The sequence below is a fragment of the Equus asinus genome, chromosome 23 (genome assembly GCF_041296235.1).
Source record: "Equus asinus isolate D_3611 breed Donkey chromosome 23, EquAss-T2T_v2, whole genome shotgun sequence".
In the NCBI taxonomy this organism is placed as follows: Eukaryota; Metazoa; Chordata; class Mammalia; order Perissodactyla; family Equidae; genus Equus; species Equus asinus.
This window is the reverse complement of record NC_091812.1, coordinates 19839535-19911623: the sequence shown is the minus strand read 5'-3', so window position 1 is coordinate 19911623 and position 72089 is coordinate 19839535.

Sequence of the window (72089 nt, the reverse complement as noted above, 5' to 3'; positions counted from 1 at the left end):
TGGAGGCCAAAAAAGCCTTTTAGAAATAAAATCATTAACATGAATTTAAAAAATATCAATTGAAGAGTTGGAAGAGAAATCTGATGAATCTTCTGGGAAGAAGAAGGAGAAGAAGTCAAAGAGAAGGAAAAAAGAAGCAGTGAGAGGCCTCCCTAGAAAACAAGATCTGTGGAAAGATGGAAATGCTGGTGCTTCATTTGAGTCATGAGCTTAGGGAAGCAAGAGAGAGGACAGAAGGGATGTGAAGCAAGGGCAGACGTCAAGAGATGTAAAGTGATGCGTTACCAGTCTGGTTACCACTTCATGGTATGCCAAAGAGGCAAAGCAGGTTGACAGGTAGGTAGGTCCCCTCAACATGCAAGACTTTTTCCAGATGGGCTGCAAGAAGCAACTGTATCTTGGACCAATCTATGGAAAGAGAAAGGAAAGGGAATTTTTCTGTCCAGTTTCCTCCCATCTCTTCTTGCCATTGGTTAAATTTCACCCTATGGGGAGTTGGCCCCTCTGCACATCCACATTGTATCATTTGGCCCCTTTGGAAGCTACCAGAGACGCCAGATCCCATGCTGTCCAGTGTGGTGTTTCATCTAATTCCTGAAGTGGAGGGAAGAGCTAGAAACTCCGGGCTGGCTGTGCAGCGGGGTCACAGAGAAGGGTCTGACATTCCCAGGGCAAGTGACCAGTTGTCACCAAGCAGCAGGACTAGCCAGTGATGGTAGCTGAGGTGAAGAGGTGGCCAAATGATGAAGAGGTGCATAAAATTTGTATCTGATCTATTTAAAATAGAATAATCAAGAAAAAGTAGCATATGCATGATATTTAGAAACAAAGATTTACTAGTTCACAATTAAATCTTAAAACTCATAGAGGAAAAGTGTAAGAGAAAACTCATGTAATTTAGGAGTGTATAATCCTTTCTGGCAGAAAGCCACAAAGGAAATGATGGATAGATTTAAAATTTCTTTTTAACAACAGCAAACATCACCTACCCAAACCATTTAAAATAAGATTTTGAAAAAAACAAAACAAAACTGGGTAACGATACAAGACAAATAATCAATATCCTTAAAATATAAATAACTCTGACAAGTAAATGAGAGGATGAATATCTCAATAGGAAAATGGGGAAAAGTTATAAACGTGCAATTCACAAAATAAGAGAATATGAATGGCTAGTTAAGAGATGAAGAAATAGTTAACATTCTAATAAATAAGTACAAATTTAAATGAAATGCCATTTTAGCTTATCTCATAGGTCAGTAATAACAAGCACTAGCACCTAGTGTTGGGGAGGGCACTGGAGAAGAGTTCACTTATTGGAGGTGGAAGTCTAAGTGTACAACCTTTCTGGAGAACGATTTGTCAATATATATTAAAAACCTTAAAATGCCTGTACAATTACAAGGAATTTATCCTAGATTAGGACACAAAAATGTTTGGGAATTTTTGTAAGTCTGTTTATTTCAGCTTTTATTATAATGCCAACACCACAAAACAAAATTCAACAGTAGGGCACTAGTTACATAAATTATAATATATCCATATATTGCAGCTCTACAAAATCATTAAGAAGGCACTGACATTTTATATTTATAGACAGAAAGCTATTCATGGTATTTTGTTAATTGAAAAAAATGATGTTATATCTCTTTTTCCTAAATACTTACATTTGTTAGGTGTTCATGAAAGGACTATTGCTAGATAGTGATTCTGTATTTTGATGTCTTTGCTTCAGAGGTCAAAGTGCTTTTTTCTCCCCTGACACTAACTCATAATAGCAGTAGGCAAAATGCCCCTTTGCTTTCTCACACACAAAAAACTATGTAAGAATATGCATCAGAAGGCTAAACACAATTACCTCTGAGAAGTAGGATTACAGATGATTTTTATTTACATTTTTGGCTTTCGTGCTTGCCTGTATTTTCTGTTTTTTCCATCACAATGTTATTGCTTATGCGAAAACATTTTGATTATAAAAGCAATACAGTCTCTGTTAAAAAAATATATATAGAATACTGGAAAGTATAAGGAAGAACATTGAGACTGCCTATAACCTAACCACTCAGAAGTATTGTTTCGCTGTATTTGCTATGTTTGGTATGTTTTCTTCTGGTATTGTTTCCCCTTTGTTTATTAGGGTCTATAATCTGCTTTTTTCCTCTTAGCAAATATAGTACATGCATATTCCACTGTTATTGCATTTTTTTCATAAACTTTTAATGGCTTCATGAAATTCTCCCATACGTATATGCCATATTTATTTACCTTTTATTGGATATTTGGGTTATTTACAATTTGGGCCTATTAAATAATTTTAGTTCATAATGAACATCCTCAGTACATAAATCTTTTTAGTGTTTCATGTTATTTTCTTAGTTCCTTGGGAATAGAATTACTAGGTAAAAGATGCGACTGTTTTAAAGACTATTTACGCATATTGCTAAATTGGTTTCTAGAAAGATTGAAAATCAAAACCGTCTACCCACACACAGCTTGGACACTGAAGACTGAAACCAACTATCTCCCATACAGTTTACTATCACATTAACATGACTGTGCTATGCCACTGTCTTCATTAGCATGATTTTACTATTCCAAGAGACTCTTGCTCAGACAAACGAGTTGATTGTTCATTACAGGAACTTTCTGAAAGATGCATCAACTAAGATTCTCTGAATCCTCTGAATCTGAATTTGTAACATGGGCTGGGTCACTGGGGCGGCCTCCATTTGGTGGGTCCCAATATACGAATTAACTTTATCAGGAACAAACTGCTATGAAATTGACTCTTAAAGTACAGCTGTGTTGTCCAAAAGTTGTGCTCTTTGCCTGGAGATGGAGGGCAGGAATTTCTGCTATTTAGGGTAGAGGAGACTTGGTTATTAACTTCTTGTTTTGATTTTTAAAACTTCTATTACATCATAGCCCTACAGAAGAATCATGGAAAAAGGACAATATTTTAAAATATTCAAACCCAAATCTGCTTCAGTTTGGATCTCTTTTGGTGGAGCAAGGCTTTCACATGTCCTTGAGAAGAAAGAATTCAAAAATAGGATCTTAATGGATCTGGGTATGTGGAGAGAGGAGAGAGTGGGTTCAGTGAATGAAATGTTTGTGTAGATAGTAATGAAGTATTTACCTATAGAATCAGTCTATTTGTATGCGCTTTTCCGCAATTTACTTGGTGCTTGAAAGGAAAAATGTTGCCATGGCAACATGGTTACAAACAAGGTGGAATTGCATACAGATGAATCACGACTTCATATGCAAGACAAAGAAGCAAATGTTCTCTTATTAGGGCTGGCTTTATAAAGCTTAAAAATCACAGCAAACATTTTAATGATACTTTCCTATTGTTTCTCATGAAAAAAATGAGGGACATGCACAGGAGGGTAAAAACTGTGAATTATATTTATTTCTGTAATATTACTGCATCAGGGCACAAATATGTTGCCTCAGCCTAACCTGCTGGCATCCCAGCCTTTTTGACAGGACAGGGGTTGAGATGGTCTCTTTCAAACACGTATTTGAGGAGTTCACACACACACACTCACACACATACACAAGGTGAACATGACAAGAAACTGTCTTTTTAACTGGTTGAAAGAGCCAGGTGTGTAAATCATTCCCTTCAGGGTGTGAGGCCTAGTGTGAAATGATCCTACACATGGTTCCAAGGGTACCATGGTGATCTTTCCAGAATGGCAGGAACACTTGAGGGTGTAGGGAAGGAAGAAAATTCCTCTACCCTTTAGGTCCTTCTGGCAGGTCTAAGAATTAAATTGACATGAGACAGAATAACAGGAAAAAATCAAACAAGGTTTAATAACATGTATACATGGGAGAAACCCAGGAAAACTGAGTAACTATTCAGAATGGCCAAAGCCGCCATCTTAAGTACCATTTTCAGCTAAAGACAAAGGAGGATATTGGGGATAGTGGTTTGGGGCTTCAAAGGGAAGGAAGGCAATTTACATGGAGATGGAAATGTAAATGTTTGTTAAACAAGTGTTTGCTGGGCCCTCTATAGACAATGTGACCCTCAAAACTCATTTTACATTACACTACAGTTATCTTATGGTATTAGCTCCTTCCTGGAACAGGCCCTACTATTTTAGATTCTTTTAGGCAGGGGGAAGGTCAAAGTTTCTTTCAGTCTTTTGTTCTTAAAAATAATCAAGCCAAAGAGACACATTTTGGGGTGGCCAATTCTGATCCCCCACAAGGGGTGTCCTACTTGAGGGAGTAAATTTGAGTGTCTTTGTAATTCTGAGTTCCATGAAGAGAGACGCCACGTGCAGGCCTCAGGATTGTGTACTAATGTACTCTGGATTCATTGGCTTAGGTTACTATTATATGTCATCCTTTGCTTCAAGTAGGCCATGTCCTGGGGCTGGGGAATGATTGTGTGGTGGTGTTTGTTTGTTTCTCTTTGATAAAATGACATTCCTTGATCCAAAGCTGTGAATACTGATAGGCTGCTGTAGGGGAGGAAGACATTTCCTCGACCCACTCTGGGTCCTTCTGGCCAGAGAACAAATTAAATTCACATGAGACAGAATAACAGGAGAAAATTAAACAAAGCTTTATAACATGTACACATGGGAGAGGCTCAGGCAAACTGACCAACTTACCAAAATGGCTGAAGCCACCACCTTAAATATCATCTTCAGCTAAAGACAAAGGAGGATGTTGGGGGAGGTTACCAAACAAGTACAGTAAACAACAGTAGGATTATTATGCAGATTTAAGTCCTTGTCTTCCACATTGATAAGAGTTTCTAGAGATAAGGTCATCCCCCTTCTTCCTGGTACAGAGAGGGAGACACCTTTGCAGATGGAGATTTCCTTTACAAATGTAAATGTCTCTTAACAAAGCATAAGTAAATTCTACTTTTCAGGGTTTCTTTCCTGTCTGCAGTTTTTTAAAAGTAACCAGCCCAAAATATTCCTCATGCCAAAGAGACATATCTTGGGGTGGCCAATTCCAGTCCCCCCCCGACTGCTCTAGGCTAAGAGTCTTACCTCAGTGACTCTCAAACCTGAGACTGCATCAGATTTACCTAGAGGGCTTGTTAAAAACATATTGATGGGTCCCACTTCTAGAATTTTTGAATTTGCATTTCTAACAAGATCTCAAGTGATGCTGATGCTGTTGGTGTGGCGACCACACTTTGAGGACCACTGCTTTACCCTTAACTCACCTGATGGATAGTATGGGATCATTAGTCTTACAGTTTCCTTCTCATTTCCCACTTCATGGCTGGGCAGTGATTTGGGGAGGTCTCCAGTGGAGAAGGCTGAAGCTGGGACTTCATAGTTTTGTAACCACAGGGCCAGGAACAGACTTTGTCACTCCAAAATATGCCTCTTAGGCATAAGAATTATTTTAGGATTTTAGTTTTAGATTATCTTTAAGAAATAGAAGACAGGGAAAAGCTCTGAAAACCTAGTAGAAGTTATCCATTTGTAAGGGGAATTTACATTTATAAGTAAAATCTCCATTTGTAAGGGTGTCTTCCTCCCTGTGCCAGGAAGGAGAGGATGACTAAATCTCTAGAAACTCTTCTTAATAGAGAAGGCAGTGACTTAAATCTACATAACAACTTTACCCTTATTTATTGTGTTGACCTCATCTTAACAACAAAATGTTAAGGCTATTTTTGAGGGATGGGAAGCCATCCAGGAAGAGGCACAGAAGAGAAAATTTTGATCTGCCAATTGAAACTCATCCTGCCACTACTTCCACATACCAGCCTGCCCTCCCTGATCCTTTAAACCTCACCCTATACCCTGGATCTGGGAGACAGAGTTGAGAGCCTGGCTTCCTATCTCCTTGCCTATCACTTGCATAATAAACCTTCTTCCCACTAAAGACCAGTGTACACAGTATCAGCTTCTGTGCACATGAGTGGAGAGAGCCCTTGCTCAACATCAGTTTGAGGTAGGTTTGATGAAGATGACACCAATTTAGCATAAGCTTGACATGAGGGAAGCCATATTGTAGAAAAGAAACCATACTGTAACTTTGAATGACCTCTAGTTAACTAACCCAGGTGGATATGCACCTACCAGTGATACCAGCTCAACACAAAGTTGACATAAGGGAAGCCATATTGTAGAAAAGAAGCCATATTGTAACTTTAAATGACTCTGACTAACTAGCCCAGACATGCTTTATAGATTTCGTAGCCTCTCCTAGCTGTTTTAAGAGGAATGTGATGACCCCCAGGCAGAGAGGCTATGTTGATGGCCAACATCAATGACAACTGAAAGATCAGGATATAGGGCATTGCTCCATTCTCTGATGCATATCCAGTAAAACAAAGGACTATCAGGAACTGGGACCAGAAGTCTGCCCCTACCCAGAGACCAGCCACCTCCCCCACCTGGAGAATAGCCCTGTATATAACTGGCCTGTAGTCTTTGTTCTGGAAGATGGTTCTTTTGGACATGAGTTGGTCATCTTCCCTCTTGCTTGCAAGCTGTAATAAAGCCCTTTCTCTCCTACTACCTTGCCTCCTGACTATTGGCAAGTCTTGTGGTGAGCAGACCACCCCCATTGGGTGGTAACATCAGGAGGTGAACATGCTCTATAGATTTTATGGCCCCTGCAATAAGTTGATAACTTTGTTCTTCTGAGTTCCTTAGGAACATGATGAACTCTGGGCAGAGGGTCTGTGCTGGTAGCCATCATAGGTGACAACTGAAAGACCTGTGTATAGGGCATTGTTCTGGTCTCTGATGCATATCCAGGAAAACAAAAGATTATCAGGAACTAAGACTAGATATCTGCTCCACCTGAAGACCAGTTTTCCCACCCTGAGAACAGATGCCTCTCTGACCCAGAGACCAGCCCCCTATATAACTGGCCTGTAGTCGTTGTTCTGTAAGATGGTTCTTTTGGACATTAGTCAGCCATCTTCTCTCTTGCTAGTAAGCTGTAATAAAACCCTTTCTCTCCTACCACCCTGCCTCTCGACTATTGGTATGTCTTGTGGTGGGCAGACGACCCCACCTTGGGTGGTAACAAAGAAATTAAGAAAAGGACTCTTTAATCAGTTCCCAGGCAGTGTGGGAGGGACTGTTTTCTGGATTTTTCTATAATTGAGGCATGCTGAGAATAGAGATTGTGAGAATGTGCTACTTAGAGAATAGTCCTCGATTGTCAACACTGGCATCACAGGGAAGTCCATTAGAAATACACAATTTCAGATTCTACTCCAGACCTGCTGAATCAGAATTTGCATTTCACAAGCTCCTCAGCTGATTTGCACGCACATTAGAGTCTCAGAAGCGCTGGTGTCAGAGACAGACTGCCAGCTCGGGGCGAGAGACCTGAGTTTTAGCCCAAGTTCTGCCTCTACTCAGCTCTGAGGCCCTTCCTGGACTTCAGAGGGTGGGCTGGGGGTGCGCTAATGACCCGCACATTTCCTGCTAGCTCTGGGCTACTATCACTGTGTCACAGCCCGGCGGTCCGGACTTGCTCTGCCATTTCAGGAGAATTCCGAGAAGGGCGGGCTCTGGGGCCTCTGAGGTCCTCTCACTCCTTCCCTCTGCTGCCCTCCCCTCCCCTCCACTGCGAGCTGGTGAGAACTCCTGTGAGGGGGCAGTGCTGCTGTGTGCTGAGGACATGACCTCACTCCATGTACCTGAACTCCTGGCAGCCCATTGTTCAATCTCTTGTTATGAATTAAGCTGAGAGCAATCTGGGGAAAGTGCATCCAGTCAGAGAGCACTGTCCAACAAGAAAGCCCTTGTCCTGAGTGGCCTTTAAGAAAACAGCTGGGTCAGCCTCTGTGCCTTGTCTCTCGGAAAGTCATGTGACTGCAATACTTACCTTTCACACAGAAAACCTCCCCCAAACTAGTAAAATGCCATCTTTAGGGAATTTGGACGTTTCTGTTTCATTGAAGCGTTAAAATAAAACCACATGCATTTTCAGATTTGAAACATGAGTTAATTAATATAAAATGGGCAGGAAAGATGGGGGCAGGCCCAAATTAATAAGCAGGATTTCACATGGGAATGTTTAATCTGCTTGATAAGACAAACTGTTTTTAAAGACCTCAGACATGTCAGTTTTCATATAAAGCATCTTTTCTTAAGGCCAGCTCTGTGATGGTGACTCACCCGGGTCCAGGTTTCTTGATCTGCACCCTTTGCCAGGCAGCTATGAGGTATGTCAGAGCCGTTTGCTGGGAGAAATGCTGGTCTGGAAGGGAGGCAGAGCCCTGGTGTTTGTTGAGGGAGGAAATACTGCAAAAACAATGGATTGACTTTTCTGTGGACTGGCTCAGGGTCGGGGGTGAAGGAGAAACATATCCTCTGACAAATAAATGAAAAGCAATAGGATATATTGGAGTCTATGAGGAAGCCATTTGGTTTAAAACTAATTTGGCCTAACCTTGCTTTTCCAAAAGGGCCTGACATGGACTGTTGAGCACGCATTGTATGTCTGCTTTAAACATTTACTATGTCTCAAAGATAAGAACGATGCCCTTAAAGACAGGGACGTGACATCCCCCATATCAGCATTTCTTTAAGGAGAAGTGTCTTTCCCTAAACTAAGGATTAATTATTGACCTGCTGTGCTCACCTCATGACCCCTGACCTGTCACACTGCCAAAGCAGTCTGGCCACGATTGTAAAAGGGACATTTCTATCACATGTGATATATGCTTTTTGTTCCAAGACCATATATAACCACTCTGTACACCCCACTTCTTCGGTGCCCTTCCTTCGCTGGAGAAGGAAGGCCCCTGGCTAGTCCTCAGCTCTGGCTCATCATAAACTCACCCCAATTTTGATTTATAGATTATAGATTATTTGCATCAACACTTTGATATAAATCCTTATCCCCTGGAGCCTCAGTGGTTTGTCTTCAAGACCATCTGTTGGGACTGGAGTAGGAATGACGGGAAGGGAGCCAGCTCTGTAGCCGGAATCCTCACCACATTTTTAATTCTGTCAGGAGAGCAGCTACTTCTGTGAAAACAACGTCAGATTCTAACAGGGATTTTCTGCGAGGGAAAGGTTTTTGTTGTTGCCTTCTCTTTTTATGCCAGCTCTGTGTATACGTCTTTCTTTTAAAGGAAACTAGGATAGTCTTGCATAAAAGGTTCGAGGTTGTGCAAAATCTATTGCAGCTTTTTTTTTTTTGAAATAGCAGGACCGTGGAAACAACCAAGTACACACCAATATGAAATCGCTCAGGTAAATTGTGATACATCCCAAACAGGAAATATAGAACCTTAAAAAATATTGAATAAGAAAGACAACGAAAGGCAAATCTCTGTACATTGATATGACATAATGTCCAAAATGCAAAGTTAAGGGTAAAAAAGTAGGAACCAAGAGATGGTAAGAGCGCGTGCGGTCAGCATGCAGAGGGAACCGGCCCTACGTGTATGATTACTTGAATAGATACGCGCATAGGTGTGCAGGCATGGAACCCTGTGGGAGGATGCACGAGACGGTAGCAGTCACTGCGTCCTCCGGAGAGAGAAACTTGGGAGAGAAACTGTATTCCCACAGGACGCCTTTTTGTCCTCTCTGAAATGTTTTACATTGTGTATTACAGATTTAAATAAACAATCAAACAAGCAAACTAACCACGCAGAGGAAGAGCGCTGCGCGGAATAGCTGCGGGTGACCTGGGGGCTTCGGGAGGAGGTGCCCCCAGCGGGCCTGGTGCAGCCACAGGGGGCCTGAAGCCGCCTCCGCCGGCAGCGCCAGGCACCTGGCTCCCAGGCTGGGCGGCCGCGAGGACGGCTCCGCCTCTGAGGTTCTCCGAGGCTCCGAGGACCCGTCGCGGCAGGTCGCTGATTGACTGAGGTTTTGGGGGACAAAAGCAGAGGCCTGCTCTGCCAAACGTCTTCTGCCGTCCCGCCCGATGGCCGCCCTCGAGCCATTCATTTTCTGTTTATGAAAACACTGGGGTGGATTTAGCTTTTCCTTCGGGAAACAAAAACAACACAAAGAGCATGTGTGCGGATCTTCCCTCAAAATAGTGGGCGTTTGAAGCCGGCGCTGCAGCTGCAGGGGCTGTTTCAGTCCCGGGCATTTCGTTTTCTAAAAACGCCTTAAAAAGATGCCAAAGAGACAGCCCTGAGCGCTTTCGGAAACGGAGTGTGAAAGCCTGGATCTGTCCGCCCTTTGCAAAAGATCAGTTCCTCTGGGCAAGGCTTCGCCGCGTCTTAACGTCATGGCACGCGGAAAATGACATTTGAAGAGCATTTGGGGTCAAATCGGAGGGAGTTTGAGAGCATCTCTATGAAACTTATTTAAAAAATTAGTTTTTTTATGTCATGGGATTATGATAAAATATGTATAAAGTATTAGAGAAGATATTGTATTTGTTTAAAACTTCCAAATCAAATCGGTTCAAATTTTTAAATGAGAAAATTGAGCTTGTTTCCATGAATATTACTTTTTCTTTTATTATGGGAACATTTCAAACATATGCAAGTAAAGAGAAGAGTATAATAACCAACTCCCCTCCATCTTTCTAGGACCTAGATTAAACAGTTACCAACATTTCAGATTTCATATCCATCCTCCCTTTTTTGCTAGAATCTTTAAAAGCTCCTCTCAGGCATCATTTTATTTCATCTGAAAATTCCTCAGTATAAATCTCTAACAGACAGGATTTAAAAGAATAACCATGATACCATTATCACCTCCAATAAGTTAAAAATAATTTCCCACTATTATCTAATACCCAGTCCACGTTCAATTTTCTTCATTTGTCTCAAAACTGTCTTTTTACTGTTGATCTGAGTCAAAATCAAAACAAAGTTTGCAATTGATTAATATGTCTTTGAAGCCTCCTTGCATCCATACACAGACATGACTTTTTTTGTGTAAACTAAATTGTATTTATTCATAAATTATACCCTATTTTTAAATATATATGTACATTTTTAAAGATTGGCACCTGAGCTAACATCTGTTGCCAATCTTCTTTTTTTTTTTTTCCTTCTTCTCCCCAAAGCCCCCTAGTATATAGTTATATATTCTAGTTGTAGGTCCTTCTGATTGTGCTACGTGGGACATCGCCTCAGCATGACCTCATGAGTGGTGCCATGTCTGCGCCCAAGATCCAAAACTGCAAAACCCTGGGCCACCAAAGAGAGTGTGCCCACCCAAACACCTGGCCGCTGGGTGGCCCCTACCCTATTTTTAAAAATAGCTTTATTGACATACAATTCACATACTGTGGTAGGCTGAAAAATGACCCCCTCCTATCACCTGCCAAGATATCAGATCTTAATTCTTTGAACTTATAAATGGTACCTCATATGGAAACAGGGTTTTTACAGATGTAATAAAGTTAAAGATCTTGAAATGGGGAGATTATCTTGGATTATCAGAGTGGGCCCTAAATGCAGTCACGTGTATCCTGGTCAGAGGGAGATCTGACACACACTGATGCTGTGCGATGGGGGAGCAGAGAGAGATTCGGAGATGCTGGCGGATTGGAGCGATGCAGACCACAAGCTGAGGAAAACCAGCAGCCCCCAGAAGCTGGAGGAGGCAAGGAATGGATTCTTCCTGGATCCACCAGAGGGAGCACGGCGCTGCCAGCACCTTGCTTGTGACCCATGACACTGAGTGGATTTCTGGCCTCGAGAACTGTGAGAGAATGAATTTTTATTGTTTTAAGCCATCAAGTTTGTGGAGATTTGTTACAATAGCCACAGGAAAACTAATACATGTACCATACAAATCACCCATTAAAAGTGTACAATTCTAGAGTTTTTAGTGTATTCACAGAGTTGTGCAACCATTACCACAATCAATTCTAGAACATTTCATCACCCCACAAAGAAACCTTGTACCAATTGTCCGTCACCCTCATTCCCTCCACCTCCCCAGCGCTAGGCGACTGCTAACCTACCTTCTGTCCTCTATAGATCCGTCTATTCTGGGCATTCATGTAAATGGAATCATACACTACATGGTCTTTTGACTCTGGCTTCTTTTGCTCAGCTTAGTGTTTTCAAGATTCACCCATGTTGTAGCGTGTATCAGTACTTCATTCCTTTTTACTGCTGAATAAGAACATGACTTTGTAATATCAGTTTATAAGTTTAAAATGTCTGTGAGAAAATCCTGATCAAGACCTTTTTTAAAATGGCAATCTTTTCAAAATATTGGTAGTCACCACAGAAATTTTGTTTGAGAAGCCAGTGATTAAAAATGTTTAGTCTATTAAGGCCATTTTAAAATTTATAATGGTTGAAATTCTATTTAAAGACTCTAACAGCTGATTCTTTGCTCTCATTGATAAATGTGATGTTGGACTTTCTTGTGGTAATGTGAATTTCAAGTCCAATAGGAGTTTTTCATAGCAAATGTTTCAAGATACTGATAAAGCCTGTTAGTGCTTGGGCACCACTAAGAGAGCACAGTAGCCACCAATGGGCAGATGTACAGGATGGATGTGGAGACAAAGAGTGGGGCCACACCTGAAGCGGGTGTGCTAGCAGCCTCAGCTCAGCCTCTTAGACCTGCTGCATGTCTGCCCTGCTCCTTCCCTAGCACCTGCGACAGCCCTTGATCACGGGGACGGAGGTGTGCTGCAGTGGGCCACTGAAATAGACAGCCAGATGGCAGGGCATCTCCTTGGTCTCTCTCATCCTGTCATGTTGGGACAAGGACTCTGGGTGTCTCTTGTGTCCTTTATTGTTCTCAGCCCATCAGAGCCCACTCCCCTGGGACTGCCCTTTGAGGAGCCTTTGACAGATTTCTCCAAGTCAGAGGTGTCCAACAGCACTGTGTCTCATTCATGGTTCACACTCAGTGCACCCATTGCAAAGCTCTGCTCCAGGTTGGCTGTGAGCATTTGGGGCCTGTATGTGATGGAAAATAGCAGCAGGGCACATGGAGTTACCCCTGGTTTTGCAGTCTTGTCAAATTTCTATGGACCAATGACTGCTTCAGACCTCTCATTTCCTTTCTTCCTGAACTTTAGTACCTATCCTGGCATTGACATTGTATCCTGGGTGTTTGGGAAGTAGATAACTTGTCACATTAGATCACAGATACTTCTGATCAAGAGGAACCATATCCAAGGAGCTATACCCGAGGAAGCCCATCTTCATCTGGGTTCAGGGGATGAGGTCATGGATTTTGAGTAGATGCTATAATGAGATGAGATTCTGGCGGTCTTGGAAGGGGGTGAGTATATTTTGCATTTGGCAGGATGCACATTATTGTGGCTAGATGATGGAATGTCTCAAAAATAGGCGCCATCTATTCCCTCACTCTATGCATCCTCATGCCACTCCTCCATTAAGAGGTCGGTTTGTTCCCCCTCCCCTTGAGTCTGGGATGGCTCTATGACTGCATTGACCAATAGAATACAGCAGAAGTGAGGTTCTAAAATTTGTGTGGAAATCCAAAGACCTAGAACGTCCAGAAAAATCTTGAAAAAAAGAGTTGGAGGGCTCACAGTGTACTTTAACTTTGCAGTTAGTTAAGTGTGGTATTGGAGTAAGAACAGACATGTGGATCAATGGAACAGAATAGAAAGTGCGGAAATAAAGCCACAGGTATGTGGCTAATTGACTTTTACAAATGTACCACGGTAATTCAGTGGAGAAAGAATAATCTCAACAAATCATGTTGGAAAAACTAGAATAAATGTGTGAAGAAAATGAATCGCAACCCCCATCTCATACCACATATAACAATTAATTCAAAATGGATGATAGACTAAACGTAAAAGCTACAGCTATGAAGTTTTTATAAGAAAACATAGGAGAAAATCTTCTCAAACTTGGGTTGGTAAACATTTCTTAGAGAGGACACAACAAGCACCAAACATAAAAGAAAAAATTGATGTATTGGACATCATTGAAAAATTTAAAAATTTGCTTTTCAAAGGCCCTATTAAGAAAATGAGGAGGCCGGCCCCGTGGCCAAGTGGTTAAGTTTGCGCTCTCTGCTGCGGCGGCCCAGGGTTTCACTGGTTCAGATCCTGGGTGCGGACATGGCACTGCTCATCAGGCCATGCTGAGGCAGCATCCCACATGCCACAACTAGAAGGACTCACAACGGAGAATATCTACCTATGTACTGGGGGCCTTTGGGGAGAAAAAAGGAAAAATAAAATCTTAAAAAAAAAAGAAAATGAAAGGCTAGTCATAGACAGTGGGAGTGGGTATCTGAGTAAGGACTTGTATCCAGATATATAAAAAATTCCTACAAATCCATAGCAAAATAAAAACAGGGAAAAGACTCGAAAAGACACTTCATAAAAGAATTTATAAGAATGGCCACTAAACAAATGGAAAAGTGTTCAATATCATCAAATTAAAATCACAGTGAGAGGCCACATAATCATTAGAATGGCTAAAATTAAAGTCTGACAACACAAACGTTGGAAGTATGTGGAGCAACTGGAATTCTCATAATTTGCAGGTGAACTATGAATTAAAAATGAAGAGTGCTCATAATTTTTTGCTTAAAAAGTTATACACACCTACTCTATGACCCAGCAATTTCACTCCTACATATTTACCCAAGAGAAATCAAACCATATGCCTATAACAAGACTATATTCGAATATTTGTACTAGAATATTTATAGCAGTTTTATTCATAAGAGCCAAAACGTGAAAACAACCTAAATGTCTGTTAATAGGAGAATGGATTAGCAAATGGTGGTGTAGTTGTGCAATGGGAATACAGCTCGGCAACAAAAAAGAGGAAACTACTGATACACACAACGACACAGAGATCTCAAACACTGTGCTGATGAAAGAAGCTAGCCACGAAGAGTGCGCACTGCACGATTCCGTTTGCATAAAGTTGAAGAAGAGGCAAAACTAATCCACGGTGATAGAAATCAGAACAGAGGAAGCCTCGGAGGGTAGGGTGGGAAATGACTGCAGAGGGGGCACAGGGACCGTCTGGGGTAGATGGAGATGTTCTGTATCTTGATGGTGACGCTTCCATAGGTGTTTACCTTTAACGAAACTCATTAAATTACAAACTTAAGATATGTGCAGTTTACTCTGTATACATTTTGTATCACTTAACAAATTGTGAGTGTAGAAAACCTATATGGATTAGTGTCTCCTAGGCCTCATCATTTAGGTCTCAGTTTGAACATCACCTCCTCGAAGAGACCTGCCCTGACCGGAGACAGTTGCCCTTGCTGCTCAGGCTGTATCACATAACCCACTTTTATTTTCTCCATAGTGCTTATCTGTATCCAAAAGCACATTTAAAAAATGAATTAATCCAGTAATTAAGTGATTAGTTGCTCCACTACCTCCCACTACAGTGTAAGTTCTGTGAAAACAGGGACTATGTCCATTTTGTTTTCGGCCTTGTCCCCAGTGCCTGGCACATTGGGTTTGCCCAATAAACATTTGTTGTGATTGAATGAATGATGGATACGAGAGCAGAAAAATTAAACTGACTAATAGAGATTTTTCCTTCTGTTTGTAGAACGTGGGCTGGGCAGCATACGAGGAGGCTTACCCTCATCAGTTACCGACCATCCAGCTCTTCCATTCCTTCCAGAAACATTTTCCAGGTGCCTCCTGTGTGCTGAGTGCTGACGGAAGCCTTGCACACCAGGTGCGAGCAGGTGATCAGTGAGACTGAGACAGGTGTGCCGTGGGAAGGGCCAGGCTGGCTCCTGGAAGCGGGGCAGGCTCCTTGAATCCCCACACGCTTTGGAACATCTATCTTTAGGTCCATTTTACAGATGAGTAAGATGAATTTTTATTTCAAGGGTAGTAACTTCCCTATAAGTTTTAGAGCAGAAGAATGAGACAACCAAAATCAGGTCCCGAGGAGGCTAGTTAGGACCCACCCATCATGGGGGATGGGGACCTGAGAAATTGGAAGGAAGAAGTGATGGATGAAAGACATACTTCACCCACAATAGTAGCTTTTAGTGTATATTCTCTATAGAGGAGGCAGGACTTGGCTGTTAAATTTTATTTTTCTTAAGAAACCTTCTTTTATAACTATTTTATAAGATTTACAGGATTGCCATGCAATTTGTGCTTGTGGAAGAATTTTGGGCAAATGTTTTCAAATGTTACTCACTGATTGATCCATGGCTTCCAACAGAGTTTGTTGAATAGCACTTTAGCCAGAAAACACCTTCCTTAGCCCTCACAGCCCCCTCTCCCCAAACCAGAACTCAGCCCTTTTAGTTGATCACAATCCTTAGCCCTCTCCCCAAGCTTTTCCTGATCGCTGCTAGTTCACACACTCCTTTCCCAGGAGACCTTCAGGACACAAGCTGCCGCTAGCCAGCCTGGGCGGCACTGTCAACAGCCCTCTCAGGAAGGAGCAAACAGCTGGTCTCTGAGTCCCTGAGGGAGGAGTAAGAGGAAGCAGATTTAAATTTCAACAGGGACAACACAGGCCTGACACAAATGACAACTGTCGAATTCTACAAGATTTCCTTAATTGGGCCTAAAAAGAGCAGCAGACTAGGCAGCTATGTGCAGAATGATTTGGGTATATTTCTGCCTGGAAGCAGAGATTTATGAGTCCTTGATTTTTTTTTAAAGTTTTCATTTGGATTATTAAAGTAATACTCACTTGTTTCAAATTCAGAAAATATAGAGTGACACATAGAAGATAAATATTTCTCATAATCCCACTACCAGTCATAGCCACTAATAGTTTGATGTATTTCCTTGCAGTTGTTCTCATATATATATAATGTAGGCACAATTTTGCATCTTGATTTCTCTCATTTAGCATCTTCCCAGATTATTAAATATCCCCCAAAGCCCATTTTTAATGGCTGTATAGTATTCTCTTGTAAGAATATATCGTAATTGCTATTACCATTTCCTTATTTATGTCAATTTAGGTCCTTTACAATTTCTCACCATTATAAATAAGAGCTGAGAACAAAAGTTTTACATATAAATCTTTCTCTACATTTCTTTTTTCTTTTGCTTTTCTTTGTTTAAACATTCTTATTGAGATATAATTTATATACTACAAAATCCTCCTATTTAAAGTGTCCAATTTAATGGTTTTTAATACATTTGCAGAGTTGTGCAACCATCACCACAATCTAATATTGGAACATTTTCATCACCCCTAAAGAAACCCTGTACCCATTAGCAGACACTCCCTATCTCTTACCTCCAACACCTCAGCATTAATCTACTTTTGGTCTCTACAGATTTTCCTATTCTGGATATTTTATATTATTTAAATCTTTCAGTATGTGGTCCTTTGTCACTGGCTTCTTTCACTTACCATAATGTTTTTGAGGTTCATCCATGTTATTCTGCTGTTCTTATGAAAGTAATCTCTCTGTTTTTGTTATTTTTTAAAAAATTATTTTATTGAGGTCATAACGGTTTATAACATTGTGTAATTTCAGGTGTGCATTACTATTTATCAGTTTCTTTACAGACTGCATCATGCTCACCACCAATAGCCCAATTTTTATCTGTCACCATATATACGTGCCCCTTTACTTACCCCTTTTACCCATCCCCAACCCCGTTCCCCTCTGGTAACCACTAATCTGTTCTCTTTGTCCATGTGTTTGTTAATCTTCCACATATGAGTGAAATCATGTGGTGTTTGTCATTCTCCATCTGGCTTATTTCACTTAACATAATACCATTAGGTCCATCCATGTTGTTGCAAATGGGACGATTTTGTCTTTTTTATGGCTGAGTAATATTCCATTGTATATATATACACCATATCTTCTTTATCCAGTCATCAGTTGATGGGCACTTGGGCTGCTTCCACATCTTGACTATTGTGAATAATGCTGCAATGAACATAGGGGTGCATAAGCCCCTTTGAATTGTTCGTTTCAAGTTCTCTTGATAAATATCCAGTAGTGGGATAACTGGATCATATGGTATTTCTATTTTAAATTTTCTGAGACATCTCTATACTGTTTTCCATAGTGGCTGTACCAGTTTGCATTTCCACCAGCAGTGTATGAGGGTTCTCTTTTCTCCACATCCTCATCAACATTTGTTATTTTTTGTCTTGGTAATTATAGCCATTCTGACAGGTGTAAGGTGATATCTCATTGTGGTTTTGATTTGCATTTCCGTGATGATTAGTGATGTTGAACATCTTTTCATGTGCCGGTTGGCCATCTGTATATTTTCTTTGGAGAAATCTCTGTTCAGATCTTTTGCCCATTTTTTAATTGAGTTGTTGGTTTTTTTGTTGTTGAGTTGTATGAGTTCTTTATATATTTTGGAAATTAACCCCTTGTTGGATATATGTTTTTCAAATATTTTCTCCTAGTTGGTAGGTTGTCTTTTCATTTTGCTCATGCTTTCCTTTGCCTTGCAGAAGCTCTTTAGTCTGATGAACCCCATTTGTTTTTTTGTTTTGTTTTGTTTCCCATACTTGAGTTGACATGGTATTCTAAAATATGTTGCTAAGACCTCTGTCAAAGAGTGTACTGCCTATATTTTCTTTAGGAGTTTTATGGTTTCAGGTCTTGCATTCAAGTCTTTAATCCATTTTGAGTTGATTTTTGTGCATGGTGTAAGATGATGGTCTACTTCCATTCTTTTGCATGTGGCTGTCCAGTTTTCCCAACACCATCTATTGAAGAGACTTTCCTTTCTCCACTGCATGTTCTTGGCTCCTTTTTTGAAGATTAGCTGTCCATAGATGTGTGACTTTATTTCTGGGCTGCCAATTCTGTTCCATTGAACTGTGTGTCTGTTTTTGTGCCAGTACCATGCTGTTTTGATGAATATAGCTTTGTAGTATATTTTGAAGTCAGGGATTATGATGCCTTTAGCTTTGTTCTTTTTCTCAGGATTGCTTTAACTGTTCAGGGTCTTTTTGTTGTTCGATAGAAATGTTAGGATTATTTGTTCTATTTCTGTGAAGAATGTCATTGTAATTCTGATTGGAATTGCACTGAATCTGCAATTGCTTTAGGTAATATGGACATTTTAACTATGTTTGTTCTTCCAATCCATGAGCATGGAATATCTTTCCATTTCCATATGTCATCTTTGATTTCTTTCAGTAACGTCTTCTAGTTTTCAGTCTATGGGTCTTTAACCTCCATGGTTAAATTTTTTCTGAGATATTTTATTCTTTTTGTTGTGATTGTAAATGGGATTGTGTTCTTGAGTTCTCTTTCTGCTAGTTCATTATTAGTGTATAGAAATGCAATTGATTTTTGTAAGTTGATTTTGTACCCTGCAACTTTGCTGTAGTTGTTGATTATTTCTAATAGTTTTGCGGTGAATTTTTTAGGGTTTTTTATATATAGGATCATGTTGTCTGCAAACAGTGAGTGTTTCACTTCTCCCTTTCTAATTTGGATACCTTTTACTTCTTTTCTTTTTCTTGCCTTAATTGCTGTGGCCAAAACCTCCAGTACTAGGTTGAATAAGAGCGGCGAGAGTGGGAACACTTGTATTGTTCCTGTTCTCAGAGGGATGGCGCTTAGTTTTTGCCTATTGAGTATGATGTTGGCAGTGGGTTTTTCATATATGGCGTTTGTTAAGTTGAGGTACTTTCCTTCTATACCCATTTTGTTGAGAGTTTTTTATCAAAAACAGATGTTGGATCCTGTCAAATGCTTTCTCTGCATCTGTTGAGATTATCATGTGATTTTTATTCCTCATTTTGTTAATGTGGTGTATCACATTGATTGATTTGTGGATGTTGAACAATCCCTGCATCCCTGGAATAAAACCCACTTGATCATGATGTATGGTCTTCTTAATGTACTGTTGTATTCGATTTGCTAGTATTTTGTTGAGGATTTTTGTGGGTCTAGCTAAAGGTTTGTCAATTTTGTTTATCTTTTCAAAGAACCAGCTCTTGGTTTCATTATTTTTTTCTATTTTTTTTAGTCTCTATTTCATTTATTTCTTCTCTAATTTTTATTATTTCCTTCCTTTGCTGATTTTGGGGTTTGTTTGTTCTTCTTTTTCCATTTCCTTTAGGTGCCCTGTTATATTGTTTATTTGGGATTTTTCCTGTTTGTTGAGATAGGCCTGAATTGCTGTAAACTTTCCTCTTTGAACCACTTTTGCTATATCCCACAGATTTTGGCATGTTGTATTTTCATTTTCATTTGTCTCTAGATATTTTTTGATTTTGCCTTTGATTTCTTCATTGACACAGTTGTTGTTCAGTAGCATTTTGTTTAAGCTCCACATTTTTGTGGCTTTTCTGATTTCTTCCTGTAATTGATTTCTAGTTTCATACCTTTGTGGTCAGAAAAGATGCATGGTATTATTTCGATCTTCTTAAATTTATTGAGAGTAATTTTGTGGCCTAATATGTGATCAATCCCAGAGAATGTTCCATGTGAATTTGAAAAGAATGTGTATTCTGAGGTTTTTGGATGGAATGTTCTACATATATCTACTAAGTCCATCTGATCTAATGTGTCATTTAAGGCCAATGTTTCCTTATTGATCTTCTGTTTACATGATCTATCCATTGGTGTAAGTGGAGTGTTAAAGTTCCCTATTATTATTGTGTTACTGTCTATTTCTCCTTTTATGTCTGTTAATAATTACTTTATATATTTTAGGTGCTCCTATTTTGAATGCATAGATATTTACAAGTGTTATATCCTCTTGTTGGATTGTTCCATTTATCATTATGCAGTGCCCTTCTTTGTCTCTTGTTACAGTTTCTGTTTTAAAGTCTATTTTGTCTGATTTCCTCTAGTGTTTTGTCCAGCTCACTGATCTGTTCTTGTGTATCATCTACTCTGCTATGAGTCCCTCTAGTGAATTTTTCATTTCCAGTAGTGATTCTTCATTTCTGATTGATTCCGTTTTATATTTTCCAATTCTTTGTTGATGTTCTCACTGTGTTCATCCAGTCTCCTCCCAATATCAATGAGCATCCTTATGAGTCTTTTTTTAAGGAAGATTAGCCCTGAGCTGACATCTATTGCCAATCCTCCTCTTTTTGCTGAGGAAGACTGGGCCTGAGCTAACATCTATGTCCATCTTCCTCTACTTTATATGTGGGACACCTACCACAGCATGGATTGCCAAGCGGTGCCATGTCTGTTCCCAGGATCTGAGCCAGTGAACCCTGGGCTGTGAGTAAAGTAAGTCTGATGACCAGCATTGTCACCTCCTCTTGTGTCATCTGCTACAAAGGCCCTTTCTTTCTCAGGCCTCCCTGGCCTGAGTTTACCCTGAGAATAAACAAATGTGAGATTTAATTCTCAATGCTTGGATTTTGGGCAAACTGATTTCAGTTTATAAGGCATCTTTTTTGGCCAAGCATTCTGTGAGAATGTGATAGGATTGAAATCCAAAAAATAAAACAAAACCAACTTCTGTCATGTTGACAAAGTGGTCATTCTATACGAGTGTATGTGAAAACGCACATTATCCTTTGCCTGAGCAAAACGTCACCATTTTACCTCAGAAAGGTTACATTCTTCCTGAGTCACATTGTCATGCTACTCAAGAGTCCCTTTCTGCTGGTGGGACAAAAGAATGAAGGGCTTGCTTCCATGATATCAGCATGATTTGGCCTTTGAAGGTACACCTGGTGCACTGCCCTTATGTGCTTCCTCTTATCTTCTAGGACTTTTGAAAAATAATAACAGGATCACAGTTTAATGGTGTGGAATCTACAGTCTTTGACCTTGCCTGACTAAGTCAACCACATTTATACAAACTTGAGGAAATCCCCAGGTGCCACCTTGAGCTTTGGTGAAAATTTGTCTTCTTTTATCCTCATAAATGTAAAATTGAAGTACTTTGACCACATCTTGGAGAAGAAACTATCTGTTTTTGTTTTTTCTTCTTCTTTTAGGTATTTAAAAGAGCAAGAGTTAGAGAAAATGTGAGCAATGTTTGAGTGTTTGTTGGAGAGTGAGCTGCCATTTTCAGCTGCTGGGTACAAAGACTGGTCGATGTCGCCTGTAAGCCTGTGGGCATGTCTGTAGCTGGGAAGCTAGGAACTCAATATGCCATCGTCACGTTGCTCTGAATTGCCTTTCTGGTCCCAGTTTGTTCTTTGGTGAGTTTGGGTGGCAGGAGCCAATTCTTCTCAGAACCCCAGTTTAAGCCACTTTAGAGGCTTCAAACTGGTGAAACTGTACATTGAGGCTCTGAGCCACACACTCCCTTACTCTGTGATCCCCCTCCAGTTCTACCAGCTTCTCCCCAAATTCTGGAGCTGTGCACATGGAAAATGCACCTAGCGCTTTCCAGAAAATAGAGGTTCTCTATCCCATAGACTTAACACTTGCCTATTAACTGTTGCTGGAAAAAAAATTTTGCTGGAATTTTTTCATACATAGAATGATAAAAAATTAACTATGATCATGCAAAGATTAAAGTAACCTGAAATATATTTGCCACCAAAGACAGACAACCCTCTTCCTTAAAGTGAGTTGAATACTAGAAATAAAGATTTGTAAAGTCAGAAGAGAACCCGATAAATTAGCATCCATGGCTAGCTGGGACTAGGCAAATGCAATGGACTTTCCTTTGCTGTAGGTTCAAAGATGGCAGCACTGCACGTCTTTGTTCTTAGAACTCCTCATCGTCTTGTTAATCTGGAAGCTTCAGGAGTGGTGGGGAGCTTCTTGGTCTGTAAGGCCTTCTTCACTTTTCACCTAACAGGACATATTTAAGAGACCACGTCTCTCAAAACCATCTCGGGCAGGGTTGCTGCCAATATCTGCTCCTTGCAAACAGCATGGAGACTTAAAAACAGCAACAGCACCTCTCTACAGGGCCCTCAGCCCTTTCTTTATAAATTCTTTCCTTTAATAAAGGGAAATTAGTGTGCTATATTGTGGCAGAGTTTGGGGCTTATGGAGATAGAATGGGAAGTAAAGGGCGACTGGCTGCCTCTGTGCAGGCGCTCTCTGATTGTAAAACCAACCCAGTAACGGATAATAACCACCTTAGTGCGCTTATCAAGGCAGTTCCTCTCTGGGATGCAGAAGAGGCCACTGGAGACAATGTGCAGGCCTCTCATCGCTCTCGTTCATTAACAAGGCACTGCTGGCTGCAGCTCAGGCTCCATTACCTAGAGGCAACAATGGCCGGGACCCACATTGAGTTGTAATTAGGCTTGATCAGGGCTAGGGTGCAGTTGCCATAATCAGGATCACTCGGAATTAAATGTATACTTGTAAAAGGAAATGAGGTGAGATTGATTTAATGGTAACCAAAGCAACCCCCTTTTCTGTAACCATCTAAGCTTAAAGAGAGAGAGAGAGGGAGAGAGAAAGGGAAAAAAGGAGGGCAAAGGAATACAGCAAGATGACCATTTTAGTTCTATTCAATGTATTGCAACTAGTTAGGAGGACATGTGTTTCAATAAGAGCAAATCTGTTCTAGCAAGGTGATGGCTGGGTCCCAGAGAGCTTTGTAGGTCTCACTCTGTGCCTAAAGCAGATCCTGTGATTCTTAATTTCCTCCTCCTTTTTGTCCATTTCATATGTGTTTGGAAACAGCCTGATTAGGGCAAGAATTTCAATTTGCAGGAAAAGGAGGAGGAAATTCAAGCTGGGCACTACTTCCTTTCTCTGTGAGAAACAGTTCTTCAGTCTTTTACCTTTGGACCTATGTATATCTCAGACCCAGTGACCACCAGCTTATCTGAGAGGAAATAGAAGATTTTGGAGACCTGTTTGTGAAACAGTTTAAGAAGTTACAGAGATGTGGGAGATGTGGTAAGCAGACCATATCTGATTCCTTGCTATTGAACGTTTGTTTAATTTTTTTCAGGTTAGCAAGATGCCACTCTGGGAATAAAATCTCATCTTTAAGCTTTGAGATAATTGGTGAAACAAGTGCATATGCATATATTTTCACTTTTGCACACACACGCAGATATTGGTACACACGATTTGCTCCATTCATATGTGTTTGATCTCCAATATTTAGACATCCTAAATGAAATATTTGCTCTTTCTCTTTTCTCCCCCTTGACAGATTTATGAATCTCTTCCCATACCACATCAGCTTAAAGAGGAGAAATATCACAGTCATTTTGAGGATAGGATACTGTTAAATGTGTAGAGAACGGCTTAAAAGGAGAAGCTTTGCTTCTTTTTTGAGGAAGATTCACCCTGAGCTAATATCCATTGCCAATCCTCCTCTTTCTTTTTTCCTTGAGAAAGACTAGCCCTGAGCTAACATCTGTGCCAATCTTCCTCTCCTTTGTACGTGGAATGCCTCCACAGCATGAGTGGAGTAGGTCTGTACGAGGGATTCAAACCTGTGAACCTGGGCCACCAAAGCAGAGTGTGTGGAACTTCAAGCACTTGGCCACAGGGCCAGCCCCAGAAGCTTTGTTTCTTAAATACATCTCAGATGATTATGTGGATGAGAAAATGGTGTGTAAATATTTTGAGTTATTTGAGTGAGTAGGAAGTGTTGAAACAAAGTACATCTCTTCCAGATTTTAAAAAAAACAATTCTCTAGCTCTTTTTTTCTCTCTCTCTTGGATATAACACATTAGTTATTCAAATAATAAAGCTATGATAAACTCCCAAAGAAGTCATTGAGGCAGTGTTGGTACATATTAATGCATATCTGACTATGTGGACATTTCATGTGTAGGTTTAGTTTTTATGTCATGTGTTAATTAGGATTTTTGCTGTTTGAATAAAGCATCACATTTAGTTTACTTCAACTCCTTTGAAGCTGGAGGTTTTATAAAAGCTTAAACATATACTTCAAATCTATTGCTTCCTTGTGTTTCTTTGGCTTTGGTACTGTGCCCACCATCCAATATGAGGAGGAAAAATGCATCACAAAAACCCATGGAGTTGACTGTTTTGTGGCATGCGTATGCCTTTCTTTTTGCTATGGGGCAATTTTTCCTCTGAAGTAAGTTTCTTCTCTATTTCCTTCCTTCTATAACGGGTCTTAGAGTAAGCTGAACAGAAAGAAGGTAATAAATGAGAAAGCTATTCTCTACTAGTGGGAAGGTCAGTCTGAAAATGAGAAAACCCCTGGATTCTGCTGGCAGCAGAGGAACACCTGGTGGAATGGGCTCTTCTGTCTGATCCTGAGTTCAGATGCTCGCCCTCGCTGATTATCAATGCTCCAGGGTTTGAGTTTATGGTCAAGTGAAAGAACACATGGCATGATCTGGAGCATTGTCTTCATGGCCAACGTGGCATTTATGCTGGATCTGCTGAGCCTTCCAAAGTGGAAGATTCCATTGCATTCTGTTTGCTTGTTTTCTTGGTCCTCTTCCTCACGTCACCAGTGAGGGCTGCAGGACAAGGTGGAGAGCCGTTTGTCATTCTCTGGCATTTCTGCAAGGTTGGCCGTCCTAGGCTTCTGGCTCCTTTCTGTGCTCTGGATCTCACACACACAAGTCCTGGTCTGGATTTGGAATTGATTGGTGCTGAACTTTTGGTTACCTGTTCAATTGACCTTTTCGTTTATTTCCAGGGGAACTTTCTGGGTAAGGAATCTCTCACCATTTCTTGGAGTAAATTGAGAAACGTGGGTTCAAATCGGTATGTAAATAGCAGCTGCCCTCTCATGGACTCACCCCAAACATCTGTCCTTTCACTCCCTCAACAAATATTTATAACCCAGAATGAATAGTGAAGAACTGGAAAGAGCATTTTTCAATTAACATGTGAGAACTGGAAGCTCATTTTATAACATTCTCACCCCGTAAAAGTACTGGACCTGTTTGTGCATCGTTTTTTAAATTCATCCAGCACTTTGTCAATTCTCACTGGCATCCTGCAGGTGAGCTGCCCTATTGACTTCTCTGTCTGGAGTCCACCAGAAGTGGGACCCTAGTGTCTGGGCAGCTTCCTTGTAAGACCTCAGATCATGGCTGTGCCCTCGCCTGGTGACAGTGACATACCAAGGGCAGAACCCTGGGCAACTCTGCCTTGGGTGTGGACAAGAAGGGCCACACAGTTTGTAGAGAATTTAAAAGCAATAAAAAATTCACGAGAATTTGGTCTACTTTTTATTATCACCAAATGCTGGCAATTTTAAACAGTGTCAAAGATAAAATAGTCCACACAGACAAAATTTGTTGTACTAAGTTCTGTACAATCACGGCAGTTCATGTTAAGTGAGGCAGCCATATGCTTGTCTGTTGTGGGGCAGACACATTCACAACGTTAACTATTCTTGAGAAAGAAATGTTTGTATAGCAAAAGGCCCATTTTTGGCGGGAAAGCTTATTTCCCACTTTTAAGCACGGCAAACAGATTTATATTCACTCATTAAAATGTAGGCTGAGGCATCCTTTACAGAAATTCATTTCACACATCAGAGTTTTTGTGTTTATAATTTAAACAGTGAAATAGAGTGGTGAACTGTGAGGTATAATTTTTTTTGGTAAATGCAAATTTTATTTCATACGTGAAATTTGAATAATATCTTTAAAATTAGAATGTATTTTTGAAATTAAAACTAAACAACCAAATCAAGACAATAATGTTTATTACAGAAAGTAATTTTATAAAGAGGAAGTGGCTCTTAAAAATGACCTTTTGTGTGTCAAGGTCACAAGCTATGCCTCTGTGGCTTTCGTCAACACTTTGGCGGTCAGCTTTCTCACTAACGGAGGAGGCGGCTCTTACATAACTGACTACAGGTTTCTCTCTATTGTCTGCCCTTCCTGTCTGAGATGTTTTTGTACCATGTCATCAGATAAATAGAAATGAACAATATTTTTGAGTCCTTTTATTTAATCCCACTTCTGAGTGAATGAAAGTTATTGCACAACACCCATCATGGCAATTTCCATGCTTTCCCAAGTTAATTATTCACTCAGTTATGGGCCGGGGCAAAAAGAATATCATGGCAGGAAAATAACCATCGCAAACCTTTCCGTGCCTGGTTTGGATGAAGCTAAAACCAGAACTGAGCTTGGAATGTTTGTGCTTACCTGGAAAGTTCAGCTTAGAAACTGAACCAAGCCAACGATGTCCTTTCCAAAGCGAAGTGACTTGGAGCCCTGCTGTAGGGAGAGCTTGTCTGGGGACAGGGGAGCAGCGGGGACAGCACCGGACACACACACCTCCCTCCCTCCAGCTCACACTTCTCAGGAGAAAGTCCAAGACCTAAAGGAAAGCCACGTTTGCACCCTGAGACAGCAGATAAGCAGGCCTTGGGGACAGAAGGGCGCAAAACCGTCGTTAAAGTGAGACCTCGCCTGTGCAAAGCCAGAAGAGCAGCTATGCTCTCAGGACTGTCAACCAACCAAGAAGGAATTCCACTGTAAGGACAAAGAGATCCCTCGGTGGGCGGTCAGATGAGTTCAAACTCCATTCTACACATGAAGGATGTAGAAGTTTACCAGCATCACGGTGCAGTTTGAAGATTAAAAAATCAGTGGTGGGGAGAGGCATCTATTCCCAGAGTTTTAAAATAAATGTAGTGGAAGCTGTCTTCTCTGAGTCATTGGGACCAATAGCTGATAGAATAATTGAGAAAATCTGCTTCAAGTATGCAGTCATAGAATGATATATATGTGTCTTAAACACTTTAACTTAAAATACCTACACATACAGTAATTTACCAGGCTTTTGATGTAAGACCAAGGCCTTTGCTTTGAATTCAGATCTGTGAATTGGAATTTCCCCTGCATTTTCTATAATTTTCTGCTTTTGTTTCTTTAAAGTAAAGGCCCCCACCTCCAAATACCATCACATTGGGGGTTAGGTTTCAACATGTGAAGTTTTGAGGGGACACAAACATTCAGTCTGTAGCAGTGAAATTATAAAATTACTTTAGTTATCAAGATGGATTGGAGAATAATGGATCATGCAAAAGTGAATTTCCTAGATAATTGAACACTTAAAATTATTCCAAACTAACTGTTGAAGGAAAGCGTTCTACACTGTATTATATCTTAGAAAAATAGTAAAATAAACATATCACCCAATAAGCTAATGAGTTGACACCCCAGTTAGCAATAATGTGCTACGATGATAATTATGAGGGCCACTGGGAACATTTGGTGGGCCCTATGGCCTTTCGGGATGTCCCCCAACTGCCTTGCTGGTCTAGTTTGCGTTTCCCCTCTCCCTCATGGATTTCCCCACCTTCCCGCATGCTCCCTCTTCTCCAACCCTCATTCTCTTCAATTCAAGTTGCCATTTCTGCGCCCTGCCTCTTTTTTGTGGCTGACTCTTATTTTTTCTTCTTTCCAGCACATGGCTTTCATTTCTCCTGCCATGCCGGAGTTTCTGTTTCAGAGCCAATAGGGTGTGGCATTTTTGCATCTTCTTGTACTAGGTCAGCCAACTTGGATTATGACATCTCCTAATCTTTGACTCTCCCCATCTCTTTTCCTGCTGCTCCCTTGGGATCAGGTGGCTGAGGTTGGCTGGATGACTGGTTACAAAGGAGTATATGGGAGTATTGGAAGGAGTGGGAACCCAAGCCCTCTGGGTATGAGTGAGGGACGAAGGCCTCCCAGAGGGTTGTCCTCTTACTCTCTCAGCCTTTTAATAGACGTGTTTATTTCCGTAGCTTTCTTTTCCCATTTGGATGAACAATGAACTGTAATGCCCGGAATAAAAAGCTACTAGTGAGTTCTGTTCAAAATGACAAGGTTTACATTGGAGTCTCAGTGAGTCTGCTTCTGAGTTCTCGGAATGATGCTGAAATAGCTTTAAAAGGGATAAGAGAGGAGCATGCAGTGTAGCTGCTGCTTTTCTGATGCTGAAATTGGTTTCTATATAACAAAACTGTCCTTCCTAAGATTAAAAGAAAGCAACAACAAAACAACAACCCACTCACATATCTCAAATCCCAGCTGAGCTAAAGCTACAAATGACCTCCATTTGTAGAATGTGGTGGAGACATGACTCTCGGATAATGAAGGTTCATAAGCCTGGGCTGTGGTTAGCGTAAGACGTAAACAGGGCCTTCTTGTTTGCACTCTGTCAGAAGCTCCAATTCATTTCTAATTACTCTCTCCTGGAAAAACACTGTGTTGTCTTGCCTTTTAAATTTCTTCCTCCTTTAGAGAAAACATGTATTTTAGGTCATTAAGAAAAACCTTGTCTTGATTTGGATGATGTTTTTGTTCAACAAAGCAGAATTGCTATTTTGTTTCAGGCACAATTTGTGTGGTAGGAAGAAGAGGCTGCGTCCATTTTAATTTGGCAATGAATTAACAACAAGAGAGAGAATGCGGCTTTTCCACTGTTATATAGTTCAGATCTACATGTTTATTCAAGCTGGAAAAAAAGCATCTTTGCTATTTGGATTTTTAAAGTGAATTCGTCAGGAAGAAAAAATATTGGAATGTGAAAAATAAAACCTTACCTTAATTTTCAACTCAGTATTGCATTTTGCAATTTAAAAAATCTATGACAAAAAATAAAAAGAAGGCTCTTAAAATTAGCAAGTGTTGTAAAGAAAAACCAGTATTATTTTGCAGAGGCAAGGAAGTAGAATGTGGCAAAAATCAGTTTTTGTTGTTCATATTATGAAATATTATCCGAATACATATGAAAATTTTAGTGGACAAGAGTCTTTGATTTTCTCACTCAGGTGGGGTTACCTTGGTTACTTTTTTCAATGACTTAATCTGTTCTTACAGCAAATTTGGGAAATATATGAATTTGTGGGATAAACTTTTCTTTGACATAGTTAATGAAAATAAGGTCAATGGAGGGTTGTGCTTATTTATAAAGGGTCCCTGGACCCAATTGCAGCGTGTGTGTATACAGGCTTCCTCACACCAACAAGCAGTTTTCAGGTGCCAGTAGGGTGGCCAAAAATTCAACTCAATTTCAACACTATCTACTCAGAGATAGAATCATATTCCACAGGTAAAGGGCTCAGTCCCACAAGACCACCCTCCACTCCAGACACCAGCCACAAGCCCAGGTTGTTACCTGTACTTCTGACCCACTGGCTATAAATCAGAGGTTTCCATGACCCCCTATTGAGGTTCTATTAATTGGCAAGAACAGCTCACAGAACTCACGGAAACACTTATTTATGTTTGCCATTTTATTAAAGGTATAATAAAGGAGAAAGATGAACATCCAGTTGGAAGAGATGCATAGGGCAAGGTATGAGGGAAGGGGTGCAGAGCTTCTATGCCCTCTCTGGGCGTGCCATTCTCCCAGCACCTCCATGTGTTCACCAGCCAGGAAGCTCTCCTCAAAAAGGGCTGAGGAGCTGTCCTTTTGAGTTTTTATGGAGGCTTCATTACATAGTTATGAATAACTAAGTCATTGGTCATTGGCAATTGATTCAACCTCAAGGCCCCACCGTCTCCCCAGAAATCAGGGGGTGAGACTGAAAGTTCCAATCCTCTGGTCACATGGCTAGTTCTCCTGGCAACCAGCCCCCATCCTTGGGTGGGGTCAAAAAGTCACCTTCATTAACATAACAAAAGGCACCGTTATGGCTCTCATCACTTAGGAAATAGAAATTCCAAGAGTGTTGGGAGCTGTGACCTGGAAACTGAAGGAAGACCAAATATATATGAGAAATATTTGGTTATCTGAATCACCAAATATATATATTTCTTGTAAATCACAAGGTTGCATGCTCTTCCTCAGTCCACGAGATGAATCAGAGGACACTGCACACAGAAGTTGTCATCTACCACTTCTAGCTCAAGAAAAAGGCCTGAGAGGAAAGGGGTGAAGATAACCAGAAGGGATCACGTTGCTGGGAAGGAATCAGCTGGGAAGGCCACATCCACTATAGGGAGGGTAGGAATCAGAGAGGGGAATCACAGATCTCAGAACTCGCCATTTTACTTCTCAATTTACCATCTGGCTCCAAGCTTGAACTGTAACGTAGAGGGCTAGGCAGAAGTAGGTATCAAACTGAGGACAAAGACGTTAAAAAAACTTCCATAGAGCAAAAAACTTTGAGATAAGCTTTGCTAACTGCAGCTGTGCATACTCAGCATAATCAACTGTTGTTCAAAACTAACCAGGTCTTTCTGTCCCTCCTTAGTATATGAGTGAGCTGTCTTTCCCAGGAATTCAAGGTCCAGACGTCAAGGTTCAGCCTCACGAGGCCAGACGCAGGCTGGTGGGAAGGCACCAACCAACAGGGTCACATGCTCCTCCTCCGCTACCTAAAACCCCAGATAAAAACCTCTACCTTTTTCCCTTCAGGGAGGTGGATCTGAGTTTTAACTCCTATCTCCTTGTCTGGCTGCCTATTGTTAACAAAGCCCCTTTCCTTGCCACAAGCCTGATGTTCCAGTTTTTTTCTTTCAGACCCTCTTGTGTGGCGAGTAAATGAACCTGTGTTTGTGTTCAGTAACAGGTAGATCTTAGGTTTTGTTGAAAATAGATAATTTCTTAAATGTTTTAGCTTGTAGAGTCACAAGAAGAAATTTTGGTTATTTCTTATGCCTTTATTAAAATGCCTGGCAAAATCATTTACTTATTTGATTTTTACCAGCTGCATTTTTATATTGCATAAATCAACTATATTTTTTATAACAAGTAAAAGCTGGAACTACTGATAAGCCACAAGAAAAATAAATTACTCACAGTTCTATCTCCAACAGATAACTGCTGTTGACATTTTTGTATATCTTCTTTTAACCAGCAAACTAAAGAAAAAAAAGAGATAGTCCTAAGAGGTGCTCTTTCAAAGAGCTCTCACATTAAATATAATCAAATGAAAGTGTTATAACGTTCACAGAGGTCTGGGCTCTGCTGTGAACGTGGAGTTTCTAAGCCACTCGGTCTACAGAGCAAAGAACCAAGTTCTGCCAGGACCAGTTTTTATCTAACTTCTTTCTTAGAAACTTCCACTTCTTTTCTCTTATTTGGGGGAAAAAATAAGGGAGCTGGAAAATCAAGTGCCCAATCATACATCTAGTTCAGAGGTTCTCAAAGTGTGGTTCTGGGCCCAGCAGTGTCAGAGTCACCTGGGGACCTGTAAGCAGAGCAGACCTCGGACCCCACCCCAGGCCCCCTGCATCAGAAACTCTGAGGGTTGGGCCCAGGAGGCCTGTTTGAACAGGTCTTCCAGGCGATTCTGGTGCATGCTAAAGTCTGAAAACCACTGCCCCTTGAGAAATTCTAGAGCAGGGTCTGGACTTGGTGACTTGGTGGACTGCTCAGGTGCTCTGGCAGCCTGTGGTTTGGCTCCAAATGCACAAGAGGACCACTCGGTTGGTATCTGAGTGGTGTTTCCAAGAAGAGTCTAAAGAAAGACGAGGTGGCTGTTTCCTCGGGGGGGTCAAGTGGCTGATAGAATTAGGAGCATGTAATTTAAGACTGGAAAGAGCAGTTGGTGTGGAGATCTGCCCTACAGACCAACTTAGGGCTAAGGAATGTATTCAGGAAGAATAATTATAATATTCATAATGGTTGGAGCACTGCTGACTCCTGTCATTTGTTTGAACTACTTCTGCCTAGAACAATTACTGCCTGGTAGTAAGTAATACTGCATTTGTATTTCCTTGAGTGTATGTGAATATGTCATCTTACAGCAGGGAGCAAAGTGCAGTGAATGTTTATTCTTTTAAATATGAAAACATTTCAAGCCACAAAACATGACATAAGCTAACATTTAGCCTTTGGAATCAAAATAGAGAGAATTTATGAATTGTTTCTGTTTGTGTGTACAAAAATATTTTCTGTTTCCAAACACTCTTATTCTTAATAGACGAGTGACCATGACAAAGACCCGTGGCTGAGTGGTTTAGTTTGTGTGCTCTGCTTTGGTGGCCCGGGGTTCATGTTCATCAAGCCATGCTGTGGGGGCATCCCACGTGGAAGAACTAGAATGATCTACAACTAAGACATACAACTATTTACTGGGGCTTTGGAAAGGAAAAAAAAAAAAGACCAGAAAGCTCTCTGAACCTTAACTTTTTCACTTGCAAAATGAGCTATTAATGCTGAGCACAGGTCAAATAAGGTAATGCACATAAAACTGCTTTCTAAGTGGTATTGTTATCATGATCTTTATTATATTAACTTATTATATAATGTTTTTAAAAATAAACATTGACTAGTTATTTGTATTCACATCAGTATATTTACTGTTATCCACTTATAGTAGAGAACAAAGCACCATGGACATTTATTTTTTAAATACAGAAACTCTTTTGATCAAAATGTAAAACAGGACATAAGCTAAAATTTAGCCTTTGGAATTGAAATAGAGAAAACTTATGAATTTATAAATAAGGAATACTTATTGGCAAGGCTACCAGATGGATGTCTATTTATTTTACTCTTGTAATGAATACAACATTCCTAAGACAGATCCTGTGACTGCTGACTGCCGCCAAGTGGGAAGTGCAGTTGGCATATTGGGCACTTTGCTCTCTGTCCTGTAATGCCTTAGGGCCAGGAAAACGCCAGATGCCAGACAGTGCAAAATAAAAACAGGTTTTCCTTCTGTATGAATGTAGATACAAAAATCCTTAACAAAACATTGGCAAAGCTAGTCCTGCAATATATAAACAGGCTGATGCCTTGTGATGAAGTGGGCTTCTCCCAGGAATACAGGGTTGGTTTAACGTTAGTAAACCCAACAGTGTAATTCACCATGTTAACAGACTAGAAGATAGAAACCGTACATCACAATTGATGCAGGGGAAGTATTTGAGAAAATTCAACACACATTCATGAAAACAACTTCAAGAAATAGGAATACAAAAGAATTTCTTCAACCGGATAAAGTGAATGTACCAAATGCCTACAGCTAACGTCCTACGGAATACTGAGAGACTGAACGCGTCCCCTAAGATCCAGAACAGGGTGAGGAAGTTGGCTCCTGCCTTTTCTTTCTCACATGGTATTGGAGGTCCTCGCCTGTGCAACCAGTATACAAAAAAGAAATAAAGGCCTATTTATTGGAAAGGAAGAAGTAAAACTATCTTTATTCGCAGATGAAGTAATCATCTATGAAGAAAATCTTACATAATCCACAAAAAGCGACTAGACTGATATGTGAGTTTCGTGAGATTGCAGGATACAAGATCAAGGTATAAATATCTATTCAATTTCTTCACTAGCAATGAACAATCAGAAATTGAATAAAAATGAGATTTACAATAGCATAAAATATATGACGTCCATATGGATCAACTTATCAACATATGCATGAGAATCCTCCTGAGGAAAATAGCTCAGCAAGGCTCTTGTTAGCTCCTGCCAGGCTGTTTTCCTGGACTGTCGTGTCATGTACACTCCCAGGGGCAATGCAGACAGGTGTGTAAAGCTTTGGCTTTTATCATTCTATTTTTTTTAAAGATATATTTTAACAATTTTCTTTTTTTTTTTTCCTGAGGAAGATTAGCCCTGAGCTGACATCTGCCAATCCTCCTCTTTTTTTCTGAGGAAGACTGGCCCTCAGCTAACATCTGTGCCCATCTTCCTCTACTTTATATGTGGGACGCCTGCCACAGCACGGCTTGCCATGCGGTGCCATGTCCATGTCTGCACTTGGGATCTGAACCAGTGAACCCCGGGCCTCCGATCGGACCTTATGAAATTGAGCCCTGCGCCGCTAGGCCAGCCCCCATTCTATTTTTGAATACTACTTTAAAATATGGTTATATTGAACATCAGGTGTTATCACACCAATTTTGTTTTACTTAAAAAAACCTAAATTGCAAGTAGTCACAGTAAGAGTAGCTACCACTTGAATGGTTTTTATGCGCTAGGTACTTTAAGCGCCTAAGAGCGTTATTTAATGTAATTCTCACAATTCTGTGAGTTAGGAACTGTTAGTTTTCCCATTTTTACAAGTGAGAAACTGAGGCTTGAAGAGGTTGAGTAATTTGCTCAAAGACACGCTGGCGGAAGTGGGAGAGCTGGATCGAGCTTTGTAACCTTCACACTCAGCCTCTCTGAGCCTCACTGGCTCCAGTGTGGGACCTCCCATCAAGGTGGACCCACATCTAGACTGCGTATGCAGGCTACCGAAATACAAGAATCAACGTGTTTAGAAAGGCAGATCCTAGACAGGTCTTTAAAAGGAGGAACATAAGGTGACACAGGAACGGCCAGTCTTGAACCTAACAAATGTATCGTGGGCTCCCCTCCAGAGACTCTGCTTCAGGAGAGGCGGGGTGGGGTCCGGGAATGTGCAGGAGTAACAAGCATCCCGGTCTCCCCGACGCGGTGGTTTAAGCACCCCGCGTTGAGATGCGCCACCCGGGAGGTTGCTGTGCCCCGGCAAGGGGACGCTTCAGGAGGAAAGAGGGAGCGGACACGGGCTGAATCTCCTGACACCCGTGAAACGCGGGTAAGGATTGAAGGCATAAAGGGAACTTGGTAAATACGAAGGTGTGACGACCCGCTGAATTAAAAGTCCAGAGATGCATCATCATCGCGCCTAGTTCCACGGGAACTTGCTGTAGCAGCCGAGAGAGCGAAGCGCCGCGGCGGGACTGCACACGGCAGCAGCGGCGGGGACGCGGCCGTCGCGCTTGCGCAGACTCAGCCGCGTGTCACCGTCTCGGGGCTGTGTCGGTGCTGCCCCGCCCGGGCTGGCAGCGGCGCCTCTGCGGCCGTCGCCAAGCGGGGCCTTTCAGGAGCGAGGCGAGGCCTGGGCCCCTTCTAGTTTTCTGAGGCTTAAATACGCAAAAAGTGGGGAAAGTCAACCCAGGGTTACCGGAATAGTGGTGTATAGAAAATGTCTGCGTTTAAAAAGTTAATGCTTTTAACACAAAAGAATTCAAGGTAATATAATTTTGAATTCACAGGCAATTAGAAGATTTCATTATAATATTAATTCATGATGGGTGATATAGTCCAGAAATGGAACACAGCTCTAAAATTGTACAATAAGACTTTTTCCAGGCTTGTCAGTGTATCTCTGTAGATGTACCTCAATGTCATTTGGAGAGGATGTCAAAGGTCTAAATTTGAGACCTTTCCTGACAGTGAGCTCTGGGCCACACAGCTCTCCCAGCCTGTCCCAGAATAAACCCTGTTTTTAGGTATACTTTCTACTCTTTTAGTTCTTCAAACTTGCAAAGAACTTTGCAGGCAATTTCTTGCCAGCCATCCGTGTATCTTAAATATTGAACATATAATTATGATTCCACTTACATAAATTTCAAGAACAGGAAAAACTAATGAAGTGTGCTAGAAGTCAGGATAGTGTTACCCTCAGTGGGGTTAGGAACTGGAAAGGGGCATGAGAGCTGGCTTCTGGGGTGCTGGTCATGTTCTGTTTCTTGTTCTGGGGCCAGTTACACGATTTGCTTATAATTTGTGCACATTTTTGAACATTATGCTTCAATTTTAGTTTAAGAATTTTGCTGAAACTTTCCCATTCACAGAAGCGCAGCAACCACAGCAGTCCCATAAATCATGGGCACCACATCAGATGAGTGGCTTTTCCATTTCCAGGAATAGCCCTCCTTGGCGAGGACACAGAAAACTCATTGGTGAACCCCTGCTGGTGTGTCCGATGGCTGGGCATCACCGACCAGGTGGCCCATTAGCTTCTCCCTGGTGAGTGTGGACGAGCATGTGCAGTTGTCCCAAGCCCAAATGTGCTAAGCCTCTGACAGAAATTCCCCAGATGTGACTCCAGCCTGAGCAATGGTGGAGTCTCAGAGTCTCTGAATTACTCCTCCACTGTGTATGTGTGTGTGTGTGTGTGTGTTCTTCTCACCCTCCGCAACGTTGCTGTCCATAGCGATTCTGTGAGTGACAGGATGGAGTGAAACAGGGCCTGTTGGGAGGAGACGGGGAGCCTGCCAGCCGGCCCTGTGCTCTGTTTGGCTCTCAGGAGGCCGTTCCTGACACCTGGTCCCATATGGCAGTGCATTCTCAGGGACATGAGCCAGCAGTCCTGGGATTAACAGAAACGCATTCCTGCTCCGCACCCAGACTCAGAGGAGTCAGGGAGGGGGTGGAGCGCCTCGGCTTGGTAGTTAAAGACGTGCATTTTGGCACATGTCCTCGTGGTAACTAGCTGCGTGACTCTGTACTGGTCCCTTCATCTCTCTGAGCCCTGGACTCCTTTTGAACAGAGGAGGGGGACAAAAGAGGTATCTCTAAAGTCCCTTCCAGTGTCCACGATCTTATGACAATTAAAATGTTTCCTGTTGAGTTTTAGGCGTTCACCAGATTCCTGCCTCAAGTCCACTTACCCCCGTTCCCGGCCTCCCCCCGTTATAATTATATTTATCTGTCATGGTCTAGATTAAATGCTGCTTCCCATATGAAATCTTCCCCAGAGAATGTCAGTGGTCTGTCATACCTGTCATCTAACTTAGATTCTGTTATTTATATCCGTGTCTTTTAACTACACTTGAGATTGCAAACTCCTTGATGGAAATGGCAGCATCATCTTCGTATCCTCAACAGCAAATGTTGGTTGACTGACTTACAACAGATTGCCTACATCCTAATCACACAGGGAATTGAACAATTCAGATTCCCAGGTCCAACCCCTGGAGCTTCTGATTCTGAGATCGAGGGAGGGACCGGGGAATCTGTATTTTAACTAGCATCTGCCTGGCTTGAGAATTCCTCCACATTGTGAGCTGCATTAAGTACTCAGTGTGCATCAGCTGGATCAGTGGAGGAAGATAATTTATCACATTCTTTAGTTATCTAAGAATTTTCCTCAGTTCACAAAGAGGTAAAACATGAATCAAGATTGTGATATTAAAGCCATGATCACATTTCAATACAAATAATGTCACTGAATTGATCCAACAGCTCTTTCTGATGTTAAGAAATGGTCTGTGCCATGAAGCTAGACTGAGTAAAATACAAAACCTTATTCCCCAAATAATTTTTTGGTGTTTGACTGGAAATAGCCACTTTCTCGTAGCAGCGCTCACTCCTCTCCCAGCTCTTCAGCCCCTACCTGGCCCACCTGCCTTCCACCCATAATCCCACCAGTTTGGGGAAGCATTGGCTTTTTTTCTCTTTTTTTCTTCCATCGGACCCCGCTATTTAAATTCCACTCCTTCTATTCATTATCCAGTCATCCATCTGACAGATGTTGACAGAGCGCTGCCCCCAGGCCCTGGACTCAGCCCTGGGATGCAGCTGTGAACAGAGCTGGCTCGGCTCCACCCCTCGGAATTTACCCTCTGGGGCGGGCAGATGTGATCTAAATAATTACACATATTAGCTACAGCCTAACAGCTTTACCTCATCTGTTAAGCTAATGACATCTAAACTGTTGGCTGCTAATGACAGCATATTTTTCTTCTCAGATAACATTTACAGCTCAAAAGACTTTAGCACCTTGCCTCAAGAAGAAAGCAAGGAGTGGAGGGGGAGAAGAAGTTTCAAAAGGACATCTGTCTGTGAAGGGGACCTTTTCTGACACTCTAGAGTGTAGCTAGATGCCTCCCTCACCTGACCCAAACGTCCTCTTCTGCAAAATACCATTGGTTCTTGTCGTGAGGTTCCTGGAAAGGCTTCTGGAGGGGTCCGAACCCTTGAAGATTATGCAGAGTTTTATGTGTTTGGATCCTCTTCTGTCCCAAAGTTCATTCTTTCCCTATTCTCTGAAGGGTGTATATGGTCTCAAAGTCTTTAGAGGAAAAGAGAAAGAAAAGGAAGGAAGAAAAGAAAGCAAGTAAGCACTCTCATTTTTTCTATTTTATTATTTTGGGTTTTTTTTTTGCAGGGAAAGATTCACTCTGAGCTAACATCTGTTGTCAATCTTCCTTTTATTTTTTTCTTTCCTAAAGCCTCAGTGCATGGTTGTATATCCTAGCTGTAAGTCCTTCTAGTTCTTCTATGTGAGCCACTGCCACAGCATTGCAACTGACAGATGGGTAGTGTGGTTCCGCAACCAGGAAATGAACCCAGGCTGCCTAAGTGGTGAGGGTGCTGAGCTTTAACCACTGGGCCATCAAGGCTGGCTTCTGCTTTATTAATGTAACTCAGATCTCTGTTCCTGTTGCAAAAAACAAAACAAAAAAAGAGAGGAATGAAGAGATGGAGCTCTGATCCAAATGGAGAAAAAAAAATGTGTTTCCAGGATTGGGTTACTTAGTGACTCCAGAGAGATGAAATAGCCACCCCCACCCAACCCCCATGAAAAGAACTAGAAATATAGTCTGAGGATTTTATTTGTTGGGAAGGATGGATACAGCCCAGGAACAATATCTGTGTATAACTAGGGAAAAACATCTTTAGTGGTAAAGATCCCTTAAACACCTAAATCTCCCACATCAAATGGAAGGAGTACATGAGATTTTTGCATATGCAAAGCAAATTTTATTTACATGATAACCAAGGCAGTTCCTGTTGCTTCCTAAATTAGGACTTCTGTTAATACCAGAACCAAAAAATAAAGGAAGCCAAGCTAATGCATCTTAATGCCTGATTTTGATGCATCTAAAAAATTCAAGGAATTGAGCATTTCATAGTAAATTGTGTAGCTGTGCCATCCAGACTGAATTAGTTAGGATTAGAATCAGCTGTGAGAGACCAAAAATCCAAAATAGCAAGTGGCTGAAAAAAGGTAGAATTAATTTTTCTCATGTGAAAGTCTGGGTAAGTGGCCAGGGTTGGTGTGATTGTTCACAATACCAGAGAATATTATGTTTCTTCTCTGCCTTGTTCTCTATTCTCATGTTCACCTGGTTGTCCAAGATGGTTGCTCCAGTTCAAGCCATCAAGTCCACATTCCAGCCAGCAGAAAGGAGTAAAAGGAGAAGCATCTCTTTAAGGATTCTTCTGGGAAGTTGCATACACAACTCCCTCTTAACGCTTCTTTGTCCAGATCTTAATAACTTGACCATACCTATCTACAAGGGAAAATAAGAATGTAGTCTTTATTCTGGGAGGTCATGCACTCAGCTTCAGATTCTATTGCTATGGAAGAAAGGGAGGACAGATACTGCATCATACCTTTGTTGGCCACAGAGAGTTTTTACATTTGGGTATTTCCAAATGCTTAACTTTGGTATAATATTCAACTACTGGTCTTATTTAATGTGCCAATGAAATTGCTTGACCCTAGTTACCATTTTTGAAGCTACCTCTAATTATATCTTTCCTGACATTCAAAAATACAGCATATTTTTCATTTCAAGTGTCTGTCTGCTTGATGCTTGACAAAATTCAGCCCACCTAGAATAGTGTGTCTAATTTGGGGATTCTTAAGAACTTCTTCATTCCCTCATCCTTCCTGTTCAACATCTTTAGGCCATTTTCCCATTAGTCACAGTCTCAAATAGAGAGAGAAAGAAGAGTGAAAAAGAAAGTAAGTTTGGATCAGATGGTTTTGTTCTCAGCAACATTTCTAGAAGGGCTAAAGTAGAAGAGAGAGAAAATAAGTAATGCCAGGTTGTGGGATTTTTTGTCAGAAAAACAGTCCCTCATGTAGGGGCTGGTCCTTTTCATTACCATCTGTAATGGTAGCTACAGCCCTAAGAAGAAGGTGACGTCACCTCCCACTTTGGAGGACTGAGGAAACTTGGCAAAGAACCAGCTACTAAGAGGGGGAGCCAAGGTTTTAGTCAAGATCTCGCTGACCCTCAAACCATGCTCTTTTGAAGGCTCCCCCATCCACGGATTCCATCTCACCATGAGTTTTTAAGCATCGTATCACCACTGGAGAGACAATTTTTTTCTTTAACATTGGCCAAGATTAAAGTAGACCTTGAAGATATAAATAAAGTGAAGAGGTCGGAGTGCTGGACAGCCAGCTCCTGGGGGTGGGGGGGTGGGGTGGGGGATGGGGGAGCTCTCTGCTGGCGCAGGTGTTGAGTGTTTTATGAGCCAACATTTAGGAGGCTCTTGATGTTTACATAGGGGCCGCCAGGACTTCCAGCCCCAGGTGACATTGGAAGATGAGACAGAGAACTCCCTCTCCAGAACACTTTAACAGAACAAGGATGGTTTCAGACACCATTTTCTTGGCTTCTCATCCCACAGTGCTTGAAAGAAGAAAGTCACTGAGTTGGGTGGAAGTTTGAGTGGGATCCCCCACCCCAGCTTGGGATGGAACCTCTCACCCAGAGTATAGTAACAGAGCCCCCCCGTGTAGTCATCGCTTGCTCTGTGGCAGCCACTGTGCTAACTGCTTCTTCTCGGACAACCTCTGACTTCCGAAAGGCATTCTGTGGGAGAGGATATGGGATCTGGACCTGGAATCTCCGACTCCAAAACTCACGTGCTTAACCACGAGAGCAGGTGACTTGCTCATGAGCACACACCAGAGGCTGAAATGTAGGCAACTGAGAGTAAAGTCTGGAAAGAAAGGATGGGTAGAATAGATGTGAACATATTTAGGGGAAATCTTTAAGGCGAAATACTTTCCAGTTAATTCCATGAAACAGGTTCTCGGATTTGGCATTGAGAAGCTATGGATTCTTTTCTCAACTCTGTCCTGGAGATGGAGGGAGTAGGCAGTGAATGGGGGACCCATCTCAGGACCTAGAAGGGGGAGTGGGCAGGTGAAATGAGACAGGAGGAACACCAGCCAGGGAGCATCACTCAGCACATTACCACTGTGGGCAGCTGGGGCTCGGTTCTGGGAGACTCTAGAGCACACCTCAGGATTTTCTCACTGAAAAGAAGGAAACCGGAGCAGTAAACCACCAATTCCTGTCCCCCATCAACTGAGGGCCACTTCTGGAACATTAACTCTTAGCACCTCTGTTCTATGAGTAGGTGCACACAGTTCCATGGTGGAGACACCCCGAAAGCTGATGGCACATTCAGAAATTGTTTCAAGTGACCTCCGGGCCAGGTCAAGGGGATGCGGGTGGGGCCCTGACCCCTCTGCCTCCACTTGTCCCAGCTACAACGTGGTACATGAATATAATATTGGAGAAGTCCAATAAAGCGCAATGTGTGCTCATTATGAGATGACCACGTTATAAACAATGCTGTGTTGTGGGTCATCAAAGCTCAGACTTCCTCTCGCCCACTTAGTGGAGAATAAAGTGATAAAGAGGGCACTGTCATATCATCTGTACTTCTTAACCAAATAACCTTTGAGCAGAAAAGACTTGACATGGCCGGCCTGACACTGCTCTCCTTAGAAAGGCCTGCCTGCCAGGTTGCCCTTGGCGGGCGTCCGGGAACGTGGATTTTCAGAGGGTTCCTACCATTCCCCAAACTGCTAAGAGTGGCTCACTCAGCCTCAAACGCTTGTGCAGACAACGTGGTGTATGCTGAATGCCTCTTCCTCCTGGGGCTCTGGGATTCTGGTGCCTGCTCCGCAGAAGGTGCCTATGTGCCCGGCCTCGTAAAACGCTGGCACTGAGTCTCTTGTCAGGACCTTCCCTGGTAGACAACATGTCAGAGTGTTGCCACGACTCCTTGCTGGAAGAAAGCAGAATGTCCTGTGTGACTTCACAGGAGAGGACTTCTGGAGCTGGTGCCTGTTTCTTCCAGACCTTGCCCCACACGCCTTGTCTCTGTGGATTTTGCTTTGTATCCTCTTGCTGTAATAAATCATAGCCTGTGAATGTGACTGAATCCTGTGGATCCTCCTGGTGAAGCATCAAACAAGAGGGGCCCCCGGCACCCTTTTATCGTCTTGTTTTCATAGCTGGCTGCAGTGAAGGATGCCATCGAGCTGGGACGGGGGGGATTTGGGGCAGCGTTTATTGCATGGCACCAAGACCGAGAACAACAAGATCAAAAGGCCTGCAGAGTTTCAGGAAATGGAACAGATGTGATAAACTTAGAACCTGAGAGCTGGATGCAGCTTTCAAGGTCACGTGTCCATTCACAGAGCACTGTGGTCTTCCTCTCGCTGGCCACGCTGCACCACCCAGCGGGTGTGGCTGAGCCCTGGCTGCTGTGAGGACAGCCTAAGAGGTGGTCCCCTCTGCAGAATGTGAGCAGGAGACACTCCTCTCCCTCCCAGTGTCGCCCTTCTGCCAAAGGGTTAGTGCCACCTATTGATGTAACTTCCTGGATGGAGGAAAAGCAGAACACTTGCGACCACTTGATGTGACCGCCTGTCTCTGGCCTCCCTCCCTCGAATGCCTGGGCTGGAGAGCAGGCTTTGCTTCTGCAGCCCCGAGGGACGGCTTACACTCACCCGCTACACACCAGCACTGGCATTGTGGATGTTCATCGCCGGCATCCGTTCTGATTGGTCAGTGCCTGGACTAAATATTTCGATGTCACACCCTCCCCCACCACCAAGCAACAAGGGTTGTGGCTTTGCTGTCGTAGGTGGAAGGGGTGTCTTCTCTGCACTCAGGAAAGCTCTCTGAGCGGGGTGCCCCACACTCTGCTCTTGATATATTAAAGCTGGGACAGAAGGGGATTCGGAAAATCCTTTCTCAAAGAGGAGGAGGGCCAGAGCAGACAGCCCCGCTCGTATGGCTAGTATCTTACCATCTAATCCTAGGTTGCCTATCAGGAGCTGCATGTTACCCTGCTCTTTACTTCACTTACAGTCCTAATCCTCTGCCAGGCAGATGGACCCTTGAGGCCAGCTAGGGCAGAGGTCATATACCCAGAGAAGCAAAGAGAAGAAAGCCTCAGTAATTTTCAAAACATCATCCCATTACATTGTACTGAGTGGAGTTAAGCATCGGATCAGGCTCTGGGGACCCAAAGATCCACCTGGAGGAGAAGGATGGAAATCAAAAATTACAACCAGGTCATTAGCTCTAGGGTGGTGTTGTGTTCCAAAGGCCATGGAAACTCAGAGGACATGACTAAGCATATCCAAGGTTGCAGAACAATAACAATGATAACATTAGCTAGAATACATGGAGAGCTTATTTGCCAGGCACTGTGCTGAGCGACTTCATTTACTTCTCCCCAATAACCCTATGGCCTAGGTACCACTATCTTCCCCATTTTCCAGATGAGGAGCTGCAGGCACAGAGGGGTTAAGTATCTGTCCACAGGTGCCCAGCTGGCAGCGGTGGAGCCAGGTTTGGAGCGGACACTCGGTCATAGCAACGTCAGTCTAAGTGGTTCTCTTTATTCTCTCCATCAAGGAAGACTTCAGTTTGGTGTCTGCTAACATTACCTTATTTGAGAGATGTGGAACCAAGGCCCACGGTCAAGTTCCTTGGCGCCAGGTGAGGGTTTCTTGCTTGCTCCCAGGCTGCCTTTCACAGGGGACCTGGCACTGAGGAAGGCTGGAGAGCTTCCACTGTAGAGTCCGGGCAGGGCAGAGGTCGGGCGGGAGTCAGCGGGATCTGGACTCCCATCCTCACTGGCCTGCCGGAGACTGTGGACAGCTCTGGGCCCAGAGGGCCAGCTCGTAGATCTCTGCCTCTGTGGGACCGAGGTGACAGCAGATAGACCCTGGCAGGGGCATCTGATGCTTTGAAGATGTTTTTGCTGTCCTTATGTTAATTTGGGTCCCCCAGAAGCAGATCCTGATACAAGCTGCTGAAGGAAAGACAGGCAGGGGAGAGGGGAAGCGGGACAGGGAAGGGAAGGCAGCCAGTCAGCGGTGCGTTTTCAAGCAAGTCACCCCCGTGGCGGCTGGGGCTGTAGGCCGGGTCGAGAGCTGGGTGGTCCTAAAGGTGGGGCTGCTGTGCAGGGCGTTAACTGCAGGGCACTCGCGGCCGGCCCCCAGGAGGCCAGGCGGGTTCCAGGGCCGGGACAGCCCCAGGGCAACGAAGGCAGGTGCCGCTGTTCAGGCCAGGCCTGCGCCAGGCAGTGGCATGGGCGGCCGCTCCGGGCGGGCATCTCTACAGTCGTCTGTGGCCTGAGTAGGGGACAGAGCCCCGGAACGCGTGTGTGCCAGCTGCTCCGTGGCATTTCAAGGCTGTGACTCAGGGCACGAGAGCAGTGAAGATGCGGCTGGGATCCGGAGGCCCTGGCTCAAGCCGCACTCGGCGCCCAGAGGAGCGGTCTGTGGCCCGCGGCTCTGCCGTCACCGCCGCCCTGCGCGTCGCCCGGGCAGCCCTCCGCCGCCCAGATGCCGCCCGCGGTTTCGGAGCAGCCTCCGAGAGCTTGGGCCGAACTCCCCGGAGACGGGTCCTGCCCCTCAGGACTGCTGGCGTCGGGAGGCCGGGCAGGAGGCCCGCTTGCAAGAGCTTTGCCGCCTCCACCCCCGGCGTCATCTTTCAGCCATGAGCTGACCAGCCCGTGTGGACAATGTGAATTCCTTCCCGGCCGGGTAGCTGAGGGTCGGTGGAGGCCGCTCTGCGCCTGCACCAGCGGCAGCGCGGCCGGCTTGGAACAGGGCCTTCCAGCCTCCTGAGGCCCCTGGGGGACGCGCGTCCTGCTGCTCCACGGTTTACACGACTATCTGGGCGTCGTTTTCCAAGCACTCGCAAGTGCGCGTCTCCGAAAGGCTGGAAGCATTTTCAGCTGAGCGTGATCTCTCCTTGGACACCCAGGACAAAGGAGGATTTACGGTGTCTCCCACCCCAGTGTTCAAACTGAGGGAAAATGTTTAAAGGAAAGTTCTTTCCCTCCCTGAACATGGTGTCTAGGTGTCAAGGAAGCTCACACCCGGAAGTCCCCTCCAGTGCGATCAGGATCGCCATGCCCCCAATTCCCGCTGAGCAGCTGGGCTGGTGACGCGACTCTGAACGCAAAAGCACACCTTTTTGATGATAATTCCCACTTGATTACCTATTTCAGAAACTAGGATAACGTGGCCAGAAGGAACTTTTGGATTTAGCAAAGTGTGATATTAAGCGATGTTCTAAATTGGTGTTGATTGCCGTGAGGAGATGCTTCTGTGCAGCTTATACCCTGCGTTGTTCTAGAGTGCCTGTGGCAGTCTGTGTGAAAGGTGCCCCTGGAACTGTTCAGTACACAACCTGAACAACCACACACCACGACCCTGAGGGACCAATGAAGGCCTACATATGAAACCGTGTAACACTTTGCTAATGCTAAGCTGTTAACCAATACAAACTGGAGGAAGTCAACTCTTAGCTATTTTTTTCATCTTTTAAAAAATTATTTTTATGTTAGCTTTTTTGTGTGTGTGAGGAAGATTGGTGCTGAGCTAACACCTGTGCCAGTCGTCCTCTATTTTCTTTGTGGGACACCGCCATAGCACGACTTGATGAACAGTGTGCAGGTCTGCACCTGGGATCCGAACCCATGAACCCTGGGCTGCCGAAGCGGAGCAGGCAAACTTACCCACTACACCCCTGGGCCAGCCCCAATGTTAGCTATTTTTAAAAGCTACGGTTACCTATAAGTGTAACCCATTTTAAAACTCCTGTGTATCTAAAGGTAAATCTAATCTTTATCACTCATACTTAATGTATTCAATGTTGTCTCTAAAATCTCTTTGTTGGCTGATAAGCTCTTCTCTAGGCTCTGAATACTAAGTTCTAAATACCTTCTCTTTGATGTAGAAAGTTGTCATTTGCGTTTGCTATGGGCCAGCACTGTGCACAGAACGTCCTGTGGTGATGGAAATGTCCTCTGTCTGTGCTGTGTGATAAGGTAGCCACTAGCCACACGTAACTATTGATCATTTGAAATGTGGCTAATGCAACTGAGGGACTGTTTTACATTTTATTGACTTTTAATTAATTTAAATTTAAACAGCCTCATGTGGCTAGTGGCCACTGTACTGCACAGTGAAGCACGCCCGTAGGCCCAGTCCCAGCCGTGATTTCTAACCCCATTACAGTCAGGCCATCACAGCCCAAGGGGACCCTACTTAAGGGTGGGATGTGACTTTGCTCTAGCTATAAAATGGCTTCATTTTTATGCATTACACCTTTCTAAAAAGCCTTATATATGGAGATAATTTTTATATCAAATTATATTTTTCCATTTAATCCTATTATAATTTCAAGATAGCATTGCTTCCAAAAAACTTTGATTTCAAGATATAATAGATGTGATGTTTGAAAATATTAACACTTGCTTTAAGAACTTTAAGAAGCTTTTGATCTTTATCAACGTCTTATCTGTTTTTTTTTTGGCTGAGAAACATTCACCCTGAGCCAACATCTGTGCCAATCTTCCTCTACTTTTTAGTATGTGGGCTGCCAGCACAACATGGCCACTAAGAGAGGTGTAGGTCTGTGCCTGTGAATGGAACTCAGGCCACCGAAGTGGAGCATACTGAACTTAACCACTAGGCCACGGGGGCTGGCCCACATCTTATCTTTTTATGTCTACTTTTCCTAGCTTACACTCATCCAAGAAAGCTTCATCAAATGGATCTTCCACTGTTATGAGCACTGTTAGAAGTATTTCTCTGTGGAAACATGCCGATGCCTTGTGTCTGGGAGTCCACGCCGGGCTCCTCATCCGTTCTTGCCCCTGTTGTCCTTGCTGCATCTTTGCAGGCAAAGCCGGAGTTAGGGGCTCAAAGTTCTGCACTCCCGGTAGACACCCAGCCAAAGCACAGACATTTGCCAGGTCTTCCCTTCCCCTCTCTTTAGGTCCTAGCGGTCAGGAGCACTTGAGCATCGAGGCGGTGGGGATGAAGAAGTCCTGAGCATGGGGATGGGGAGGGTGGCTTGCGGGGGATCCACCAGGGCTGGTCAGGAGGCCGCCGGCCTGCTGCAGGACTGCGGGGAAGCCAGTAAGACGGTCTCCGCCTCTTTCGCGGAGTCCACAATCAGTGCTTCAGGGGGGCTGCGCGAACTGCTGCAGAAACCAGAGGGAGAAGGAAATTGAGAGGAGAAACCCTGCGCAGACTGGATTTTTCCCTCAGAGAACTTTCTGGCACGGCACCCTCAATCTGAGCAATGATGAGCGCTTCGCAAATAAAAAGCAGCAAACCTTCCTGCTAAAGATGGGCGAGTTTGTGACCTGCTCCCGGGCCGGTAATCCCACCTGGTGGTCACAGAAAAGGCCTTTCAGGGAAGGCAGGCGGGACAGCCACGTGACCAGCAGACACAACAGACCAACCCCCCCCCCCCCGTCTCCAGGAGAGATCTCTGACATGCAGCCTTCAGGCTCCCTTGTTTTCCAAAAGAGCAGAATGAGTAATTTTTGCCCCGAACTCTGGTTGTTTAACAAATACACTGTTTAAAGTCTCAACTTTACACGCAACTAAAACGCTTCTAAATCACTCACGTCTTTTCCCCTTTACTGTTTGAGTCATCCATGTAAATGCTTCGCCAGGGGGAAGGGTGAATGGCAAGGGCTTTGGAGGCACATAAAGTCCCGAAATATTTATGTTTCTCGCAGCTTTCCAGGTGGCAATGAATAGACCTATTTTACAGAGTGCCCCCCACTCCCCATCTCGCACTGTGGCCCTTATTTACCTAAAACGTTTCTCCGCATGCACGTTTTTGAACTGCTGCTGCCAGAACCTGCCTGCTGCTTGAACGGATGGCATACTGAGTATTTTAGGAAGAAAATTTACCTAAGAGTTAAAAACTCATGGCTGTAAATATTCAGCAGGCGCTTAATTTATTGTTTCAAAATAGCTTTTGTGATGCAGAGGACATGTTTTTTTGTCAGCTGCTCAATATTTATTTTAACATATTAAACAACCTCAGAAATATTCATTGCACGGAAACCTTTCTACGTTTGAGTGGATTAAATTTACAAGCCTAAATTAATGTATAAATTACATTTACATAATTCATTTCCCACTAAACAGTCTTTATTCAGCCTACATCTCTGCTAATATATATATCTAAGGAAAAAAGCAGTACCTGTATTGTTGCCCACGTAGTTAATTTAGTCTAAGTAGAATTTAGAAGGCATCTCAGGCTTCCTTTGTTACAGGGCGCCCCCCCCCCCCACATCCAACAAATGAATTTTGCAATTAAATGGCATAAGTGTGTGTGGTCTGAGGCGAGGATAGAAACCTGCTAAAACAAAACCCAAACTCCCCTTATTTTTGTTTTTCAGAATGTTTTGTGATGTCCTTACAAATCATCTATTACTTGTGTGTTGCTAATTTTGTGCAAAACTGAAAAAAGGAGGTTAAGAGAGGAAAAAACCAGGTTGGAGGTCAGACGGAAACTTTGAAACCAGCAGCTCAGCCCCAGCCGGATTTGAAATGGCCAGGAAAGTAAAAAGAGGCAAGAGATGGTGGGTTGACAATGCCCTCGGGGTTCCAAAGAGCCTCCAATTTTCTTTCCTTTTGCATCTATTTTCACAGATGAGGGTGAGGGCCATCAATGCACTGGCTGCTGCAATTTCAGCTTTTAGAATGTTTTGAACAATATGCCTCAGATCACGCCAATAATCGGAGGACCCTTCATTGTTGAGTGTTATGCCTCTAACGATGTGTGTGGTGGAGAGGGGCTGTCGGCTTCACCTTACCAGGCTGGGTTCTGTGTGGTTGGCACTGAAACAAGCATTGTTCGCCTCAATTTCTCTTCTTTTTCCCAGTAGCCTATTAAACCTCTTTGTTAAGAGACCCAGCTGCTTGTTTTCTATCAAGATAATGACTGAAAAATGCGCTTTAAAAAAATCATGGGGAACATGATTTCTGGAAGGTCTGCGTCCTCTTTCCTTTTGCTGTCATCTGGCTGATGATGACTTTCAATAATCCTGGGATAATAAAAATTCATTTGAGCTTGTAGACCAAATATGGAGCTTAAATTACCACAGAAATCAGGGACCACTGCCCTTCTCACCTTAACAGAGATTCTTCTTTCCTTCCCTGATATTCTTTTTTTAAAAATCGAGGTATAATTTACATACAATAGTATGTGCAGATTTTAAGTATACGGTTTGCTGAGTTTTGACAAATGTTTAGTCCCATGTAAGTAGCATCCCAACTAAGATATAGACTATTTCCATTACCCCAGAAAGTTTCTCCATTCCCTGTCCCTATCTACCCCCTCTCCAGGAAGAAACCACTGTGTGGATTGTCACCACCATAGATTAGTACAGTTTGCCTGCTTTTGTACTTTTCATAAATAGAGTCACGCAGTATGCACTCTTTTAGGTCTGGCCTCTTTTGCTCAGCATCTTTCTGAGATTCGTGTTTCTGAGATTCGTGTTGCTGCGTGTGTCAACAGTCTGTTCCCTTTCATTGCTGAGATGTACTCCCTTGTAAGGATGTACTACAATTTATCTATTCTTTTGTTCATAAACGTGTAGATTGTTTCCAGTTTTTGGCCGTTTTGAATAAAGCTGCTAGAACACTTACGCATTAGATTTTGTGTGGACATTTGCTTTCATTTGTCTGGGGTAAATACCTTAGCGTGCAATTGCTGGATTGTGTGGTAGGTGTATGTCTTATTTTATAAGAAACAGCCAGAGAGTTCTCCAAAGTGGTTGTATCTTTTTATGAAAAAAACAAAAACAAAAACAAACCCATTGGTACATTGAAAACTGAATTTGATCTCTGGTGAATTAGACCATGAGATTTATGAGGGGACCAAGGTAAGGTATCCTCTGCCGTGTTCTTTGATTCAGTTTTATTTGGGGGAGTACCTGGGTTTTTTGGTCAACAAAGAGATTCGAGGTATCAGAAATAGCGGAAGTTGCTTGGCTCTTTTTACTTTAAGTAAAAAGACCTCGGGAAGTTTCAGGCAAGTGTCCCCAGGAAGTGAACCTTTGGACCTGACTCCCCGTAAGCTGTGTGTTCTGATAGACTGCTCATTTGGGTGGTGGGAGTGTCTCAGAGAAGGTTGGATCTGCAGGTTCCATGCTGAAATGGAGACATCTCTCTACAACAGGAACTTGGGAGGTATCAACTCCTCCATTGTAACAGAGAACCTCCGTGAACAATCAGTCAGAGAAAGATAAAACATCCAAGCAAAATGAGAGATCGTTCGTGTGTTACAGGACAAAGACCAGGACCCCTTCATAGACAGCTGATGTTTTACTGGACAAATACTAGGACCTTTTTCACATCTGTGCTGCCCACATACCTTACAAATAGCCCTAAACCAACGCACACAGACATTTTGCAATGTTTGTCCTGAGCAGTTTGCCTTGGTGTTACTGAGTCCTGGGAAAACCCGCCCTCTTTACTCTTCTCTTTGTGAATCCCAGCAAGGCAGGCAAGGAGCTGAGGGGCGTCGCTGGCCCTGTGAGCACTGCTCTCTTCCTCCCTGGGGCTGGATTTCATAACCAGCAGAGCCCTGCTTTCAAGTCAGTCTTTGGTCTCTTAGTTCTGACAACAGATGCCTGACTCTCTCTCTACTTCTGGCTTTGCAATTAGATGCCTAGTTTGTGTAAAAACAATGAAAGGAGGTGCTAGTATAAATAGTTTAAGAAATTGAAATCTCCTTTCTCCATTCATTCCCCATTCCTATGTGATTCATGATCCAATTTGTGATCTCACTGGTATATCAGATAGTTCTGGTTAAAAGAGTCCAGTGAAATGAGAATATTTGAACAGATATTTATTAACTTCATTTTTTAAAAGGCTCCAACTTAACAATAAGAAAACAAACAACTTAATTAAAACGTGGGCTAAAGATCTGAACAGACACCCCACCAAAGAAGATACACAGATAGCAAACAAGCATGTGAAAAGATGCTCCACGTTGTGTATCATGAGGGAATCATAAATTAAAACAACAATGAGATTCCACCACTAAACACCTATTACAATGGTAAGAATCCCAAGCACAGACACCACCAAATGCTGGGGCGGATGTGGCGCAATGGGAACTGTCGTCCATTGCTGGTGGCAGTTTGGCGGGGGTTTTTTGTTTTATTTTTACAAAACTAAACATATTTTTTCCATGTGATCTAGCAATTGTGCTTCTTGGTATTTATGCAAATGAGTTGAACATTTACATCCACTCAAAACTTGCACATAATGTTTATAGCAGCTTTATCATAAGTGTAAAAACTTAGAAGCAACGAAGATGTTCTTCAGTAGGTGAATGAATAAACAAACTGTGCATCATCCATATGATAGAATATTCTTCAGCTCTAAAAAGAAATGAGCTATTAAGCCATGGAAAGACATAGAGAAAACTTAAATACATATTACTAAGTGAAAGAAGCCAATCTTAAAAGAAACATACTGCTAATTCCAACTCTATGACGTTCTGGAAAAGGCACACTTGTGGAGAGTAAAAACATCAGTGTTTGCCATGGGTTAGCAAGAGGGAGGGACGAATGGGTGGAGCATTTTAAGGGCTTTCAGGGCCATCAAACTACTCTGTATGATATGAGAATGATGGATACATTTGTCCAAACCCACGGAATGTACAACACCAAGAACGAACCCTAAAGTAAGCTATGGGCTTCAGGTGATAATGATGTATGTACCTGTAGTTTCATCGACGGTAACAAATGTACTACTCTGGTGTAGACCTGGTTTTGTGTGCGAGGGCTGCAATAACAAAATACCACAGACTGGGTGGCTTAAACAACAGAAATTTATTTTCTCGGAGTCCTTGAGGCCGGAAGTCCAAGGTGATGGTGTCAGCAGGGTTGATTTCTCCTGAGGCCTCTCCTTGGCTCGCAGATGGCTATCTTCTCTCTGTGTCCTCACATGGTCTTTTCTCTGTGCGAGTGCATCCTGGTATCTCTTTGTGTGTCCAAATTTCCTGTTCTTATAAGGACTTCAGTCAGATTAGATGGGAGCCCACTCATACGGCCTCATTTAACCTTAATCACCTCCTTAAAGGCCCTGTGTCCAAATACAGTCACATTCTGTGGTACTGGAGGGTAGAACTTCAACATGTGAATTTTAGGGGAGGAGGCCACAATTCTGTCCACAGCAAGGATGTTGACAGTGCGGAAGCTGAGTGTGTGTGGCGTCAGGGGGACGTGGAAACTCTCTGTGCTTTCCACTCAGTTTTGCTAAACCTAAAACTACTCTAAAAAATAAAATCCATTTTTTAAAAAAGGGTCCAGAACTCTGAACTCAAGAGTGTTGTTACTCACATACAAGAGGTACAATCATACCCTTCATTCATCTAACAAATGTTTATCAACCACTTAAATGTGCTGGGTATTGTTCTAGGCACAAGGGAATAGAGCAGTGAACAAAACAGGCAAAAAATGCCTGTCTTGTTGGAATTTACCTCCCAGAGGAGAAGGATAGACAATAAACAAGATAACAACAACAACAACAAAAGCATGTTAGATTGTGATAAATGCAATCAAAACAAATGGAACATCCAAGAGAGGCAATAGTGGAAGCTTTGATCCAGAGGCAGCTGATAAGTGTGCTCAGAAAACTCTAAGCCCATTGATCAGGGAGGTATTGACAGATTTACATGAACATCGCTTTGTACTGAATGGAGTGGCTCTGAAGTGTCACATGGAATGCTAAACCTTTGTCCCAAGTTTCCTAGATGTTTCTTTTAGCAGCTTCTCTAATATCCTGTGGGCATGGTTGGATCTTTATTGAAAATCAGTTGATGGAAAAGCCAAAATGAGGATTAGCCATCTCTTTTCCTAGCTGGCTGCTGAGCTTGGAGGTTTAAAAAAATTTCATATTGATCATTTTAGAGTCAAGGTCAGTAAGAAAATACCTGCATGTGTTTATGTGGTGTGTGTATGGGGCTGCATCCCTGTGAGATTAGGATAGGGTCTCTTAATCTTTTTTGGTCTCAGTGAACAAAATGGCAATCACACTATTGTTTGCAGACAGACTTGAAACCCTCTGTTGGAGTTGGCAATAGAGAATGTGTTGAAGTCCTCCCTGGGTGATAAATGGTAGCTGCATTACAGAGCAATAGCTCTAATGTACAGATACTTCTAGCCCCTACTGACGGTGTGCTCCTTTCCACTAGTTGGTTGTGACAAATGACCACACAAGATGGATCGTCTGAGTTGGAGAGATGAAGAAGGATAAATATGATAGTACCAGGGTTGCAAAATCATGTGGATGAAGAGATTTGGGGCACATAACCCAGACAATTGGACCCTCAGTAACGCAAGGTATGACATTGTTCAAAGACAAGGCACGGGAGTTGAAGCAGGGAAGCTGATGCTTTAAAAGCTAATGCAGGAGGACTTCCAGTTTCCAGTCTGGCACATAAGGAGCTTATACGTCATCACTCCACCGTAAAACAAGCAAAAAGCTGAACAAACTGAAAAATCAATAACTCTTTTTAGACCCATTAGAGAAGTGAGGTCACAGGGCAAACCACTGCCCTCCAAAATGGACAGCCAGGCAGATGCAGAGAATCACAATTTACCTGAGGAGAAATCCACCTCCGTGGAAACCAGTACTGGTGCAGTTAGACCAGAACTATCATTGATGAATTGCTGGAGGCTCAGTGTTGACAAATCTGAGAGATAAAAACTCCAGGGAGCGGCCCTCAGACTTTTGTTAGTTTTTCCTCCAATAACTCTACTAGGTTCTTATACTGAAGATTGGAGAAAAATCCCCTCAGCCTTCTGGTAGCTATTTTTAAATACTCCTGAGCATTCTGTTCTTTTTAACAAGGTATGCTCTCAAGTGAAACTATTTATCAAAGCCTAACCTACTGGAATTTTGCCAGATCTTAGCCATTCTTGGGAAAGAGAAATATCCAACTCCAGTTTGCTCTAGCCTTCCATGTCAGGGAAGAAAAATACCAATTCCAGTCCTCTCTAGTCTTCTATGTGGAAGAAGGGATATACCAAACTTCAGCCCTCTTGAGCTATTGTGTACCACCTAAAGAGGTGGAAAAAAAGAAAAAGTTGAGACGCACTTGTGAAGTTCACAGCCCAGGGGGCACAGGCTCTGTAAAAGACTGAGACCCAATCATAGGACTATATAACACTTTCCCTCCCCCGCACCTTACCTCTACATTACTAAAGGCCTATTTACCCAATACATCACGTCTGCCTTTCAAGGCAAAAATTGCAAGTCATACTAAAAGGCAAAATATACCGTTTGAAGAGCAAGCATCAGACTGTGAATTTAAAAGTACTATGTTTGATATGGTAAGGGCTGTAATAGAAAAAGTAGACAACATGTAAGAACAGATGAATAATGTAAGCAGAGAGAAATTCTAAGAAAAAATCAAAAGGAAATGCTAAAGATAAAAAATACTATAACAGAAATGAAGAATGCTTTTTATGGGCTCATTAGAAGACTGGACATGGCTGAGAAAAGAATATGAATATCTGAGTTTGGGGATATGTCAATAGAAATGTCCAATACTGAAAATCAAAGAGAAAGAAGACTGAGGAAAAAAACCAAAAACAAATCAGAACAGAATATCCAAAGGCTGTGGGAAAACTACAAAAAGCTATAACATACTTCTAGTGGGAAAACCAGAAGAAGTAAGAGAAAAAGGAACAGAAGTAATTTTTGAAACAATAATGACTGAGAATTTCCCCCAAATTAATGTCAGGCATCCAACAACACATCTAGGAAGCTCAGAGAACACCAGGCAATAAATGTCAAAAAAACCCCTTAACCTAGGCATATCATCTTCAACTTGTAGAAAATAGAAGATAAAGAAAAAGTCTTGAAAGAATATAGAGGAAAAAAAATCCCACCTTACCTACAGAGGAACAAAGATAAGAATCACATCCAACTTCTCCTCAGAAACCATGCAAGCAAAACCAAAGTAGAGTAAAATACTTAAAGTGTTGAGAGAACAAAGCCACCAACCTAGAATTCTGCACTCTGTGAAATTATCCTTCAAAAGTGAAGGAGAAATAAAGACTTTCTCAGACAAACAAAAATCGAGGGAATTTGTTGCCAGTAGACCTACCTTGTAAGGAGTGTTCAAAAATGTTCTTCAGAGAGGAGGAAAATGATATAGGTCAGAAACATGGATCTACATAAAGAAAGGAAGAGGATTAGGGAAAGAATAAATGAAGGTTAAATAAAAACTTTTATTTTTATTATTCTTAATTGATCTAACAGATAGTTTGTTCAAAATAATTATAGCAACAGTGTGTTCAATAATTTTTATTTATGTATGTGAGATGAATGATTGCAATAGTACAAAGTAGAGGAGGAGGAATTAAGAATATTTTGCCATTATACTTGTACTACCTGTGAAACAGTATAGCATTATTTGAAAGTAGACTTCAGTGCAAACCCTAGAAAACCATTAAAAAAAAGTAAAAAGAGAAATATAATTGATATGGTAAGAAAAGACAGAAAATTAAATCATATCAAATGCTCAGTTAAAACCACAAAAAGCAGAAAATGAGTGGAAGACAAAAATAGGAACACAGAATAAGGGCAACAAGTAGAAAGTAGTAACAAATATGGTAGATATTAATCTAACTATGTCAATCATCATTTTAAACATCAATGGTATGAATACACAAATTGAAAGACAGAGATTTATCAGAGTGGATCAAAAAACAAAACTCTGCTATATGTTGTCTACAAGAAACCCACTTTAAATATAAAGATACATATAAATTAAAAGTAAAAGGATGAAGAAAGATATATCATGCAAATACTAATCAAAAGAATCTGGGAGTAGCTGTATTAATTTCAGGTAGAGCAGACTTCAGAGAAAGGAAAGTTATCAGAGATAAACAAGGGTATTACATAATGATAAAAGGGTAAATTCTCCAAGAAAACATAAAAATCCTTAACATGTATGTACCTAACAACAGAGCATCAGAATACGTGAGGTAAAAACTGATAGAACTGCAAGGAGAAATAGATGAATTCACTATCATAGTTGGAGACTTTGACATCCTTCTATCAGAAATGGACAGATGCAGCAGGCAGAAAATGAATAACCATATAGCTTATCTCAAGCCACCATCAAGCAACTGGTTATAGAGGACAACTATAGACTACTTCTTTTAACAACAGCAGAATATACATCCTTCTCAAGCTCACATGGAACAATCACCAAGATACACCACATTCTGGGCCTTAAAACATACCTTAGCCAGTTTTAAAGAATAGAAATCATACAATGTCTATTCTCGGACCACAATGGAATTAAACTAGAAATCAATAACAGAAAGAGAGCTGGAAAATCCCAAAATGCATGCAGATTAAACAACGCACATACAAATTACACATGGGTCAAAGAATAAATCTCAAGAGAAAGTTTAAAATACTTTGAACTAAATGAAAATGAAAATACAACTTATCAAGATGCAGCAAAAGCAGTGCTCAGAGGGAAATTTATAGCACTGAATGCATATATTAGAAAAGAAGAAAGAGCTAAAAGTCAGTAATCTAAGGTTTCACCTTAGGAAACCAACAAAAAAGAAGAGAAGATTAAGTCCAAAGTTAGCAGAAAGAAGGAATAAAAATTAGAGCAGAAATCAATGAAACTGAAAACAGGAAATCAACAGAGAAAATAAAGAAAACCAAAAGCCGGTTCTTTGAAAAGAACCAATAAAGTCAATGTACCTCTAGCCAAGCTAATGAAGAAAAAGAGAGAGGATGCAGATAACTGATATCAGAAATGAAAAAGGGAGCATCCCTAAAAATACTATGGACATCAAAAAAGATAAAGAGGGATACTATGAACAAGACCATGCCCATAAACTTGATAACCTAGGTGAAATGGACTGATTCCTTGAAAGACACAATCTGCCAAAATTCACACAAGAAGAAATAGACAATCTCAATAGGCCTATATCTGTTAAAAAAATTGAATTGAAGAATTAATAACTTTCCCAAACAGAAAGCACCAGGCCTAGATGGATTCATTGGTAAACTCTACCAAATATTTAAGAAAGAAATTATACCTATTCTCTACAATCTTTTCCAGAAGACAGAAGCCAAAAGAATACTTCCTACCTTATTCCATGAAGCCTGTATTACCCTAATATCAAAATCAGACAAAACTACAAGAAAAAAAAAAAAAACACCACAAACCAGTATCTCTCATGAATGTAGATGCAAAAATTCTCAGCAAAATATTAGTAAATTGGGGCTGGCCCTGTGGCCGGGTGGTTAAAGTTCCACGTGCTCCACTTCGGCAGCCCCAGTTTGCAGGTTCAGATCCCAGGCATGAACCTACTCCACTCATCAGGCACACTGTGGAAGCATCCCACATACAAAATAGAGGAAGACTGGCACAGATGTTAGCCCAAGGTTAATATTCCTCAGCAAAAAAATGAGGAAGATTGGCAACAGATGTTAACTCAGGGTGAATCTTCTGCAGCAAAAAAAAATAAATAAATAAAAATAAATAAATTAGCAAATTGAATTCAACAATGTGTAAAAAGAATAATACATCACAACCAACTGAGATTTATCCCAGGTAAGTAAGGCTGGTTCAATATTCAAAAATTATTTAATGTTGTGGTCAGCCCCATGGCTGAGTGGTTAAGTTCGTGTGCTCCGCTTGAGTGGCCCTGGATTTCACTGGTTTGGATCCTGAGTGTGGACATGGCACCGCTTGTCAGGCCATGCTGAGGCAGCATCCCACATGCCACAACTAGAAGGACCCACAACTAAAAATATACAACTATGTACTGGGGGGATTTGGGGAGAAATACCAGAAAAAAAAAGATTGGCCACAGTTGTTAGCTCAGGTGCCAATCTTTAAAAAAAAATCATTTAATGTTATCCATCACACAAACAAGCTAAAAAAGAAAAATCGCATGATCATATCAATAGATGTAGGAAAAGCATTTGACAAAATCCAACACCCATTCATGATAAAAACTCTTAGTAAACTAGGAATAGAGGGGAACTTCTTCAACTAGATAAAAAAAAAAAAACCCTACAGCTAACATATTTAACAGTGAGAAAGCTTTCTCGCTAAGGTTAGGAACAAGGCAAGGATGTCTTCTCTTACTGCTCCTTTTTAACATTGTATTGGAACTACTAGATAATGCACTAAGACGTGAAAAGGAAATAAAAGATTTACGTATTGAGAAAGAAGACATAAAACTGCCTTTGTTTGCAGACGACATGATTATCTACACAGAAAATCTGAAAGAATCAACAAAAAAACTCCCAAAACTGATAAGCAAATATAACAAGGTTGCAGGAGACAATGTTAATATACAAAGTCAATCACTTTCTTCTCTACCAACAATGAACAAGTGGAATTTGAAATTAAAAACACAATATCATTTACATTAGAATCCAAAAATGAAAATACTTACGTATAAATTTAACAAAATATGTGCAAAATCTATATGAGGAAAACCACAAGACTCTGATGAAGGAAATAAAAGAAGAATTAAATAAATGGAGAGATATTCCATGTTCATGAAGATAAGAAGACTCAATATGGTCAAGATGTCAGTTTTTCTCAACTTGATCTATAGATTCAATGCAATCCCAATCAAATCTCAGCAAATTATTCTGTGGATACAGATAAACTGATTCTAAAGTTTAAGAGGAGAGCCAATGACCCAGAATAACTAACTCAATATTGAGAGAGAATAACAAGGTCAGAGAACTGACACTACTCAACTTCAAGGCTTACTATAAAGCTGTGATAATCAAGACAGTGTGGTACTGACAAACAGATAGACGGAACAGAATAGAGAGCCCAGAAATAGACCCTGCATAAATACAGTCAACCGATCTTTGACAAAGAAGCAAAGGCAATACAATGGAGCAAGATAATTTTTAAACAAATGGTGCTGGAACAACTGTATATGCAAAAAAGTGAATTTAAACACAGATCTTACACCTCCACAAACATTAACTCAAAATTGATCATAGATTTAACATAAAATGCAAAACTGGAAAACTCTTAGAAGATGACATAGATGACCTTGAACATGACAATGACTTTTTAAATACAACACCAGAGACACAATCCAAGAAAGAAATAATTGATGAGCTGAATTTCATTAAAATTAAACACTGCTGCAAAGATACTGTGAAGAGAATAAGACAAGCATAGACTGGGAGAAAATATTTGCAAAAGACATATTTGATAGACTGTTATCTGAAACATACAAAGAACTTTTAAAACTCAACAATAGGAAACAACCCAATTAAAAAATAGGCAAGTGCCCTGAGCAGACACCTCAACAAAGAAGATATGCAGATGGCAAATAAGCATACAAAAAGATGCTTGGCTTCATATGTCATTATGGAATTGCAATTAAAGCAACAATGAGATACCACTACACACCTAATAAAATGGACACGATCCAGAACACTGACAGCGCCAAATGCCTGCGAGAATGTGAAGCAACAGGAACTCTCGTTCATTGTTGGTGACAGTTTGACAGTTTCTTACAAAACTAGACATACTTTTTCCATAGGACCCAGCAGTTGTGCTGCTTGGTATTTACCCAAAGGAGTTAAAAGCTTATGTCTACACAAAACCTGCACGTGGATGTTTTTAACTTCTTTAGTCATAATTGTCAAAACTCGGAAGCAACCAATATGTCTTTCAGTAGGCAAATGGATAAATAAACTGATGCATCTAGACAATGGAGTATTATTCAGCACTAAAAAGAAACAAGCTATCAAGCCATGAAAAGACATGAAGAAACCTTAACTGCATGTTACTAAGTGAAAGAAGCCAGTCTGAGAAGGTTACATTCTATATGATTTCAACTATACGACATTCTGGAAAAGGCACAATTGTGGAGAGAGTAAAAAGATCAGTGGTTGCCAGGGGTTAGTGGAGAGGGAAGGATGAATGTACATTGCACAGAGGATTTTTAGGGCAATGAAACTACTGTATATGATATTATAATGCTAGATACATGTCGTTATACATTTGTCCAAACCCAGAGAATGTACACCACCACGCATGAACTGTAATGTAAGCTATGAACATTGGGTAATGATGGTGTATCAGTGCAGGTTTGTAGATTGTAACATATGTAACACTGTAGTGCAGGATGTAGATGGAGGGGATTGTGCCTGTGGGGGGAAGGAGGTATGTGGAAACTCTGTACTTTCTGCTCAATTTCGCTGTGAATCCGAAACTGCTCTAAAAAATAAAGTCTGTGTTTTTAAAAAGCTAATGCACATTCTTTATCTGTTACTGCTAATTTGTAACAATTGAGGAAAAACAGCTAGAAAGAGCAAGCTCCAGGCAGAAGGTCCAAAAAACAAGCACTGAGAGCTTCAAAAGCGATGTAGGTTGCTAACGCAGGTCCCAGGTAGTCATCAGGATTGGTGGCTACGTTCCACTGGGGAATCCTGGATTCAAAACTTGTAGAGCAGAGAGGACCTGTGAAAGCAGCCCCATATGCTTCTCAGAATGTGAACTTAGTGTGTAAGAAAAGTTTTTTAAAAGTGTCTTAAATCTTTCTTCTGGGTCACTGGGAAATTTGATGTTGGTCTCTATTGGAGATCTCAATTTTTACCCCCCTGGTTCAAAAATGTGCTGAGGTTTTACATGCTGCCACGGTGTTGGAGAGTGAGCGTCTAGTCAACCATTTACCTCCAAGACACCCACTGTCCTGGCTGGTGTGCTACCTTCAGGGTTCTCAGCCTCGCTGTTTCCTTGTGAAGCTTGAGGTCCAGGAACTTCTGGTGAGGCAGGGGGCCTCCCGACCTCGCCAGCTGCCCAGTAACTAATTGTCCAGCTAGTAGCTAGAACCATCTCTAAGCAAGGAAGGAGAGGAAGCGAGATCAAGGATGAAAAAAGGAAGGGAGAGGAGAGAAGAGAGAGAGCATGAGCAACCCAGTGAGGTGCAAACGTCAGTGGGGGATTTGGGGGTGGAGTCAGGTGAACAGGAAGTAAGACATCCAGAGTTGCCCAGTCTAGGGGAGACGGCTGGTCACTAAGGCCCCTTGCTTAGCCAGGTGGTCTGAAAACAGCTTTCAAAAATGTGGCTCTCAACTGTGTTGATGGGACCGCTCCTCTGCTCTGAGGATCAGCCCCTGAGAGTCGACACAGTGTCAGGTTAGAATATGTTTGTTTATATTTTAAAATTGTGAGTGAGAAATGCCATTTGTCTCCCTCCATGGGGTGGGTGTGAGCTGACGCAATGGCCTCACAGTTTCAAGCTTCCAGTGCAATTGTCCTTCTGCAAGGACAGGATGAGGGTTAAATGTGCTTTTCAAGTGGTCTGTCCTGAGAGCTTGGGAAAAACCCCACAATGGGTCTCTGTCCTGGAAGCCAGAACCCTTGCTTTTTCCTCGTGGAAGACGCAAATGCTGGGAATTTGGTTGTTTTTTTGGGTGTTGGTGTCAGGGAGCATTGCTTTTTTTGGTAAGAATTTTGACAGCTCTATACTTATTGCTTGTTCTTAGGGGTGTGTGTATGTAAATATTAAAGTTGCAGCTTATGAGAGTCGGGAGCTGAGACAGTTGGAAGGTGGTTCACGCTGGGGGAGAGGCTGAGAAGAGGATCTGCACTCGGTTTGGTCACACGGGACCGGGATCTCACAACCGTATTATAGAAAACTGAATAGAATTCTCTGGAAATATATTATCTTGTTGAAGGCCAGAGGAAGTAGAGTGTAGAGCAGGGTCCCCCTTGTGGGACTGGACATGGCCATTGTCAACTACCCTTGTAAAGGAAACAGGGCCTGGGAGCAGAAAAGGGCTCAGGAGGCACGTCTCCGGCTGGAGTAAGGTGAGGAGGGAGAGCTCTCTCTTGCGCTCCCGGGGACGTGGAGGCTCTTGACTCTAAATAGCAAAGGTGTTTGAGGACACCTTTCCTGGGCAAAGGTAAGCTAGCGCTGTCTCCTTGATGTATGTGAAGGATAAGGCAAACAGGAGACCCCAGGGGAGACTATCAGGGAACCGTGGAGAACCTTATCGGCTGTCCAGCTTTGGGTTTCTTTTTTGTTATAATTCCTCTCTGTTAACTCTAAGTCCTCACAAAATCCCTTTTAAACATTATGGCTTGGTTTCTGCATTTGCTGAGAGAAATTCAGAATGGGACGGCAGAAAACAGTAGCAGCTGGAAAGAAGTAGGTCCAGGAAGCCCAGCACAGCCACCAGCAGCAGCCAGAACCTCACCAGTGTTGGAGGCTGCAATTAGCCATGAAAACAGCATCCTGGTGCCTGGAACGATTCCGTGGGAGTCCCAGAAATGCTGGTGAAGTGGAAGCTGGTAGAGCAACTGGACTTCCTAGGGCCAAGCGGGTAGGAACCTGTGGCACCATCATTTTTGCATCATAAAGAAATGTGACTTTCTTGTATCATTTAAAGCTAGTGAAGCCTGAAGATTTGGGCTATCTAATATAAGGAACTGAGGCTTGGTTACTGGGGTTTATTCTTGTTCATTCTGTTGTCCGAGGAATGGGAAGGAGGCCACACTCAGCTTGAAAATTGGGAGTAAACCCTGATGGAGAGGAACATTCTGCTTTCATTCTGTAAAATTAGAGACACAATGTAACTCTCCATCTAATTAGCCACAAAACACTGACATCAGTGTTCATGCTCTGAATCTCAATACAGGTCACTCCATTTGTGCATCCATACCGTCTTCTTGATTACCAAACACCTTAGCAAATAGGAGAGCAGATGTTCCCTCTCACAGCTTCAACGAGGCATCTGCTCAAATCATTCGTCTCCTTTAATTCATTCACTTGCTAAGCCCCTGTATTTGTCCTGACATCTGGGGCCTGGCTTTTTGCCCATTCAACAAAGTTGAGTAACATTGAGTAATTTTCTGGACCAAGTTCTAAATTGGTATTTGAAGGGCGGAGAGCTGAAAAATTATGTCTGAATCCTTCCTAATGAGGTAAATATTAATTTTGCCCGTTACCAAACCAGGAGTGATTTTTTTCTGGGTAATAGGAGCGACTATTTTTTATTTACACATTTCTGTTAATTAAGAAAAATGAACAGATATGTTTTATATAATAATTTTAAAAGTTTATGGCCATCCATTTAGGAAATTCTAGTCAGATCTAACTTTCTGAGTCCTCCATTCCATTCTCAACATTGTTGAAGGAGACAGATGGATGGTTTAGCGGCCTGTCTCCAAGATGGCCACCATCAGTTCTTTCCCTCGCTACACAAACATAAAATGGTTATTCCTCATTGAGAGGTGGGACTCATTCCTCCACTTTATTGAATCTAGGCTGCTTGTGACTTGCTCTTGATCAACTGAATACAGTGGAACTGACACTGTTTAACTTCCAAATCATGAGAAGCCTTGCAGCTTCTGTTGGGCCTCTGAATACTCCCTCTTGGGAATCCAGCCACCATGTAAGCACTGCAACTACCCTGAGACGACCAGGGTGTAAAGAAGCCCAGTCTAGTCACGTGGAGAGGCTGCTTGAAAGTAGCTACTCAAGCAGTGTCCAGCTTTTCCAGCCTAGGCCCTAGACACATGAGTGAAGGAAGCTTTGAATGATGAAAGTTCCACCTGTGGTATGACTGCGACTAAATGACGGACCCCAAGCGAGGACCCCCCAGCTGAGCCAGTCAAACTCTAGAACCATGAGAGAGAATAATACATAGTTGTTTCAGTCTACTAAGTTTTGGGGGGCAGTTTGTTACGAAACAATAGATAACTGGAACAATTTCATTAAGAAATAAACTTAAGGGTTTGTAGTTTGTACTTTAGTTAAAATTCTTAGTCCTCTGTTAATTTTCATGATGAATGAGAGTAGCTTGAAGAAATGGCATGATTTGTGTTTTAGAATAGTATTTGACTGGAGGGCATTGAGCTCATTGATTTTATGTTTGGAACAAATTCAGGTTTGTGTATGCATATAGTATATAGTAAAATGTAGTATATATAAATATATATATGTGCCATATATATATATATACCATATATAGTATATATAAATATAAAATAAATCACAGAAAGCAGGGTAGGCCTTATGTTCACAAGGAGCTGCTGGTATGATGTTATTTGAAGGAATACAAACAGCTGCCCCAAAGTTTCTCCTTCCACCAGCCTGAAATTCCCCCCATTGATCCACTTTCGTCTCATTTGACTTGGGAGGGGTAGTACGTAAATTTCCTGGGGACTCCACAACCCCTGCACTAGCCAGTTAGCGAGATCAGCTGGGTGAGCTCTGAAGGGGAGTCCTGAAGGGGTAGATCCAAGGACTTCTGGGTTTTGAGGGCACTGTAAAGGGTCTGAACCTGTGTGAGAAGCTCGTGTGAAGGGGTCTGGGTGAACTTCAGGCATTGGGATGAAGCTGGGGATGGACAACTCTGAAACAAACCTCACTCACTTCCAAATTCCTGCAGAGCTAGTCTTGCATAAAGCTACTGTCGCTTTTTTTTGAGTATCTTCTCTGTTGTAGGCACTATGGTCAGTACTTTACATGGTGTATTGTCTCCTTAACCCTGCTAGGACACTATAAGTAGGAATTTTGAAAATGAGAGAGATGCTGTTAATAATTATACTTTGAATCATTATAAAAGTACCCTATAGGCTGGGAGGATGCCAGGTCAATCTGGACATATGGTCACCCTTCCTATGAGGCAAGTACAATTACTACCCTGATTGTACAGATGAGGAAACTGTGGCCTCAGGAGGTTAAATCGCTTGCCCAAGGTCACATAGCTAGAAGCAGGATTTGAATCCAAATAGTCTGGCTCCTTGTCTACACTCTTTGCCACTACAGCTAAAATACGCTATTGACATAGCTGTTCTTTAGCGCACAAGTCACAAACTGGCAGTTCACAGGCTGAATTTGTCTCACAAATCTGTTTTCTTTGGCATTACATTGATTTTTAAACAATTGAACTTGAGTGCCTGTGGGTGAAGTTCACCTGTTCCAGTTCACCTCATGGTTTCCCTACTTATGCTTTCTCCATTTGACTCTTTTACCAGTGTGATCTCTGGAGGCATTTGACTTGGCAGCTCCTGAACTAACACATTTCCCAGCATCCTCCAGTGTTCCACTGCCCACTTCTGCTCCCTTCTGCCCATGGGCCAACTCTCTCTCATCCACTTACCTCTCCAGTCTCTCTCACTCAATAATGTCAATCTCTTATCCCTCTTTTCTCCACTCCTCTCTCACCTTCGTGGGAGAGCTTATACATGGCCACACTTCCCATTTCTGTCCCAGGGTACCCATGTAGACAAAAAAGTCCCCAAAGTTTAGCTAGGTGTGATTTCCATTTCACATGATCATTCCAACCAATGCGTGTACAAGTATTCAATGATCACTTGGAAACACTCCTGTTAATTTATAAATTATAAGTGAGAGATAGGTATTGACTATTCAAAATAACTGTAAGAATTGCTGAGCATTTACTTAATATTTAAAAATTAAGATGAGAAACCCTTAAACAGATATCACATATTTTTACGTGTTTATAAAAATTGTATGGGTTTTTGAAGATTTATTCATTAAGGAATTTTATGTGTTTGAGGGTGTTCATCTATATAACTAATCAAAGGCTTAACAGCTTTAAGTAGGTTAAAAATGGCTGAATCATGTGCAAGAATTCTGTGAAGCCATAGAAGAAATGCTAATAAAATACTAGCGGAGAGAGCACTTAGTTTTAAGAGCAAGATTTTATTTTGCAATGATGAAGGTGGATGGAGAACATCTTGATAAAAGAGAAGCGTGGTCGAACATTAGCAGAGAGGAAGGACATGTCAAATAGAAGTACCAGATGCAAATAATCACAGAGCTCTGATCAACACGGGAGGGTGTTGCTTGGGAAATTCGTGTGACAGCTCCGAGCGCTGCAGAAAACTTCAGGAACTGTTCTAATCCTTCAAACACTCTGCTAAAAATATACCTTTCTGACTTAAAAGAAGACAGCTTCATTCATATTTAGGCTTCTCAGTGCCCACCCACCAGTGACAGGAACAAACTTTGGACAGAATCTGTTTAAACTTCCAGAAATCTGTATTTAATTACAGACTTGCTCAAGAATTTGATCATTGGATTAAGGACTATGTGTGAGAGGAATGAGATTTTTAATTTACTTGAGCTGATAGTTTCTATGAATATAATAAATAGATAAGTAGAACGTGTGGATTTTTATTAATACCTATTAAGCTCTATTAGAATGGGCGGTGCTGCCCCGAGTCTAGTGTCTCAGTCCTCCATTCCGTTCTCAACACTTTGAAGGAGATAGATGGATGGTTTAGCGGCTTCTCTCCAAGATGGCCACCATCGGTTCTCTCCCTCCCTACATATACAAACCATTCCTCATTGAGAGGTGGGACTTATTCCTCTACCTTACTGAATCTAGGCTGCTTGTGACTGGCTCTTGACCAGCAGAATACAGTGGAACTGACACTGTTTAACTTCCAAATCATGAGAAGCCTTGCAGCCTCTGTTGGGACTCCCTCTTGGGAATCCAGCCACCATATAAGCACTGCAAGTACCTTGAGAACACCAGGTTGTAAAGAAGCCCAGCCACTGGAAGTCCAGTGGAAGTCTAGCCACTTCATGTCTGTTATGTGCACATGTCAGTGACTAGAGTTATCTTTGGGTTTCACAGATCATGTGGAGAGGAGAGAGTTCTCCTTTCAGTACTTTAGTTTATGATGGGGCTGGGAGGAAGGATGCTGGCTGTAGAGAAAGTTTCTTTTCAGACTTTCTGGTTGGGGAAGTGGTGAGAGAGGTTTCTATGTATTCGCATTGATGCTGTTTGTGCACAAATAAGTGGTTGGAAAAACCTCTGGGTTAGAGTAGATGACCTGTAGGGGGCCTTCTGACTTGGAAATTCTGGGTTTTAAATGGCTGATCAGCCATTTCCCCTGTCTGTTCCTGCCTTGGGCCATTTTCTCCCAGGAGCCTTCTGGCTGCCAAGGGGAATTTCACGTTCCATTCGTGGTTGAGGTCAAGCTTTTATATTAGCTTGGTTCTGGCTAACTGGTTCCATATTGCTAGGAAGTCTTCCAAAAATACAATCAGGAGGGAGAATTTCTCAAAGCATTTTGTACAAGTTTGGTTCATGGAACCCACGTAGGATATACTATTCTGTGGACCAGATAGCCTGCATTAAAGAGGGCAGTCCTGAATTTTGACTTCTCTTTCCCTCTCTAGTTTCCAAATGTCTTTCATGAACATAGTTTTTGCTTCTCTGAGCCCAGCTCTCTCTGTTTGTAGTGAGTATCTGTTGTCTGCCTGACTAGATCAGCACACGACTACCCACCTTCCTCTGAAAACTTCTCCCTCCTAGAATTTAAACCATGAACATCAAATTGCAGCTGCCATCTTTTTAAAGATCTCACCTTCCTGAGCTGTTTATTGTCCAAGGGTGAGCACCTGGCCCATGATGGACCAATTAGAATCCTTCCCCAAGACTCTTTAATTGGGGCCGGAGAGAGTCTCAGGTTTTCCCTGATGGCAAAGCTGGGAGATGTGTCTGATTCCTCCTATAGTTATATTTCCTGCCGTGATTCAGCCAGTTGTATCTGCCTAAAACTTTTAAGCTTTTGGAGACAGCCCATCTGACAGATGGAAACCAAGACTTAAAGAGAAAAATGCATCTCTCTCACACACACACACACACACACACACACACAGAGTTCTAACTGCAGTTGAGGTTTAGTTTCAGGGTTTTGCTCCTCTGACTTTTCTGCTATTATAAAAACCTTTCTACTAAATATCAAATAAGGTAGTTCAAGATGAACTTCTGATGCTTAAAACTAAAGGCGATGACTAATAGTCTGAAATCCTCCAAGTGAAGAGCATAAGTTCTGCAGTCATTGCTTAGGATCAATCCTAGCTCCTCTTACTAACTGTGACTTTGAACCAGTTGCTAGTTTAACTTCTCTAAGCCTTAGTGTATTTACTTGTGAATGGGAATGATATTGGTCCCTACCTCATTGTATGGTGATGAACATTAAGTGACATCATATTTTTTCAGCTCTTTATTGCTACATAGCAAACCACCCAAAACTTGATGGGTTAAAATGATATCAGCATTTATCTGCTCATGGTTCTGTGGTTTGAGCATGGGCTCAGTGGTCTCTGCTCCATGGGGTGTGGCTGTGTTCATTCAGTTGGGACTGGAGGATCCAAGAGGGCTTTACTCACGTCTGGTGCCTCAAGATGGTGGCTACATGGGATGGGGACTGGCTGGGTCTCTTTTTCTCTCCCTTCATTGTCTCCAGGCCCTCTCTATTCCCCTGTGGCCTCTCTGCCCATCAGTGTGGTCAGACATTTCTACTTGGTAGCCTACTTCAAAGAGCCTGAAAGCAGAAGCTGCAAGTCCTCTGTATTCGTTTCCTGTTGCTGCTGAAACAAATCACCATGAACCTAGTGGCTTAGAACAACACAAATTTATTATCTTACAGTTCTGGAGGTCATAAGTCTGAAAGGGGTCTCATGGGTCTAAAATGAAGGTGTTGACAGAAGGTGTTCCTTCAGCAGCCCTAAAGGAGAATCTGTTTCCTTGACTTTTCCAGATTCTAGAAGCTGCTGCATTCCTTGGTTTATGGCTCCTTCTTCCACCTGCAAAGCCAGTGCATTGCACCTTCAAATCTTTCCCTCTTTCTCTGACCTTTAGTTCTGTCATCAAATCTCCTTCTCTTGACTCTTCTGCCTCCCTCTTACAAGAACTCATATAATTACATTGGGCCCATCTGATAGCCCAGGATAATCTTCCCATCTCAAGACCCTTAAATTAGTCACATCTGCAAAGTTTCTTTGCTATGTAAGGTAACATATTGACAAATTCTGGGAACTAGGGTGTGGACATCTTTGGTAGGGTGGGGCACTACTCTACTTACCACAGTCTGCCCTCTGGGTCCCAGTGATGCACGTCCCACCCCACAGGCATCTATCCCATCTCAGCTTCCCGAGAAGTCTCAACTCTTTACATTGTCCAATCAAAGTCTGAAATTTCATCTAAATTTTATCAGATCAAAATTCCCAGTCTCGAGCCAGTCCTGATGGCCTAGCAGTTAAAGTTTGGTGCACTCCACTTTGGTGGCCCGGGTTTGGTTCCTGGGCACGGAACCGCATCACTTGCCTGTCAGTAACCATGCTGTGGCAGCTCACATAGAACAACCAGAAGAACTTACAACTATACACAACTATGGACTGGGGCTATGTTGGGGGGGTTGGGGAGGGAGAAAAAAGGAGGAAGATTGGCAACAGATGTTAACTTAGGGTGAATCTTCCCCTGCCAAAAAAAAAAGGGAAAGAAAAAATTCTCAATCTCATGACCTAAATAGTCTAAATCAGGTATGGGTGAGACTCAGAGTAGGATCCATCCTGGGGCAACATTCCTCTCTGTCTATGGACTTATAAAGCTAGAAAACAAGTTATCTGCTCCCTAAATACAGTGTTGGGACAGCTATATAGATTCCTGTTCAAAAACGGAAACAAGGGAAGGAAAAAAGCAGTCACCAACCCCATGCAATTTCGAAATCAGTTTGATGACATTTTGGGCAAAGTCCATTAGGTTTCAAAGCCTGTAAACAATTCTCTGTGGTTCAAGACTCCACTCTCTAGGTTCACAGCTCTAGCTTTGGAATCATCCTTCCGTTTTCACAAAAGGTTACACGTTTGCAGCTGAGCAGTTTTATCAGCTGGTTTTTTTTTATAGCCCAGGGCAAGCTGGCACTGCCTGGCGCCTGCAGTTGGGATGGCCCAACCCAGCCTGCCTGAGATTGACTGTGGGTGTCCTGGGCAGTCTCCCCTCACTGTGATCCTGGCCCACCCACACTCCCCACACCAAGAAACAAGGAAACGTGTGGTGTCTCTGGATCCCGTTGCCCAGCACCCCCTGGATGCAGAGCAGACCTTGGGTAGGATTTCTCTCTTTTTTCCTTTGGTAGCGGCTTTGCTGAGATGTAACTCACATAACATGCAATTTACCCATTTAAAGTGCACCACTCAGTGGTCTGTAGTACATTCACAGACTTGAGCAACCATCACCACAATCAATTTTAGAACATTTTTATCACTCCAGAAAGAAACCTCAGACTCCTTAGCAGTCACCCTCCATTTCCTCCTACCCCCCATTATAGGACACGACTAATCTACTTTCTGTCTCTATAAACTTTCTTCAAAAGTTTAAAAGTTTTGTCTATTCTGGGCATTTCATATAAATGGGATATCAGTATGTGGCCTTCTGTGACTGGCTTCTTTCATTTAGAATATTTTCAAGGCTCATCCGTGTTATGGCATGAATCAGTATTTAATTCATTTTTATTGTCGAATAATATTTCATGGTATGGATACGCCACATTTTGTTTATCTATTCCTTAGTTGATGGACCTTTAGGTCATTTCCACTTTTTGGCTATTATTATCAGTGCTGCCTAAACATTCATGTACTAGTTTTTGTGTGGACAGAGGTTTTCATTTCTCTTGGGTATATACCTAGAAGTGAAACTATGGAGTCATACGGTGACTCCATATTTCACCTTTTGAGGAACTGCCAGACTGTTTTCTCAAGCAGCTGTGCCACTTTGCATTCCTGCCAACGGCACGTGAGGGTTTCAATTTCTCCACGTCATTGCCAGCAATTGTCATTGTCTGTCTTTTCTACTAGAGCCACCCTGGAGGTTGTGAAGTGGTTCTTTACTGTGGTTTTGATTTGCGTTTCCCTAATAACCAGCGATGCTGAGCATCTTTTCGTGAGACTATTGGCCATTTGTATATCTTCTTTGGGAAAAAGAGTTCCTTTAAATCCTTTGCTTACTTTTTAAATTGGGTTATTTGTCTTTTTAGTGAGTTGTAAGAGTTCTTTGCATATTCTAGATATGTCTATTATTAGATACATAATTTGAAAATATTTTCTCCCATTCTGTGGTTTATCCTTTCATTTCCTTGATGGTATCCTCTGAAACACAAAAGTTTTTAATTTTGATGAAGTGCAGCTTAACTATTTTTTCTTTTGTTGCTTATGCTTTTGATAGCATACCTAAGAAATTGTTGCCTCATCCAAGGTTATGAAGAGTTACCCCTCTTTTTCTGTGCTTTTGATCTTACTCAAAAGAAAGCATATTCCTTAAGGTTCCCCATCACAGTTGATGGCAACTCCATCCTTACAGTTTTTTGCCCCAAAGCTTTCCAGCCATTCTTGACTCCTCTGTTTCTCTCCTATGGTACAATCAGCCTTTCAGCATTTCCTGTAAAATTTGGGGAGTCTGACAGCCTTCATTCATTTTGAGCTCTCTTTGTCCTTTTCAGTCCAGGCTTGTAGTGTTTCTGCAGATATACATTTTTCAAAACATTATGAGTCTCCCATGTATGCCTTGGGAATAGACTCCTTTAGACAAGAAGCTCCTCCACACATCTTTCCTGGATAATCCCATCTCTATTCCTGGCTTCTGCTGAGGTGACTGAGGGGATCCATGAGTCACATGCCTAGTCTCTTCAAGTTAGATGCCTAATCCTTCCGTGTGACTGAATAATCTGACCTTTTGATCCTTTGAAGCACAGGCAAAATGGTGTCCAGCCACATCCTTGGTTTTCTTTCAGAGCATTCTTTCATGACATGAATTTCCTAATTTTAGAGTATTCTTCAATTTGGATAGGCTGAGGATACTGCAAATCATCAAATCCTGGCTCCTTTTTGCTCAATAGTTCGCCCTCAGTCTACCTCTTTCCTTTCTCATTTTACTGTGCACAGCAAGAAGAAACCAGGCTGCACCTTGAACACTTTACTTGGAAATCTCCTCAGCTAAATACCCAACTTCATTGCTTACA